The 72,089-nt window shown below is 42.7% G+C and overlaps 2 protein-coding genes and 2 non-coding genes across 4 annotated transcripts in view; 1 reads left to right on the forward strand and 3 right to left on the reverse strand.

Moving 5' to 3' along the window:
• Window positions 1-14,880: 14,880 nt before the first annotated feature.
• Window positions 14,881-50,005, forward strand: VSTM5 (V-set and transmembrane domain containing 5). The gene is made up of 4 exons (XM_032295760.1): window positions 14,881-15,510; window positions 47,556-47,882; window positions 47,994-48,134; window positions 48,265-50,005. The coding sequence occupies exons 1-4, from the start codon at window positions 15,420-15,422 to the stop codon at window positions 48,306-48,308; spliced, it is 603 nt and encodes a 200-aa protein (XP_032151651.1). The 5' UTR covers window positions 14,881-15,419; the 3' UTR covers window positions 48,309-50,005.
• A 6,536-nt stretch (window positions 50,006-56,541) lies between these two features.
• MED17 (mediator complex subunit 17) overlaps window positions 56,542-72,089 on the reverse strand; it is a 26,953-nt gene continuing 11,405 nt past the window's right edge. Inside the window, exons 7-12 of the mRNA XM_032295761.1 lie at window positions 71,503-71,633; window positions 70,010-70,194; window positions 66,981-67,118; window positions 61,699-61,816; window positions 59,348-59,507; window positions 56,542-57,081 (exon numbers count right to left, since the gene is read on the reverse strand). Coding sequence (XP_032151652.1) covers window positions 56,870-57,081; window positions 59,348-59,507; window positions 61,699-61,816; window positions 66,981-67,118; window positions 70,010-70,194; window positions 71,503-71,633 — 944 coding nt within the window. The 3' untranslated portion in view covers window positions 56,542-56,869. The remainder of the gene's footprint in view (window positions 57,082-59,347; window positions 59,508-61,698; window positions 61,817-66,980; window positions 67,119-70,009; window positions 70,195-71,502; window positions 71,634-72,089) is intronic.
• LOC116563373 lies at window positions 61,198-61,342 on the reverse strand. The gene has a single exon (XR_004274372.1). It is a non-coding gene; the product is annotated as a U4 spliceosomal RNA (small nuclear RNA).
• Window positions 70,422-70,522, reverse strand: LOC116563368. Its single transcript, XR_004274368.1, has one exon. It is a non-coding gene; the product is annotated as a small nucleolar RNA U13 (small nucleolar RNA).

Genomic DNA, 72,089 nt, shown 5'->3' on the forward strand with positions numbered 1-72,089 from the left:
TGTTTTGTTTAACTGCTTTTACTGTTGTTGTTGTTTGTTTTTCTGTTTTTATTGTTGTTTTGATCTTTTTCCCACTGGGTTTGATCAACTCTATCTGCCTTGATCAAATCTGAAGGAAAGTTCCAAATTATGGGGAAGAAGCTCTCTATAGTGGCTAAATTCTGCGCCCGAACAAACAAAAAAGTTGGTGTGGTAGGGGAGAAATATGGCCAGCAAAAAGAAAAAAAAAAAAGGAAAGATTTTCTTTTATTTTGACTGCCAAAGGGGCTTTATTTCCACAATAAGGCCACCTTTTTCTAGTGAGGCCAAATTGAACACAATGGCTGTCACCCTACGCTGCAGTTCGGTAGCTACGGTTCTGCCTTTTTTTTACTATCATGACAGTCTTTGGTTTGGTGCCTAATCAAGCCCTTTCTGGTTTGATACTTGTTACTTCTAAAATAGCAGAAAATTGTCCTAGCTGAAATATAGTAATGAGATTTTAAAAGGTATTTTAAAGGTGCTCAGTAGTTAAAAGTCAGCTTAATTAAAAGCTAACATCCAAGATGCATGTGAATGTGTGCATGTGTGCGTGTTTGCAATGAAAAGATCATTATGTTTTTTTTGGTAATCTCCTCAGACCTTGTCTTTTTTTGAACAAAAGTTTTTTTTCTTCTCAGTTGACTAAATTTTGTTTTCTTCCTTAATAGCTATTCTAACAATAGCTACTGTGGAGTTTTTAAGAAAAAGTGTATTCTAGACACTTAGAAATGTCTTTCTTAAAAAAAAAAAAAATTAGCCGGGTGCGGTGGCTCAAGCCTGTAATCCCAGCACTTTGGGAGGCCGAGGCGGGTGGATCACGAGGTCAAGAGATCGAGACCATCCTGGTCAACATGGTGAAACCCCGTCTCTACTGAAAATACAAAAAATTAGCTGGGCATGGTGGTGCGTGCCTGTAATCCCAGCTACTCAGGAGGCTGAGGCAGAATTGCCTGAACCCAGGAGGCGGAGGTTGCGGTGAGCCGAGATCGCGCCATTGCACTCCAGCCTGGGTAACATGAGTGAAACTCCATCTCAAAAAAAAAAAGAAAAAAAAAAAATTAAATGCACTGCAAATGCATCACATATTCTAACCTCAAAATAATTCTCCCTTTTTGGAAACCCAGGATTCAGTGTGGGTTCTTCCCAGAGCTCAGAGATCCGGTTAAAAGGTCATTCCTATCTAAAGAAAATTTCTCTCCTTATACAATCCTCAGAAAGATGTTTATAATTTTATGTTCGATTTGGCATCCATCTTTAATCCCCCTCCAGCAGTAACAGAATTTTTCTCTCTGCTCCTTATGGTGCAAATTTGCCATTTGATTTTCACCTGAATTGTTTCCTTTAATATGCAAATTTAAGGCTATTTCGCTGACAACTGCCTAGGGTTGTGAAACAGGTTATCAAGAATCTGAAAGTCTAAGATAGGGGAGAAAAGGGTCTTTATGAATCTATAAGATGTACTTCTATTGGCATGCCTAATGTACGTATATGTATTTATCTGTTGTGTACACAATGTTTCACTAATGAAAATACATAAGAGTTCTAATTAATTGGATTAAAGAAAAAAGTACTTAAATCAAATACTTAATCAGGAAAAGGAAAGACTAGTCAAAATGCTTTTTAAGTTTACAAGAATTAACTAAAATCTTTAATAAGCACGCTAGCTTTAAAATTATTGATAAAGTAATATTAGAAACATCTTAGGAATTGCCAGCATACATTCCTCTTTTCATTTATTAATCAAGCAAATTCATACTTATTCTTGCCATATACTATAAGGTGTCAAAATTTGGTGAAGGGGTAAAAACTATAAACTAAGCCCAAGACAGAATGCGCTTTGCTTGTGTAATCTTTAATAAGTAAGACATTGATATTGGTTTAATGAAAATAGCTACACCTTGAATTATTTAGTAAAATTATCATAACTTCTAATCTTCCGGCTTTAGACAGTATAGTCCACAGGCAGTAAGGAGGTTTGTTTTGGGAAAGAACACTTATCATCTTTGTTTCAAAGCTAAATTATGAATTAAGTTTCTCCCAAAGTCCAGGAATGAACAAGGACAGCTTGGAGGTTAGAAGCAAGATGGAGCTAGTTAGGGAAGATCTTTTTCACTGTCTCAGTTAAAATTTTGCAATGGCAACTTTTACAACTTTAAATGATGACTATTGCAGTTTTCATAAATAATCTAGATAAATGAGTAAAATAGGTAGATGAGATAAATACTTGCAGACAAACATCATAATTTAGAATCTACAGTTATATTAAATAATAGATATTAAAATATCTGGTTATGTTCCCATAAGAATACATTGTAGCAAAGCAGTCTTTCCCCCCAAAAAAAGTGTCATTTTTAAAAAGCTGAATAATTTTTGTCTAATCCAAAGCTTATTTAAAGGTTATATATAAAACAAGGTAAAAGGAACCAGGAAATAAGAGAGGTGTAAATAAAGTTATAGAAATATAGAGGTATTTCTTGGGAAGAAAGCATAAAGGGAAATAATTTTATATGAGAAAGAATCTTGTATGATAAATTTAGACCTAGAACAAGATGACTGGTTGTTTAAGAAAGAGTGATATATTCTGCCAAGAAGGCCAAAAAGGAACAGCTCCAGAGTGCAGCTCCCAGCGAGAGTGATGCAGAAGGTGAGTGAACTCCACATTTCCAACCGAGATACCAGGTTCATCATGAGACTGGCTGGACAGTTGGTATAGCCCAAGGACGGCAAACTGAGGCAGGGCAGGGAACTGCCCCACCTGGGAAGAGCAACTTGCCGAAGGATCAGGGACTATATGCCTCCAGCACTCTGGTTCAGATACTGCACTTCTCCCATGGCCTTTGCAACCCACAGACCCGGAGATCCCCATCGGGCTGACAAGCACCGCAAGTTACTAGCACAGATCTGAGTTCCCGCTCCAGCTGGCACCACAGTTTGTCACCACAGATCTGGGAAGATGTTTTGGCTGGTGCTGGGAGCGCTTGCAAGATGGAGTTTCCCACTCCCCCAAAAGAGGAGGAACTGAAAGGAGGGAGATAAGTGATATGGTTTGGCAGGTCCCACCCCAACAAAGACCAGCAAACTGAAGCCCTCTCACTTGAGAGCTTCACAGCCAGCCTATCAGTTCCAGCTCAACCTGGCATGATCAAGCTCTGGGCGGGGGGGGGGGGGGGGGGGGGGAGGGCGTCAGCCATTGCTGAGGTGGTCCTAATCTCACCTGCATAAACAAAAGTGAGAGGAAGCTTACACAGCAGCTGGACTGAGCTCATGGCAGCCCAGCAGCGCCTCTGCAGGCAGAGAAGGGACAGACTGTCTCCTAAAGTGTCTCCCTGACCCTGTATAACCAAAAAGACACCTCATACAGGAGAGCTCTGCTGACATCTGGTGGGTACCCTTCTGGGATGAAGCTACCAGAGGAAAGATCAGGCAGCAGTCCTTGCTGTTCTGCAACTCCCACAGGTGATTTCCAGGCAAGCAAGATCTGAAGTGGACTTCCAGCAGTCCTATACCAGAGAAGCCTGACTGTTAGAATGAAAACCAAAAAAACAAAAGAAATTGCTTCATCATCAACAGACAGGACGTCCACTCAGCAACCCAACCAAAAGTCACCAACTTAAAAGACCAAAGGTAGATAAATCCACAAAGATGGGAAGAAACCAGTGCCAAAGGCTGAAATCACCAAAAACCATAATGCCTCTCCTCCTCCAAAGGATCACAACTCCTCACCAGCAAGAGAACAAAACAGGATGGAGGATGAGCTTGAAAATGCACAGAAGCAGGCTTCAGAAGGTGAGTAATAACAAACTTCTCTGAGCTAAAGGAGCATGTTCTAACCCAAAGCAAAGAAACTAAGAACCTCAAAAAAAGGTTAGATGAACTGCTAACTAGAATAACCAGCTTAGATAAGAATATAAACGACTTGATGGAGCCAAAAAACACAGCTCGAGAACTTCACAAGGCATACACAAGTTTCAGCAGCCGAACTGATCAAGCAGAAGAAAGGATATCATACATTGACGATCAACTCAATGAAATAAAACAAGAAGGGAAGATTAGAGAAAAAAGAGTGAAAAGAAATGAACAGTCTCCAAGAAAAAAGGGATTATGTGAAAAGACCTAATCTACACTTGATTGATGTACCTGAAGGTGACAAGGAGAATGAATTCAAGCTGGAAAACCATCTTCAGGATGTTATCCAGGAGAACTTCCCCAGCCTAGAAGGCAGGGAAATATTCAAGTCCAGGAAATACAGAGAACACCACAAAGATATTCTGCAAGAAGAGCAACCCCAAGGCACATAATCAACAGCTTCACCAGGGTTGAAATTAAAGAAAAAAATGCTAAGGGCAGCCAGAAAAAATGCTTTGGGTCACCCACAAAGGGAAGCCCATCAGACTCACAGCAGATCTCTCAGCAGAAACCCTACCAGCCAGAAAAGAATGGGGGCCAATATTCAACATCCTTAAAGAAAAGAACTTTCAACCCAGAATTTCATATCCAGCCAAAATAAGCTTCATAAGCGAAGGAGAAAGAACATCCCTTACAGACAAGCAATTGTTGAGTGATTTCACCACCACCAGACCTGACTTACAAGAGCTCCTGAAGGAAGCACTAAACATGGAAAGGAACAACCACTATCAGCCATTGCAAGAGCATATCAAATGGTAAAGACCAATAATATAATGAAGAAACTGTGTCAACTAACGGGCAAAACAACAAGCCAGTAACAAAATGGAAGGATTAAATTCACACATAACAATATTAACGTTAAATGTAAATGAGCTAAATGCCCCAATCAACAGACACGGATGGGCAAATTGGATAAAAGGTCAAGACCCATTGGCGTGCTGTATTCGGGAGATCTACCTCACACGCAAAGACACACATAGACTCAACATAAAGGGACAGAAGAAGACTTACCAAGTAAATGGAGAGGAAAAAAAAAAAAAAAGCAGGGATTGCAATCCTAGTCTCTGATAAAACAGACTTTAAACCAACAAAGATCAAAAGAGACAAAGAAGGGCATTACATAATGGTAAAAGAATTAATGTAACAAGAAAAGCTAACTATCCTAAATATATATACACCCAATACAGGAGCACCCAGATACATAAAGCAAGTTCTTAACAACCTACAAAGAGACTTAGACTCCCAGACAATAATAGTGAGACATTAAAACTCCACTTTCAATATCAGACAGATCAATGAGACAGAAAATAAGCAATGATATCCAGGACTTCAATGCAGATCTGGACCAAGTCAACCTAATAGATACCTACAGAACTCTCCACCCCAAATTCACAGAATATACATTCTTTTCAACACAACATTGCATGTACTCTAAAATGAACCACATAATTGGAAGTAAATCACTCCTCAGCAAATGCAAAAGAACAGAAATCACAGCAAACAGTCTCTCAGACCCCAGTGCAATCAAATTAGAGCTCAGGATTAACAAACTCACTCAAAACCACAAAACTACATGGAAATTGAGCAACTGGTTCCTGAATGACAACTGGATAAACAATTAAATGAAGGCAGAAATAAAGATGTTCTTCAAAACCAATGAAAATGAAGACACAATGTACCAGAATCTCTGGGACACATTTAAAGCAGTGTCTAGAAGGAAATTTATAGCAATAAATGCCCACATGAGAAGCGAGGAAAGATCTAAAATCGACACATTGTCAAAACGGAAAGAGCTAGAGGAGCAAGATCAAAAAACTCAAAAGCTAGCAGAAGACAAGAAATAACTAAGATCAGAGCAGAACTGAAGGAGATAGAGACACAAAAAAAACCTTCAAAAACTCCATAAATCCAGAAGCTGGTTTTTTGAAAAGATCAACAAAATAGACCACTAGCCAGACTAAAAAACAAGAAAAGAGAGAAGACTCAAATAGATGCAATAAATAACAATAAAGGGGATATCACCACTGATTCCACAGAAATACAAACTATCATCAGAGATTACTACAGATAACTCTATGCACATAAACCAGTAAATTTGGAGGAAATGGAAAAATTCCTGGATACTTACACCCTCCCAAGACTAAACCAGGAAGAAGTTGAATCCCTGAATAGACCAATAACAAGGTTGGAAGTTGAGTCAGCAATTAATAGCCTACCAACCAAAAAGAGTCCAGGTCCAGACGGGTTCAGAGCCAAATTCTACCAGAGGTACAAAGAGGAGCTGGTACCATTCCTTCTGAAACTTTCACAAACAATACAAAAAGAGGGAATCCTCCCTAACTCATTTTATGAAACCAACATCATCCTGATACCAAAACCTGGCAGAGACACAACTAAAAAAGAAAATTTCAGGCCAATATCAATGAACATCAATGCAAAAATCTTCAATAAAATACTGGAAAACCGATTGCAACAGCACATGAAAAAGCTTATCCATCACGATCAAGTAGGCTTCATCTGGGGATGAAAGGCTGGTTAAACATATACAATCTACAAATGTAATCCCTCACATAAACAAAACCAAAGACAAAAACCACATGATCATCTCAATAGATGCAGAGAAGGTCTTTGACAAAGTTCAACAGCCAATTATGCTAAAAACTCTCAACAAACTAGGTATAGATGGAAGATATCTCACAATAATAAAAGCTATTTATGACAAACCCACAGCCAATATCATACTGAATGGGCAAAAGCTGGAAGCATTCCCATTGAAAACTGGCACTAGACAAGGATGCCTTCTCTCACCACTCCTATTAACTTAGTATTGAAAGCTCTAGTCAGAGCAGTCAGGCAAGAAAAAGAAATAAAGGTATTCAATTAGGAAAAGAGGAAGTCAAATTGTCTATATTTGCAGACAACATGATTGTATATTTAGAAGACCCCATCACCTCAGCCCAAAATCTCAAGCTGATAAGCAACTTCAGAAAAGTCTCAGGATACAAAATCAATGTGTGAAAATCACAAGCATTCCTATACACCAATAACAGACTAACAGAGAGCCAAGTCATGAGTAAACTCCCATTCACAATTGCTACAAATAGAATAAAATACCTAGGAATACAACTAACAAAGGACGTGAAGGACCTCTTCAAGGAGAACTACAAACCACTGCTCAAGGAAATAAGAGAGGACACAAACAGATGGAGAAACATTCCAAGCTCATGGTTAGGAAGAATCAATATTGTGAAAATGGCCATACTGTCCAAAGTAATTTATGGACTACCAATGACCTTCTTCACAGAACTAGAAAAAAACACCTTAAACTTCATATGGAACCAAAAAAGAGCCCACATAGCCAAGACAATCCTAAGCAAATAGAACAAAGCTGGAGGCATCATGCTACCTGACTTCAAACCATACTACAAGGCTACAGTAATCAAAACACCATGGTACTGGTGCCAAAATAGAGATACAGACCAATGGAACAGAACAGAGGCCTTGTAGGCAGTGCCACACTTCTACAACAATCTGATTTTTGACAAACCTTACAAAAACAAGTAATGGGGAAAGGATTCTCTGTTTAATAAATGGTGTTGGGAAAACTGGCTAGATATGTGCAGAAAGCAGAAACTGGACCCCTTCTTTTCACCTTACACTAAAATTAACTCCAGATGGATTAAAGAGTTAAACATAAGACCTAACACCATAAAAACCCTAGAAGAAAACCTAGGCAATATCATTCAGGACATAGGCATGGGCAAGGACTTCATGAATAGAACACCAAAAGCATTGGTAACAAAAGCCAAAATAGACAAATGGGATCTAATTAAACTTAAGAGTTTCTGCACAGCAAAACAAACAATCATTAGAGTGAACCAGCAACCAACAGAATGAGAATTTTTTGTGATCTATCCATCTGACAAAGGGCTAATAATCAGAATCTACAAAGAACTTAAATTTACAAGAAAGGAACAACCCCATCAAAAAGTGGGCAAAGGATATGAACAGACACTTTTCAAAAGAAGGCATTTATAAGGCCAACAAACATATGAAAAAATGCTTATTGTCACTGGTTACAAGAGATATGCAAATCAAAACCACATTGAGATACCACCTCACAGTTAGAATGGTGATTGTTAAAAAATCTGGAGACAACAGATGCTGGAGAGGATGTGGAGAAATTGGAATGCTTTTGCACTGTTGGTGGGAGTGTAAATTAGTTAAACCTTTGTGTAAGACAGTGTGGCATTTCCTCAAGGATCTAGAAACAGAAATACCATTTGACCCAGGAATCCCATTACTGGGTATATACTCAAAGGATTATAAATCGTTTTATTATAAAGACATATGCCTTTGTATGTTCATTGCAGCACTGTTTACAATAGCAAAGACCTGGAACAAACCCAAGTGCACATTAATGATAGACTGGAAAAAGAAAATGTGGCACATATACACCATGGAATACTATGCAGCCATAAAAAACAATGAGTTCATGTCCTTTGTAGGGGCATGGATTAATCTGGAAACCGTCATTCTCAGCAAACTGACACAAGAACAGAAAACCAAACACCGCATGTTCTCACTCACGGGCAGATGTTGAACAATGAGAACACATGGGTATGGAGGGGGGAATGTCACACACTGGGTTCTATTGGAGCAGAATAGGGGAGGGACAGTGGGGGGTGGGGAAGTTGGGGAGGGATTACATTGGGAGAAACACCTGATGTAGGTGATGGGGGGAAGATGGAGGCAGCAAACCACCATGGCGTGTGTGTACCTTTGCAACAATCATGCAAGATCTGCACATATACCCCAGAATTTAAAGAAGAATAAAAAAAAAAAAAGAGAGAGAGAGAGATTCAGAACAAAACTGAATGTGCAAGCATGTCATGAATACTCTGTGCAAGTCACAATAAGAGTATTTATTTAACAAATAAAAAACTTTTATGTGATCAAGTCATATCTAATTGGGAAATTATAAGGATCTTTCTAGAGATTGAGTTGATGTAAAAAAATGCACTTATACACTGAGGAATTGATTAGAACAATAAAATTTCTTTAAGAAATTGATTTACTCTTAATAAACTATGAGATTTTAATTTTTTAACCCAAAGCTCAGCTTTTATTGGATCACTCCATTTTCAGTTTTCTCTCTTCTTTGAAAAGGCTCAAAATAATAATGCTCTCCTTCAACTCATTTTCAACTCACATAAGCTTTTTTCCTCTAGTTCTGTTTGTTGTGGGTTTATTTACTTAAGGATCCAAAGGAAGTGTTTCCTTCTTCCATAATATTCTGTACACTACAGAAGTTCTTTTATTTTGCCCTTCAGTAACTGGCCTAATAGATTTTATGGCTTTTTAAAATCAAAATAATTCCTATGCCATTATTATTGAGTTTGGTTTACTTACAAGAAAACTGAGAGTTTAAAAAATTACTTGTAATTAAGGTTATTACATCTGTGTACTTTTCTGTATGTGCTTTTAAGATACTTGTGACATTAAGTTACACGGCTTTGACTCCTGGGTCTAGAAAGGACACAAATTCCTGCTAAATCTTAAACACTAACTGCAATTCAAACCTTATCTTCAGACTCCATAGAAGATATCAATGATGTGTTGGCTCATGCCTGTAATCCCAGCACTTTGGGAGGCTCAGGTGGGTAGATCACCTGAGTTCAGGAGTTCAAGACCAGCCTGTCCAACATGGCAAAACCCCATCTCTACTAAAAATACAAAAATTAGCTAGGTATAGTGACAGGCACCTGTAATCTCAGTTACTCAGGAGGCTGAGGCAGGAGAATCACTTGTACCTGGGAGGTGGAGGTTACAGTGAGCCAAGATTGCATCACTGCACTCCAGCCTGGTTGAAAGAGGAAGACTCCATCTAAAACAAAACAAAAGATGGCAATAAAAATAAATTACATTCCTGAGACACACAGGGACATAAACTAAAGCAATTCAACTCCTCAAAGCCCAGGGACTATTGCAGAAGAGGTGACAGTGTGAAATTATAAGAGCTAGTTTTAAGAGCTAAAATAAGTTCAGTTTCTCTATAAATTAACCATTAATGTCAAAGACACACTGTTGCAAGACTAGCATTTAAGCCCCTGTGTCAGACTAGCAAAGTTTTCTTGAAGCATTAACCAACTCCTTAAAAAAGGTTATAAAGTTATAAAAGGCTTATGGAAGTTATATTTTATGATCAAGGCAAAAATTTTATAGATTGCTTATAAAATTTTGAAAAACAGATTTAATTGGCTTCATGCTGTTTTAATTAGGGCTTATTGTTTATAAAATTAAGTCTCATCTCTCATAGAACGAAGGTTTTTGCCTTTTTTTTTTAAAAAAAGTCCTCGAGTTATCACTTTGGTTAAATGAATGACTTACTTTACAATGACCTGTAATCCTATTTTGTGCCATCAAATGTTTTAAACCTTTCATATTTGACAAACTTTCCAAAATCAAATTATAAACGATATCTTTTTCTGGCCTAATTAATCCTTTAAGATATTATTAATAGGTCCTCTAAAGTCTAAAACATTACATACTTGGCTTATTTGATATAAAAATTATACAGGAAGCATTGTCAAAATTAAAATGGTGTCTAGTTTTCTTTGGGCTGTATTTGTTTAAATATGTTATTGGTATGTATTCCAAGATTCTGGAAAACTCCTATAATTATGATATGACTTAGTGCACATTATCAGTAATAATTATGTTATTGTGTGCCACACAGGTAACGAATTTACTTTTCAATTGTGTCTTTGGCTATGGCTGCCCTAAAACTTTTTGTCAACCACAGACAATCGTTGTCTTGTGTTGATGCTCTTTAGAAGGTAGTTTTATATTCTGCTAAACAACTCTAACGGGTTATCTTGAATGCCGTTTTCTGGTAACTTTGGAGACTGTAACATCAGAATAGAGGAAAACTTTCAGGACTCCTGGAGAGCTGAAATGTTCATGAATATCAAGCAGAACAGGAATTAACTAAATGGACTAAACTAATAAAAGCCTAAAGTAATCTTTTTAACTTTTTGCTTAAAACACTGCTGATCCTTTGTTTTATTTTTCAGAGTCAAGAAAACTTTTAAGCTATTTACCTCTTTTAACAATTGAGTAAAGTATATTCCTATGAACAAAATTTGGATTATATTTGTTTTCTCTCTACTTGATTTCTACAGAATTTGGAAATTACTTGTGAGCATTATTAACTCATGACGATACAGTTATTTGCATAAGTGCAATAAGAATCTGTTTTCATTGGTAACAGGACACAATTAAAGAAACAAGGCTTTGACTAGGATGGTGTGCTTTCCTTTAAGGAATTAAACTTGACTTATGGGGGGGCAATGAAAGCCCTTGGGAAAACTGACCTCATACTTGTGTACACAGTACCCCGTCCAGGGTTTCTGACCTTTGGCAAATAAAGAATGTCACTTTCTGACAGGCCCAGGAGTCCCAAGTTTTATCTTGGAACTTCAAGAGGAAAGGATTTCACCCAGTTCATTGGTATTTGATGGTACAAATACATGGCTGGGCTCAGCTTTTAAAAAGTGTTATCTGAGATTCCTTCTATGGAACAAAGTTCCATCAAAGCCAATTTAAAGGCCCATGTAAAAAAAAGCAACATCATTATTATTATTGCTACACTGTATACAAATAATAAGGCCAAGTATAATAAAGCAAAGCAGTCCTACCATGATTTGTCTATAGTAAAAATGAGAAACTGAAGAGAGAAAAAATATGTTTCAAAAACTGTAGTACACCTGCTGTTAGATTCTAGTCTTGCCTAATGTTTTTCCGTTTTTATTATTTTCTACACTTTGGACTGAATTCTAATTTTTCTTGGCTACACGCCTGCAAAATAATGTTTTCAATTGTTTTCTTTCCTTTTTTTTTTTTTTTCATTTTTCCTAATTTGGAGTCACTGAAAACTAAGCTGTGCTTTCTTAATACCCTGTGAACTGAAGCTAGACAATTTAAACCTCAGAAGAACATAAATTTAAATTTAGACAATTTAAGCCTCAGAAGAACATAAAAAGAACATAAGCAACCAATTTACATAAATAAGCCAGTTTTCATACCTGCCTACTGATGTATGGACTTCAGAGTAATGTGGCCTATATCAATTTTCCATGATTGTTCATTTGTTTGCTGTTTTTTCCTTTCCTGACTCTATGTTCTGTTCACAGGACATGAGACTTCACAGCCTGATAATAATGAGCTCTCCTAATAAGTTAGCACCTACCTGTCTAGGAATAAACCACCCAATGCCATGAGAGATCCGATAAAACCTGAGCCCAGAGATGTATTTTCTTTCTTTCTTTTTTTTTTTTTTTGAGACGGAGTTTCACTCATGTTACCCAGACTGGAGTGCAATGGCGCGATCTCGGCTCACCGCAACCTCCGCCTCCTGGGTTCAGGCAATTCTCCTGCCTCAGCCTCCTGAGTAGCTGGGATTACAGGCACGCGCCACCATGCCCAGCTAATGTTTTTGTATTTTTAGTAGAGACGGGGTTTCACCATGTTGACCAGGATGGTCTCGATCTCTTGACCTCGTGATCCACCCGCCTCGGCCTCCCAAAGTGCTGGGATTACAGGCTTGAGCCACCGCGCCCGGCCCAGAGATGTATTTTCTTCTGAAATGCTTTCTCCAAAAGATGTTTAAAAAGAATAGGGGATAAATGTGAAGGAAACGAAATTCTGGGGGCTCCCCAAATCACTCAACTAAAGGGAAAAGTCAAACTGGGAACTGCTTAGGGCAAACCTGTCTCCCATTCTATTCAAATCCACCCCTCTGCTCCCTGTGATAAATGCATATATGACTGCCTCCTTTGGAGAGGCTAAAAGAAACTCAAAAGAATGCAACCATTTATCTCTTAGCTACCTATGACCTGAAAGACCCCTATCCGCATGGAGTCTTCCCACCTTTGCTTCAAGGTGTCCTGCCTTACCAGACAGAACCAATGTTCATCTTGTATATTGATTGATGTCTCATGTCTACCTAAAATGTTTAAAACCAAACTGTGCTCTGACCACCTTGGGCACATGTGGTCAGCACCTCCTGAGGCTGTGTCACAGGCACACATCCTCAACCCTAGCAAAATAAACTTTCTAAACTGAGACCTGTTTCAGATTTCTGGGGTTCACAACAGTAAATAGAACAGCCAGTTTCCTCCCAACTTAGCCTCAGCAGGAGGAACCTCCGTGTCTGGAAGCCGTTCTCGACTTGAATCATTTTGTCTCCACTAGTTTGTGAGTATTTTGAGACTAGGAGTCATGAGTTATTGTTCATCTATGGAGCTGCAGTGCCTAGCACATTGCCTGATATGAGGGCAGATTTGATAAATGTTTGATGGATAAAGAAATGAATGCAAGTCATTCCTGAAGCCCTTTACAGCTAATAAAGAAAACAGAAAAATGTCAAGAAGACCACTTGTTTTAGCAGGACGTTCTCAATTTTATATCATAAAACTGCAACTTAAATTTGCTGGGGAAAAAGAGGGGATTTATTTGCTGATAAAAACAAAACAAAACAAAACAAAAAAACCAACTGCAGGATGCCAGAGCTCAACCCATGTGGCTAGGCCTTCATCTCTTTCCTCAGGTCCCAGCTTGGCTTGTCTCGTCTTGGTTTCATTCTTAATCCAGGGCCTCTCCACATGACAGGCAAGATGGTTCACCAGCACCCTCAGGTTTATATCCCATTTTTAGCATCCCAGCAGTGGCCACACATTTCCAAGGAAGACTCTGATGGCTCATACTTGAACTGAGTAATTTGGCTGGCAGACAGGGTACTTCAAATGGTCAGCATGGTTGATAAGCCCACACCAAGCCAGTCACTAGGGTACCACTATTATCAGCCTCACCAGGAACACATGGAATTGGTAAGACGCCACCTTTAGAAACCAGAAGGGGATGGAAAGGTACAGTGGATTACGATAGTCCTCTACGTCTTCGCTTCGCTTCGCTTCTCTTCTCTCTCTCTCTCTCTCTCTCTCCCCCTCTCTCTCTGTGTGTGTCAACAGGGTCTCATTCTGTCACCCAGAGGCTGGAGTACAATGCCACAATCACAGCTCACTGCAACCTCTGCCTCACAGGCTCAAATGATCTTCCTATGTCAGCCCTCCGAGTAGCTAGGACTACAGACATGGGCTAGCACACCAAGGCTAATTTTTGTATTTTTTGTAGAGATGGGGTCTCACTATGTTGTCCAGCCTAGCCTCAAACTCCTGGGCTCATGCAATCCACCTGCCTCAGCCTCCCAAAGTGCTGGGATCACAGGTGTGAGCCACCACACCCGGTCTTTCTAGGTCTTTTTATCTTCCTGCTCCACCATCCTTACTTAGCCTGATGGTTTTTGCATTCATCTATGTAGCTCAATGGATGCAAGATTCATGCCACAGAACTAAACAGAATAAATGTTTTCAAGGCAGAAGGAAAGAGGAGAGGCAGCCCCAGCCTTAGCTGTCTTTTTTTTACAAGGAAAGCAAAAACTTTTCCAGAAACACCTCAAAAAGACTTCCCCTTAAGTATCACTGGCCAGCATTGGGTCACACTGCTACCCCTTGTGGCAAGTGAGGCTAGGAACTCTAGTTTTTTTTTAGAATTTCATGACTAGTTTGGACCAAAACTGATTGTCCCGCCCCTCCATCAACCTCCCCCAGAGGCTAACCACACTTGCTCTGAGCACGCTAAGCACACTGGGCCTCTCTGATCTTAGCGACATATGCACTGCACAGCAGTTGCTCATTTTTTGCAACCCCCACCTCTTCCTAGGATTTCTAAAGAGGTGCTCACATCCTTGTATCCACAGCACTTAACACAGCGCCTAACTTCATTCCATCGGTTTGAGTGACTGCCATGTGTGAGGCCCTGTGCAGATAAGCAGACGATTGGTGAACATTTCCTGGATGGATGGATGTACAGATGAGTGGATAGATGGATGGATATCATCACTGCGCAGTGGTTCCCTTCAGGACAGCCCGAGTCTCCCTGCCCCCTGCTCTCATCCCTCTCACTCCAGGCTGTCATTTCACTTTCCTAAAAGACGTCCCTTTGCCCACGACGCTAATGACGAGACTGTCCCTCTCTGTCCTGAAGCAATAGCTAGAACTTTCCCTCCTTCCTGCCACCTAGCATCCAGCTGAACCTTGAATCTGTACCAGTAAAATGGGTGTGAACGGAAGGAGGCTGCTAATTATTTGCCATTATTTACCTCTGAGTCTGTGCATTCCCATTCCTTCCCATATTAATTCTCTTCCCGCAATCCCCCCTCCCCTTCTCTGTCCTTGGGAACTGGTTCAACCAGAGTACAACCAGCTCATCTGCATCTGGCCCTAGAGAAGAACCTGCGGGAGCCAGAGGCGGAGGAAGAGAGAAGGCGGCACGGTGGCTGCAGCGTTGCTGCGGCGAGCGCACACCCCGCGTGGCCCGCACCGCGTAGCCCGAGAGGCCCATGCCCAGCCCGCGCCGCTCCGGGCTCCCCCATGAGGCCTCTGCCGAGCGTGGGGAGGAAGACCCGAGGCATCTCCCTAGGACTCTTGGCCCTCTGCCTGGCCGCAGCCCGCTGTCTGCAGAGTAAGCCCCGGGGGATACGGGGAGGAGCGGGGAGCAGGAGGGGGCGCGGCGGGTGGGGGGTGCGCAGGCGGGTCTCGGGGTCTAGCGGCGGCCCTCGCCCACCTTGTCCGGCGGAGAGCGCGCGGCGAGCTCGGGCTGGCAGGCACCGAGCCGCTTCCTCGTGGGGCTGGGCGCGGCCTGGAGCCCCGGGGCCGACCATGGCGGGAGGGGCCGGGCAAAGCAGAGGCAACCTGCCCGGCGTCCCAGGCCACTTTGGGGCGCCCACCCCACCCAGCGAGCACGGCCTGCAGTTATCAGAGCCGGAAGGTGGCCCAGAGATAACCCCCTCCCAGCCCAGTGGCCGCCGCCTCTGCAACATTTTCTATTTCTTTTTCCTGGAATAACCAGATTGCAGTCCGTGCGCCGCCCCCTACTATGGGGACCCCTCCATGGCCTTCCCGGGTCATCTCCTGGGAGAATGATCAAGCCTCCCCGATCAGTCAGAGGAACCCACGGCAGCTTCCTCCCGTGAGAAAAAACGTTCTGGGGCTTGGGTTGGGCGTTGTGACCCAAAGTCCCCAGGCTGGAGGTGGTCCTCGCCACCAGGGCACTGAGCAGATTGCTTTGGATGGCCAGGACCCGGAATCCGCAGCCTGGTGAGCCTGGATGCAAAGCATAGCGCCACAGGCTCCCTTGGACACAAACAACAGATCCCAGCGCAGTTTTACTTTGTCCTTCATTACCATTGGCACTCCCATCTTACAGATGGGCCAGCTGAGGTTTAGAGAATGACAGAGCAGAGCCGCTGGAGGCGAGAGGCCCTGTAGTAAAAGCCAACATTATTAAGCACTCATGCATTCAACATCCCTCAGACTTTACAAGACCCCTCTCATTTAATCCTTAGGGCAACCCTAATCAACTACTCTTATTCCTGTTTCCCAAGTGAGGAAACTGAGGCACAGAAATGGTATGAGCTGAGCACAGTGGCCCACATCTGTATTCCCAGCACTTTGAGAGGCCAATGCCTGTGGATCTTTCGAGTCCAGAAGTTCAAGACCAGCCTGGGCCACATGGCAAAACTGTCTCTAGTAAAAATATTTTTAAAAATTAGCTGGGTGTGGTGGCCTGTGCCTGTATGCCCAGCTACCAGGGTGCAGGGCCAGTTGGGGGGGGTGAAGGAGGTGGGGAGCTGAGGTGAGAGAATAGCCTGAGCCCAGGAGGTTGAGGCTCCAGTGAGCCCTGATTGTGCCACTGCACTCCAGCCTGGGCAACAGAATGAGACCTTCTCCAAAAAGAAAGAGAAAGAAAAGAGAAAGAAAGGAATGTTATGTTATTTATACAAGGTGACTGAACAATCTAACACTTTTGACTTTTACACCTCTCTGGCTAGAACTCAGCTTTGGAGGTTGCAAATCTCAGAAACCCGGTAACACTAAGGCATGTTCCTCTGATGGCTATGGATTAAGAAGTAGTTGGCTGTTGGTCTCGAGCAGGTGGGTGGGTATGTTTACCATTGCAGTTGCTTTTTCTATTGTTCCTCAAACCTTTAGCACTTGTTCCCAATCAGAATATTTACACATCTGCTTAGATACCCCTTATGCTCAAGGACCAGTCATTCACTATAGTGGATAATTCATTCATTCACTCACTCATTGACTGAACCCTCTCCCCGCAGGATGCAGGCCACAGTGGGTACCTAGGAAATGGTTGTTCAGTTTTGTTCTCAGGGAGTTTAGGTATCATGGGAAGACAGACAAACAAGAGGGGCAGCCTTGGAATGGCAAGCCTTGAGAGACAAGAGATGCCATGTTCTGGGAGCCCTCCTGTCTCAGAATCCAGACTTCAACAAACTTCCCCCAAATAGCCCCACCTACTCAGACCAGCCAGATGGATAGGAGCAGTTGGGGGAACAGGACGAAAGGAATGCAGGGTGTCCCAGACAAAACAGCACATGCAAAACCTGGAAGTCATGTAAAAGTGTGCAGTTTTCCATTGAGAACTATCTCCTGCACAGTAAGCTCCAGGAGGGCAAGCACTCTGTTCAGCTCTGGGTCCCTAGCATTGTCCAGTGCTAGCCAGTGCCTTCCCCCTTAAAAGATGTTAAACACATGTGTGCCTGCCTGAATGAAGGCTGTGCTTTGGAGCCAGCCATAATGATATAGAGTAGGCCTTCTCCCTCCTACCAGTTCCCTGCATTCTCTACCTCTTCTGCCTGTGTCAAAAGCTTCATCCAGAACCTCTGATATTCACCATTTGCCCTGAAATCTCAATTAAAGCATGCCAAAGACAAACACCCTGCTTTTGAAGCTTTTCCCTTACAAATGGCACTGTTCCTGACTACATGTATGGGTCCTCTCAAGATTCATATGTTCAAGCCCTAACCTCCAATGTGATGGTATTTGGAGGAGGGGATTTAGGGAGGTAATTTGGTTTAGATGAGGTCATGAAGTGGGGCCCTATAATGGGATTAGCATCCTTATAAGAAGAGGAAGAAAGACCAGAGCTCTCCCTCCCAGCTGTGTGAGAACACAGCAAAAAAAATGGAGATTAGCAAGCCAGAAAAAAGGCCCTCACCACAAACTGGCACCTTGATCTTGAGCTTCCCAGCCTCTCCAGAACTGTGAGAAATAACTGTGGTTTAAGCCACATTAGTCCATGATCATCTGTTACAGCAGCCTGAGCTGAAAGGAGAAGGATTTACAGGCTCAGAAAGCTGGCAGGCCTCCCCACCAGGCCAGGTGCCTTTCTGGAACATTTGTTCATTTCCTTACCCGGTACATTAGCCATCAGGCTCACAAATTCCCACCCAGTGCTCCCCCTCATTTGGAAGCACGTGATTTAAGATTATAGCAGGATAGTTTAGTTAATGGCCTGGGCCAAAATCGGCTTGTTTTCTTTGTTCCAGTCCCAGTTTCTAAGAAGCAGCCAGCTCCCCCAACACACACACACAGACACACAGTCGGGCCAGTCCCCAGGAAAATAGAAGAACAGGGCTAGGGCTGAATCTGAGGCTGAGGAGGGAGTGGACAGACCTGGGGATGCCACAGCCAGAATGAAGCTGTGGGTTCTGGGCTTAGTGGAAGGTGGTGGTGGATGGGATGGGGAGGGAGCCAGTGTAGGAGGAATCCCCTCGAGGCCCCTCATAACTCTGGGTCCATCACTCCGTAAGTCCTCAGCAGCTTTCCAGTGCTGCCATTCATGTGGCAAACATCTTTGAAGCACTTACTATGCTGCCTTGGGCTCGGCGCTGATCCCTGATCAAACAGACAAATGAGGTGTGGTCTCACTCTGCACTGTCCTTTCAGATTTATAAAAAATATTTTTGCATACATATAAATGTACCCACTGGGAAAAAAAAGTGAGTTTTCAATGTACTTTTAAAAAATGCCATCATTCTGTACTGGTTACTCAGCAACTTAGTTTTTACACCAATTTTTTTTTAGCTGTATCCACATTGATAAGGAAGTGCATTCCTTTCAACTACTCTATATATGTCATCATATAAATATGCTGCTTTTTACTTAGCCAGGCCCCCTGATGGACAATTAAGCTTTCAACTTTTAGCCCTCAGGGGAGAGAGACTTCTCATACAGAGTGATGTGTGAGTGCTAGCAGTGCACACATCGTATGGAAGAGGTGCCAGTTTTCTGGCTGACAAGCACCCCTGCACACACACCTTCTCCCCATCTCAGAAAACACCTGAAAGACAAAATTGAAGCTGTTGGGAGTGTGGAGTCAACCGGAAAGTGTCGCAGAAGTTTTACTTCTTAATCTCCAAGGGCGTTCCTGAGTATGCTCCCTACTGGTCTGAGAACAGGGCGAGGGCCAGCAGACTCTACTCTCCAGTATTCCCAGGACCAAAGGACATCTATATCCCTTATCTGATATAAGAGTCTTTGAAGGCCGGGCGCGGTGGCTCAAGCCTGTAATCCCAGCACTTTGGGAGGCCGAGGTGGGTGGATCACGAGGTCAAGAGATCGAGACCATCCTGGTCAACATGGTGAAACCCCGTCTCTACTACAACTACAAAAAATTAGCTGGGCATGGTGGCACGTGCCTGTAATCCCAGCTACTCGGGAGGCTGAGGAAGGAGAATTGCCTGAACCCAGGAGGCGGAGGTTGCGGTGAGCCGAGATCGCGCCATTGCACTCCAGCCTGGGTAACAAGAGCGAAACTCCATCTCAAAAAAAAAAAAAAAAAAGAGTCTTTGAAAAAATAATTTACTACATCTAAAGCCAGGATTCATATTATAAATCAATAGCTTTGAAGCTGGGCACAGTGGCACACACCGGCAGTCTCAGCTATTTGGGAGGCTGAGGTAGGAGGATCGCATGAGTTCAGGAGTTTGAGACCAGCCTGGGCAACATAGTGAGACCCTGCCTCTAAAACCAACTCACAAAAAAGGCTTTGCTGCAATTTTTGTCAGCCTGGATTGAGGTGAGTTCTTCCAAAGAGAATGTGTGTTGCTTCTGCCAGTCATGGCAGGCATCGTGCCTGGTGGGGCAGAAACGTTTCATGGAGCAGGTGAGGTTGAGTCTTGAAAGATGAGTAAGTGTGTTCAGCAGGACAGGGTGGAGAACAGAATTGCAGGCACACAGCAGGTGCTCAAAAAAATAGGTGCACAATACCTCTGCGGCCTGGGAAGGGAAGAGGGAGCAGAATTTGCCCTAGCATTCACCCACGGAACTTAGCCACTGCCCCACTCAGAGACCCCACTGATGCTGGAGGCCCATAGCTTATGCACTCAAGATGCTGGCTTCTCTGCACCTGAATTTTCCCTGGAAAATGGGCTTGGGGTTGGAAAATAATTACTTATCCAGCAGGAATGAGAGTGGGAGGGAGGGGGATTGACAAGTTCAAAGTTGGAAATGACTTGCCGCTCCTGTAACTGGTTTGCTGGGCTAGGAAGGCACCCGTCATCCCTATAGGAAAAGGAAAAATGACACACTGGACAGTAAAAGGAGCACAGTCCATTCTTTGTCCACGTGTCTAGCTGGTCAAGGGAGCATACTAGCCTTTCTCCCTGCGTAGGCATACCCTGGAGGCAGCTCAGGCCCATCCCATGCTGACCCCAGAGGAGTCCTGCTGCAGCGAATCCTCAGCTGATGGCACCCATTCCAGTGTCAGTGTGTAAGCCCCGCAGGTGGGGTCACCCTTCTCTGGGTGTACACGGACCTTGTAAGATGCCCACATCCTGTCGTAGACCAATTAGATCACTATCTCTGAGGGCAGGACCCACTGCTTTGTTTTGCTTTGTGTGGCCAGAGAGTCTACTGCACTAGACTAGGCCATTCCAGGTCCCTCCATTAGCCTGATCCTATGGAAACAGCTGGTTCGGCACATCTCCCACCTGCTGTTCTCAGAACACCCATCATTGTGTCGTACAGTCTCACCTGTGTCTTCATGGTTTTATCTTGACAAGCCTGAAAATACTTTCCCACCAGGCTGAGGGCAGAAGACAAGGCTTCTTTGCTGGGAAGTTTGGTTAGGCTCAATAAATGGTTCCTGAGCACCCACTGTGCCTGGGACAGCATGCCAAGATCTAGAGTAGCAGCGGGGCCCTGCACTGAGGGATTAAAAGCAGCTGATTTGCTGTCAGATGCCCTGGGGGTGCTGAGACAGACAGGTAGCTCAGTTTGGAATGGGAGGAGCTTCTTGAAGAGGAGGCCTTCATGGCAAAGTAGGAGGTAGTCAGGTGAGGAGAGAGCGCGAGAAAGTTCTTAGCACTGGTGAATTGCTAAGGATCACTACCGTCTTTTAGTGGGCCAGTAGAAGGGGTGATCATTCTTTATTTTAATCGCGTTTTTTAACTCAACTCGTGTTAATTTCCTTGTATTCAGCCTAACTAGTTGTCTGATGGTTAAGGGAATGGAGCTTGGAAAGGTCTTGGTACCTGGGAAGGTCTTGCATCTTGGGGGGAAGGTCTTGTATCTTGGGTGGAAGGTGGTGGAGTAATTCCTCCAATAGACCCCTACACTAGTGCCAGAGGAGGAGGGAGATGTGGATCCCTCGGCACTAGGCATGGGTAAGGGGAGCTAACGTCAGGCTCCTCTGACAGTTTGTCCTTCTGTACTAATTCCTGCCCCAGGCTCACTCTGGGACTAGATCACATTCTTTTTGGAAGCAATTCCTCAAAGCAGAACACCCAAGCTCCTCTTTCCTCTCCCCCTCCACCAAGCCTTCCACACACTTCTGGATGGGATTTCAGGGGTTCTTAAACCAGAACTTGCTCCTTTATGTGAGGTCAATTCAATTCGACAGGCTGTGCTTGAATGAGTCATCCCTCATGTCACATACTGCTGTGTGCTGGTGATTCAGACATAAGCACAATGTGACACCTGCCACACCTGCTAAAAGGGGAGACAGGCAGTCAGTCATCTAACACGAGTGGAAGGCTGGTGTGAGCTGTGCTGTGGGAGCCTAGTGGGGCCTGGCAGAGGAGATGACATTGAAGATGGGCCTTAAGAATGAGCAGGAACCTGAGAATGGGGAAGCGGTGAGCTGAACTGAGGTTGAGAGAATAAAGGCCCAGTGGGGGATGGTCTGTAGTTTGATACAACTGGAATTGGGGGTGAGAAGTCACGGGAGATAGAGATGGCAAAGAAAGTTGGGACTAGATTACTGAGGTCTTCCAGAGCCAGGGAAGGCAGCTAGATGTGTGGTTTAGAAAGATCACTGATAATAGCCTCCAGCCAACTGAAGAGAAGAAAAGCCAGTATCTCCTCAGTTTTTTATAACTTAATAAATAGCAATTACAAGACAAAATAACTGTGACTGCTTACCGAGCACTTCATGCCAGGCACTGGAACAGCTGCTTTTGATTCATCTTCAGAGTTAGCCTGCAAAGAGGTGCCATTAATCCTTATTTTATAGGTGCAGAAACTGAGGCTCAGAGAAGTTGAGGGACTTGCCTAAAGACATTCATTCATTCATTCATTCAGGTGCCTATGAGAAGCCCACAGTGCCAGGCACTGTGCTGGGCCCTGAGGATTCGATGCTCACCAAGATGGACCAACTCCTGTGTTCACACAGCTGACAGCAGATTGAGGAGGAGGAGCCATTCATCAAGAGGAATTAGAAAAGAGGGGAATAACTGTATTGCTAGAGACAAACAGGGGACAATGGGAACACGGAAATGGGACCCTTAGCCTGGTGTTAGGGACTGGGGAAAGGCTTCCTAGAAAAATGATGTTTAAACAGAAACCTAAAAGTTGAAGAGGAATTGGCCTATTAGTTTCTCTAGGAGGAGAATTTACTCTAACCTGTAGTGTCCAGTTATGCATGTGCCTGAATTCCCTTTTTTTTTTTTTTTTTTTTTTTGAGATAGAGTCTCACTCTGTCACCCACGCTGGAGTGCAATAGCATGATCTCGGCTCACTGCAAACTCTGCCTTCCAGGATCAAGTGATTCTCCTGTCTCAGCCTCCTGAGTAGCTAAGAATACAAGTGTGTGCCACCACACCAGGCTAATTTTTGTATTTTGGGTTTTGCCATGTTGGCCAGACTGATCTCAAACTCCTGACTTCATGTGATCCACCCTCGGCGTCCCAAAGTGCTGGGATTACAGGGTTGAGCCACTGCACCTGGCCCTGAATGATTTTTTGATCACTCTATACCCCTCCTACAAGTGCCTTCAGGCATCCTGTAAAATCGCCTCAAAAGAATTGCTGGGAGATGACAACACCTCACTTCTTCCCTTGTCTTCCTATTCAACGCACATTTAGTCCTCAGGCTGGCCACTGGGGAACTAAAGAAGACCGAACCTTCTAGTCACCCAGGCTGGCCACTGGCCCAGGCCTGACTCAGTCTTGCCACCCAGCTTTGCAGAGGGCAGACCCAGCCAGCTCCCCTACCTCTCACACACTGGTACAGGGCGAGGCAGTTGCTGCTATCATGCCTTGCTCCCTTGACATCTGATTAGAATCATGGCAGTGTCTTTTACATACCCTGTGGCCTTTCAGAAAAACTCCAGCTTTCCAGCAAGGGTAGCTCTTGTTGGTGCCTGGAAAAGGTGCAGGAGGAAGATCATGAAAGAATTCCACAGGAAGGAATTTCAGGTCACCCAGTCTTCCCACACTTCAGAAGAGAATCGTGGATGTACAGATGCTCATTCCAGTTCTATTGTGTGATTTGGAGCAGAAGAACTAGCCTCTTCCTCCAACGCTCCCAGTCTCAGATCTTCTGCTTTAATCCCTGATACGAGTCCAGCTTCTACTTACATACCCCCAAGGATGGGAAGATCATTACCTCACTAAGAAAGCCTGTGCATCTTCAAAAAATTCTCATTAGTAATAGCTGCTATTTATTGAGCTATCACCAAGTGTTAGAGACTGATAAGCTGTTCACATATATTTTCTCATTGAAACTTTATTCTGCTGCAGGAGGCGGGCAGAGCACTATTATACTATCCTTATTTCCTAGGTACCGTAACAGAGGCTGAAAAAAGTCATTTACCCCAGTTCACACAGTTGTTATTGGCACAGGTAAATTTTGAACAGCAGTTAGTCTGACTCTAGAGTCCATGAATGCATCCGTTGTACACACACTGCCTCAGTTCTGTTCACCAGAACCTGCCTCCTTTCACTCTTGATCCATTGACCCTGTTTCTGGTAATGACTGGGGGTCCCGTAACTTCCCCAAGATCAGACTAGCTGCAGGAACGGTGTCAGCAGTGTCGGAGGAGAGGAGGGCCTGGCCTGCTGGGACCCTAGAGCATCCTTGGTGTCCTTTTCACCATAAGGTCTTACAGAATCCTCTCTGTCGAAGTTCTAAAAGTACAGTTCCCGGATCACCAGCTGCATCACCTAGGTGTTACCAGAAGGAAGGCCTTGAGTAAGTTGTCCAGGTCGCTGGTGTTTTGAACAAAGAATTAAACAAAATACACAAAGTAGCAAAGGAATAAAACACCAATGAAGCTGCAACAGCAGAGATTTGTTACAGGGAAAGCACTCCGCAGGGTGGGGGCAGCCTGAGCCAGCGTTTACAATGTTTCTGGGTTTTAAGTATGCCTTTGGAGGTCTCTATCAGTTACCCCTATCTGAATAAAGGATTTGGCCTGTGGCTAATTAAAGGCTGAGATGAAAAAGACATGCAGATAGATGGCCCGTGCTTGGCCCACGGACAATCCAAGGCACTCTCTTTCCCTCTGAGCTGAGGGAGGGGGAGGGGTGTAGGGAGAGTAGCCTTTGGGCCTGGGAAGAGGGAGTTTTTCCTTTTGGTTTAGCTTTAAGACGTTTTCGTTAATTGGCCTTAGGTTCCCTGCCCCCAGACCCAGGTATTTTCCCTTTGATTTAAGTTTAGGAAATTATCATGAATTGGCCTCAGCTTCCCTGCCCCAAACCTGGTGTTTTCTCTTGATTCAGCTTCAGGAAGTCAGCGAACGGGGCCTGAGACCTGCAGACCCTGTTCTCTGGCCGGCCACAGAGACACTTGTTAGAAATGCACTTTTGGGACTCACCTTACCCTACTGAATGAGAAACCGGGGACCGGGCCCTGCAATCTGGTTCAGTCATCACCTCCAGGTGATTCTAAGGGAGCCAAATGCTGAGAACTAACGTGTTGTAGTTTTGAAGAGGGTGGAGGGAGCAAATGGAATGACCTACCTGCCTGTTCTTCCTTCTAAGCCCTCAAAGTATCCCTAGAAGTAGGACCAGCCAGACACAGAAAAATTTGAATAATGCCAGAAATAGTCCACTTCCCCCAACTATCTTCCTCAAAGAGCTGTCACTAGTATCTCAAACATTCCTCTTTCACACAGTTCTTTGGCTTCAGGCTTTGCTAAAGTGCCCACTGTGAAGGAATTCTAATAAATGGTCTTCAGCTGCTAACACCTCAGTGTGGATTAGCTCAGTGGTTATCAATCTTGATGCACGCTGGAAACACATGGGAAGTTTTAAAAAAAACACAGAAGCCTTGGTCCCACCCTCAGATGCTGAGTTCATTGACACAGGAGAGTGTTGTAAAACCTTCCCCAGATGATCTAATGCTCAATCAAGTTTAGAAAACAACAGATTGGCTGATTCAGTCCTTTCCAATCAGAAAACTGAGGACAACTATTTCTAGAAACAAAAGCCACAGAAGGGCATTTGCCCGGGTACCATAACAAATGACACAGCTGGGGCGATTTAAACAGCAGAAATTCATTGTCTCCAAGTTCGAAAGGCTAGAGGTCTGGGATCAAAGTATGAGCAGGGCTGGTTGGTCCTGAGGCCGGTAAGGGGGGCTGTTCCATGCCACTCCGGCTTCGGGTGGTTTGCTGGCAATCTGGCATGCCCTGGCTTGTAGATGCATCCTTTGATCTCTGCCTTCATCTTCACACAGCATTCTCTTCATGTGCATGTACATCTCTATATCCAAATGTCCCCTTTTCAGAAGGGTAGGGCTCACCATAATGACCTCATTTTAACTTGATTACCTCTGTAACAACCCTATCTCCAAATAAAGTCACGTTCTGGGTTCTGGTTAGGATGCCAATATATCCTTTAGGGGACACACAATTCAAACCATAACAGGCAAAAAGGGCGAGGGCTTTGGGTAGAGTGCAGGTCTCGATGGAACCAAGCACCACCTAGATTCCTTCCTTACCTGTAGCCTGTGCTCCCACCCATGCCCTAGCAGGCCTGACCACGCCACTGCCTCACCTCCTCAAGCTGGCACTGATGGACTATGATAATACTTATTTTTAATGCGCCTCATAGAGAGTGCTTACTGCATGTCACACCCTGAGTTTTCACAACCATGCAAAGCAGGCGCTGCAATTCCCACTTTACACAAGAAGAAACAGATTCTGGGAGGCCAAGTAACTTGTAAGGAACAGGAGACAAGGGAAAGTGTATTCAGAGGGAAGTAGGGGTATCTGCCAAGGACAGAGGTGTCAGGCCTGGTCCTAGACCTGGAACCAGGACCCCAGAAGCCATCTGGGTCCATGGCAGCAGCTGCTGTCCCTAGCAGTCCCTGGCCAATGGGAGCCCAGCCTCTCCTGCTGCCCCGCAGCCTCTTGCCAGCACCAGTTTTCTCCACTTACTGTGGCCTTCGGGTAGCAGCCCCTCTCTTGGGGCCACCATAGGGCCTAAGAGGCCCCACATCCCAAGTCCACAGTCTCGGGACAGAGAATCTAATTGGCCCAGTTCACATCAGGTATCAACCTTGGGCCAATCACCACAGGTGGGTTCACAAGGCCTTTTCTGCAGGGGCTATGGCTGTAAGAAGAGCCTGGCACCGCTGGCTGGGCAGCCGAATTCACTCATTAGGGACTCCAGACTGGAGCTGGATGGGCCCAAAAGCTGGAGCTCCTTAAATGCTGGTCCCGACTCCACCCTTCCCCAAATGCCTGTTGAATGGAAGGAGACTGAATTCTCTTGGTCTGGAATCAGGGCTTGTGCCCCTGGAATTTCTCCTGGCTGTCAAGCTTTCTTACCTATTTGGTTTTGTTTGCTTATTGATTTTCAGGGTCTGAAAGGGTCTTGCTTTGAGACAGGGTCTCGCTCTGTTGCCCAGGCTGGAGTGCAGTGGTACAATCTCAGCTCACTGTAGCCTTGACCTCCCAGGCCCAAGTTATCCTCCCGTCTTAGCTTCCCCAGTAGCTGGGACCACAGCCTACACCACCACACCTGGTTGTTGTTTTTTTTTTTTTTGAGAGACTACTTTTCACCATGTTGGCCAGACTGTTCTTAAACTCCTGAGCTCAAGTGATCCACCTACCTCCCAAAATTCTGGGATTACAGGTGTGAGCCACCATGCTCAACCTGGTTTTTTTTGTTTGTTTTTTAAGATGGAATCTGGCTCTGTCACCCAGGCTGGAGTGCAGTGGTGCTATCTTGGCTCACTGCAGTCTCCACCTCCCAAGCTCAAGCAATTCTCCTGCCTCGGCTTCCCAAGTAGCTATGTCTACAGGCACCCACTACCACGCCTGGTTGTTTGTATTTTTAGTAGAGACAGAGTTTTACCACATTAGCCAGGCTGATCTCGAACTCCTGGCCTCAAGTGATCCACCCACCTTGGCCTCCCAAAGTTCTGGGATTACATGCATAAGCCACCGTGCCCAGCTTTGTTTTTTAAATTGAATAATTGACAGGCATGCCACAAAGTGGCTAGGAAAGGGGAAGTGGTTTGTGCAGAGTTGCCCAGCTATAGCGTGTGCAGCCCAGACAGAACCTGAGTCTTTTGGCTCCAGAGTATGTGCTCTCATGGGCAGGGGTTGGGAGGAGTCTTTTCTGGCTTTCCCTGTACATGCCCCCACCTCCTCTGCCACCCTTTGCACCCCCTGGCAGGTCCCTCAGCCTCGTTGTTTTGAATCAGTTGTGCCACGCAGTTGACTAAGTTTCCTCTTAAGGGTCAGAGAAGCAATTTGCGCGTTTTCTTTGTTTTAAAACTTTCTTTTTTTATGGGGTGTTTGCAACAGCCTGAGGCACACCATGAATTATCTTCTGATTAGTCTTGAGATTCTTCTTGGTGTGGTTGGCATATAGCCCTGGTATACCCATGCCTACCATTCACTGGCAGGGTGAGGGCACTGTGCTAGGCATCTGGCATATTGCATTCACTTTCATTCTAACATATCCGATCTGTGAGATGTCTATGGTCATCCTCGTTTTACACATGAGGAATAGAGAGTCAGTGACTTTGAGCTAATTTGGCCAAAGTCATGTTACGAACAAAGGGCAGATCAATATTGGAACCCACTTCTGCTTGGCCAAGTCACTCTGATGCCCTTGCTTCCCTGGTACTTTTCCTGGGATTTCTTCCCTATATGGCCCCATTTGCCAGGAACTCAGAAACTGGGCTCTATGTGCGTGAGGGCATATGTAGAAGCATGGGTGCACGTACATGCATGTGTGTAATACAAGGAAGTTTAGACAGGAGAATCAAAAATATATTGCAGACCAGGCAAGGTGGTTCACACCTGTAATCCCAGCACTTTGGGAGGCCAAGGTGGGGAAATCACCAAAGGTCAGTTCGAGACTAGCCTGGCCAACATGACGAAACCCCATCTCCACTAAAAATACAAAAATTACCAGGCACGGTGGCACACACCTGTAATCCTAGCTACTCAAGAGGCTGAGGTAGGGGAATCGTTTGAAGCTGGAAGGCAGAGGTTGCAGTGAGCTGAGATCATGCCACTGAACTCCAGCCTGGGTGACACAGCAAGACTTAGTCTCAAAAAAAAAAAAAAAATATATATATATATATATATATATAGAGAGAGAGAGAGAGAGATACGTATACATATATATACACATATATGTGTGTGTATATATATGTGTGTATGTATGTGTTTCTGTGTGTGTGTATATATATATTTTTTCTTTTTTTTCCAGACAGAAAGAAGGAAGCAAATTGGGTCCCAATGGTCACATAAGAATTGGCTGTGGGGTCCAAAGTCCTGATCCTGTGCTCAGCTTGGCATAGCCCTAGGTTCTGTAGGCCACATCCCCAGATCAGACGTACAACCCTATAAGGGGAGTCACTGCGCATAAATTCCCATCCATGTTACAGGTATTCAGCAGCATTCTGGGACTGCAGCAGGGAACCAAATTGGCAGCTCCTGCCCTCATGGAACTTACAGTCTAAAGGGAGAACAGATGTGAAATATCCATACAAGTGTATACGTACAAACTGTGGTAGTTACTATGTTGGAAAGGTGCTGTGAAAACATACAGGAAACCTGACCTAGCCTGGGGTTGGGACAGGCTTCCCAGAAGAGGCGATGATCGAAATCTGAAGGATGAGTAAAGGTTAACAGGAAAACAAGGGTGGGAGCAGGCAGAGGGAGCAGCATTTGCTAAGTCCCTGCAATGGGAGAGAATGAGATGCCTGCAAGAGGCTGAAGAAAGGGCAGCGTGCCTGGACCCCAGGGTATGTGGACGTGCTGTGGATGCTGAGGCCTGAGTGATGGGCAGGAGCCAAATGACACCTGGCCAGTCAAGCCTTTGAAGGGGTTTAACTTCATTTCTAGAGCAATGGACAGCCAGACAAGTTTTAAACAGGAGAGTGACAAAATACAATGAAGTTTTGAAAGTATCACTCAGGACTTGCTGTGTAGACAGTAAGTTAGCAGGGAGTAAGCAGGCATAGTGAGGCACATTGAGAGACCATTGTCACCATTCATGAGTTGGTGGCTTGGACTGGGGTGATGGTGGAAGAAAGAGCACACAAATCAGATTCAAGTTACATGTCGGAGGTAAAATTGACAGGACCCTGTGACAGATGGGATGTAATGGGTGAGGAAGGTGTCAGGATGGTGTCCCATGGAGCTGACTGGCTACGAGAGCCTTTCACCGAGGTTGGGGATACCAGATCACCAAATTTGGGAAACAAGATTATACATTTATTGTTTTATTTTTAAATTAATTTTCTTCTTTCTGCTTTTGCTTATGTTTGAATAGGTAGTATTTACACACAGTCCAAAATTCAGAATTTGTATCCATAAAAGCCTCCCCATCTTGTCCTCCAGCCACCCAGTTCCTCCTCCTTACCTCCTGGGGCCAATAGGTATTACCAGGTTCTTCCATATCTTTCCAGATGGTCATGACTGGAGACTCAATTCTGTGTGCATTTAATTTGTCTTTGAAGATGTACATTTTGCAGTGCCTGTCAACTGCCAAGTGCAGATGTAAAGCAGACAGTTGGATTAATGAGTCTGATACTCAGAGGTGCAGTGTGTGTTGGTGATGTGAATTTGGAAGTAACTGGACTCAGAGCTGCATGCATATTTGAGATTACCTAGGGAGAGAATAAAGAATAAAGGAGAGGGCCTAGGGCCAAGCTCGAGGAATTCTGTGATTTAATGGCAGATCAAAGTATCTTAGTCTATTTTTGGTTGCTATAACTAACTATTACAGACTGGATCGTTTATAAAGAGTTTCTTTTTAAATTTTTTTAGAGATAGGGTCTTATTCTGTTGTCCAGACCTCAGAGCAGTGATGCAATCATAGTTCACTGCAGCCTGAAACTCTTGGACTCAAGTGACCTTCCCCCCTCAGCCTCCTGAGCAGCTGTGACTACAGGTGCACACCACCAACCTGGCTTTAAAAAAAATTTTTTTTTGAAGAGATGTGGTCTTGTTTTGCTGCCCAGGCTGGTCTTGAACTCCTGGCCTCAAGCAGTCTTCCTGCCTTGCCCTTCAAAAGTGCTACGATTACAAGCACGAGCCACTGCACCTGACCATAAGAATTTATTTCTTACAGTTCTAGAGGCTGGGAAATCCAAGATTGAGGGCTATATCTGGCGAGGACCTTTTCGCTGGTGAGACCTCTCTATAGAGGGCATCATGTGGTGAGGAGGCTCACTGTGAGCTAAACTGGCTTTTATAACAGACTCACTCTCATGATAATCCATGAATCTATTAACTCACTCATCTATTAATCCATGAATGGGTTAATTTATTCACGAGGGAAGAGCCTTCATGACCCAATCACCTCTTAAAGGCCCCATCTCTTAACACCACTATACTGGGGATTAAATTTCTTATTTAACTTTGATTTTTAAATTTATTTTTAAGACAGTCTTGCTCTGTCATGCAGTGGTGCGATCTTGGCTCACTGCATTCTCTGCCTCCTGGCTTCAGCCAGCTCTCCTGCCTCAGCCTTCCAATTAGCTGGGACTACAGGTACACATCATCACATCTGGCTAATTTTTGTTTTTTGTAGAGCTGGGGTTTTGTCATGTTGGCCAAGTTGGTCTAGAATTCCTGGCCTCAAGCAATCCATCTGCCCCAGCCTCCCAAAGTGCTGGGATTACAGGCATGAGCCACCGCACATGGCCAGGGGATTCAGTTTCAACATGAGCTTTGTGGGGACAGACATTCAAACCATAGCAAAGAGGATGAGTCCTCAAAAGACACTGAGAAGCAGCAACCAGAGAGGAGGGAAGAATAGCTAGTGAGTGTGGTGGGCCAGAGCTACAAACCACCAAAGCAGGAGGGAGTGTCAGCAGCGTCCCAGGAAGGGGAAGGATCCTGTATAATAACTGTGGGAAAAGGAAGTGTGGATTTATGTTAAAAAAAACAAAAAAAAACAGTAAGATTGTCTGGCATGATGGGGGCCCTGCTGAGTTTGGAAACAGTGTGCTTTGTTGTGCTGAAGAGTGTCTGCCAGGGGACATTCTCCTGTAGTGCTGGCTACACACGTATGGGCAGAGAGAGTGTAGAACATTGTTAGTCCCAGGGCTAGGGCCTTGCCAGGTAGGTATGATGAAAAGGCAGAAAGTACTGGTGTTGAAAGGATTGACAGGAGTCGTTAGATCCTGATGGGCGATGGAACCGAGGCTGCGCAGGGAGGGAAGTGAGGAGGATGGATTGGGAAAAGTAGAGGGAGTTGGAGTGTAAGGACTGGTGAGGCCAAGAAGAGGAATTGAACCATAAACAAGAAGGAGAGAGGGTGTGGTCAAAGCAGGCTGCTTTACTGGAGGCTGAGGTTGACCGGAGGGAGGATGTTCCTGTAGATGAGATCGCTGGATGGGCTGTCCATGGGTATGCTGGAGGTACACAGGATCATGCTGTAACTTGTAGTAAAAGAAGCCAACAGGTTTAAAGAATGAAGAGAAAGGGCTGGGGACAGAGAGCTCACATTGTTGAGGGGTGGAAGAGCATGGACCAACCTCAAGGGAACAAGCTTTGTTTTTCTGGCAAGAGGTTGAAGAAATGATAGTTTATACCAACATTTTCCAAAATATAATGCAAGGCTCACAAGCAAGCCACGTATGTAATTTTATTTTTGAGGCAGGGTCTCACTGTGTCACCCGGAATGGAATGCAGTGGTGCAACCATGGCTTACTCCAATCTCTGCCTCCTGGGCTGAAGATATCCTCCCACCCTCAGCCGCCCAAGTAGCTGGGACCACAGGTGCACACCACCATGCTCAGTGAATTTTTGTATTTTTTGCAAAGATGGGGTTTCACCATGTTGCCTAGGCTGGTCTCAAACTACAGTCACAGTGTATTTATTTTTAAAGTAATTCACAAGCTTGCTAAAATATTACTATTGTTCAAAAGGGCATAGAGTGAAATGCAAAACCTTTCCCCATTCCAGACACTCATTCTGCTCCCCAAAGACAACCACAGCTCCTGATTTTTAGAGTAACGCAGAGATGTGCTATGCATTTATATAGATAACAGTGTATCTGTGTAGGTGTGAGTGTGTGTATATACTCATATAATTACTTTATTCAAGTGGAATCATTCTCTACACACTGTTCTGCCCTGTACTTGTTTCATTATTTTCGAGATCTAATGTCAACACATATAGATTCGCCTCATTCTTTTGAACATTTTTGTAATATCCCAAAGCATGAATACCGATATTTTATTTAACTGGTTCCTTATCAGTGAACACACAGGTGCATCTCCAGTCTTCCTGCTACAATTGACTGTACTCTGCTTCATGACAACACTGACATATGTGTCTCTGCCTCTATATGACCATCTTATCTGTAGGATAAATTATTAGAAGTGGAATTTCTGGGTCAAAAGGTATGTGCTGTTTAAATATTTTTACAGATTGCAGCATATGCCCTCCAAGCAGGTTCCACCCATTTACAATCACCACAGTCGTGTTTGAGTATAACTTCCACGCACCCCTGACAACATAATGTTATCAAACTTCTTCATCTTTGCCAGTCTGGTAATGGCCAGGTCAGTCAACTTTCCCAGCCTTGGCTTCACTGGGCTGTGATAATGGTGTGTAACAGCTGATATGTAACAGGTATTAACTAACAGAAATGGTGACTGTTGCTATTTTCGAATAATTTTCCTGGTTTGGGTACAAATTCTGAAACCTGATGAAAGGGAACAGCCTGGTGGGATCTACCTAAATCCGCATCTGTTTACGTTGAGTTTGGCTGACATCTGGATGACTTTCCAAGGCCATTATACAGCAAGATCATGAGGAGCCCCCTCCAAGATGAGCTGAGCTTTGGTTTCGGAGCAATCAGGCACTGAGAAGGGGAATTACCACCTGAGGTCACAGGAGGTGTGGGCACTTGTGAACTGTGTGCCCAGGGCAGCCATCAGCACTGTTTCAAGACCAGGTTGGGCAACATGGCAAAACCCCATCTCTACAAAAAATAAAAATTAAAATTAATAGCCAGGTATGGTGGTTCTTTTCTGTAGTCCCAGCTACTCAGGAGCTGAGGCTGGAGAATAGCTTAAGCCCAGGAAGCAGAGGTTGCAGTGAGCCAAGATCACACCCATTACACTCCAGCCTTAGCAGTGAGACCTTATCTCAAAAAAAAAAAAAAAAAAAAAGAGAACCAACCAAACAACAAACCTGTGCTGTTTCTCCTGCTAGCTGTTTGACTCTCAGAAGACTTGGAGCTGGGTAAGGGGTCCCTCCAGCACCTTCTCCAGCTAGATCCAGTAACCCTCAGGTCAGCGCAGATACTCCCTTCCTGCTCTCTCCCGGTTGGCAACAGTTTGACAGGCAGCGCAGGCATGTCAGCATTTGTTCATCCATGCAAGTATATTTTGAGCATCTATAGTGTCAGGCCCTGTCCTGGGCACTGGGGGTTCTGAGATGAATAGGACAAGAATTCTGTCCACAAAGATCTCATGGTCTTGGGCAGACCTGCCCTGTGCATGCCCACTTAATACCGCTTCTCTCAGAGGCTGGCACAGGGTGGCCAGGGGATGTTTAGGCTCCAGCCTTAGGTTCTCCCAAAAAACAAGGACCTATTGGGGGCCCAGGGGCATGCATGTGATGTATGTAAATGGTAAGATCATGAATTCTGCCAGGCTGTCCTTCCAGAGTCCCAGTTCAGATCATGTCATGGCTCTATTTGAACATCTTCTGGGTCCTGTTCTGCCTCTGCCCCGCCCTCACCCTGCCCCACACTCTGTCAGCTTCCTTACCCCATGGCCACCCTGCACTTCTTAATTGCCAAGTCCCAAACTTTGATTAAACTTTTTTTTTATTGAGTCCCAAACCCGAGGAGCCTCGGACCCCTCCTTCCTCCCCGAGTTATCTTACTATTCTCAGCTGAGATTGGGCTTCTTCCCTTTCCCACAATTTTTTGTTTTGTTTTGTTTGTTTGTTTTGAGACAGAGTCTCACTCTGCCACCCAGGCTAGAGTGCAAGGTGTGATCTCTGCTTACTGCAACCTCCGCCCCCCGGGTTCAGGAGATTCTCATGCCTCAGCCTCCCGAGTAACTGGGATTACAAGTGCCTGCCACCATGCCTGGCTAACTTTTTGTATTTTTAGTAGAGACGGGGTTTCACCATGTTGGCCAGGCTGGTCTCAAACTCCTGACCTCAGGTGATCCACCTGCCTCAGCCTCCCAAAGTGCTGGGATTACAGGCATAAGCCACCGCGGGTGATCAACTCTGTTGGTTTGCCCATGACTGTCCTGATTTTAGCCCTGAAACTGCCACATCCTGGGAAATCCCTCAGTCCTGGACAAACTGGGGTAGTTGGTCAGTCACCCTGAGGCAGGTGACAGAGACCTGATCAGAGAAGGGTGAGTGATGGGGGCTGCGGCTCCTGGACAAACACAAAGTGCTGTGTCCTTGGTCAGTGCCTGGCCTGTTGCTGAGCCTTAAATGTGTCATCAACCCTCGTCCTCACGGGAAAGCTCAGGCTCTCATAGTTAAGGACTTTCTCCAGATCTCCCAGTGAGGAAGTCCCCCGGTTGAACCTGTGTGTGTCCTGCCCACATTATGTTTCTCCACTACACTTCCCTGCCACTTGAAATGATCCTTTTGTAATGTCACTCGTCACTCACCCACCCCACCGTAACAGGTTTCTGAATTAGGATTCCTGAACCTTCAGGAGTCCTATATGCTAGCTGCTTAATTAATGGTTTGATAAGGATGACAGTGATGCTTAGTTCCTAGTTCTCAGCTGCATCTGACAATCACATTCGCTGAATACATTACTTTCCAGATAAATGAGGTGAAAATGAGTTATCCTAATTAAGACGTAGCTCTGTAACTCCTTAAATGCAGACTATGTTGGCAAGATCTCTGTCCTATGATCAGCCGATACTCTTGCAATTTCAATAGATGTAATTGTCATCTCAACAGTATTGACCTTTGTTGTGATTTCAAGAAATACATCCCCCTTCTTAAATAATCATTTAAAAAAAACATCGAAAAGCACAGCCTATGTAATTTATTTGTAAGAAAAGGAGTAAGTAACCCTTCTGAGTGTTATAATCCAGCCCATTGCTCGGTAGGTGGTTTCAGCTTCCTGGTACTTTTACTATTTTCTCTTGACAGCTTTTTGATTAGTTACCAGAGAGTCTGACCATCTCCAGGAAATTGGGAAAGCGTTTGGTTCAGGTTCCAGTGACTTTTGTCCTGCAAAAATCTTCTATTCTGTGAATTGTTCTTCAAGAGAAGGATCCCCCATCTACCTTGGAAATGCCTAAAAATTGAGTTCCCCTTTGCTTTTCACAAATAATTCAAGTGAAGATACAAAACTTCTAAACTTTAGATTTTTCTGGCCAAGATTGTGTAGTTTAATCAGGAGAACTTAAGACTTTTTTTTTTTTTTTTTTTTTTGAGACGGAGTTTCGCTCTTGTTACCCAGGCTGGAGTGCAATGGCTAATTATATGTGATAGATTGACAGTTAGGTATTGTTCCTAATACCTAGTTAAATGTCCAGTTAGTCTAATTAAAAGGAGATTTTTCTCAAATCTTAACAAATTCAAGAAGATTTAAATCATGTCAAGTGTCTTTCCTGACCACAATAATATGAAACTAGAAATCAACAGTAGGAATAAAATTGGAAAATTCTCAAATTTATAGAAATTAAACAACACACTCCTAAATGACCAATGTGTCAAAGACAAAAATGAAAAAAATCTTGAAACAAATAAAAATGGAAATATAACATACCATAATTTATAGGCTACAGCAAGAACAATTTTAGGTGGAAAGTTTATAGCTATAAATGCTGACGTTAAGAAAAAAGATGTCAAATAATCACTTCAAGGAAGTATTAGAAAACTAATAGAAAAAGAAGAGCAGAAGAAAAGAAATAATAAAAATCAGTTCAGAAAACTAAAGATTTGTCAATTTTATCTATTTAAAATTTTTATTTATTTTTAATTTTTTTAAGAGACAGGTTCTGGCTCTGTTGCCCAGGCTGGAGTGCAATGGCATGATCATAGCTCACGGAAGCCTCGAACTCCTGAGCTCAGGTAATCCACCTATTTCAACCCTCCAAGTAGCCAGAGCCACAGGTGTGCACTACCACACCCTGCTAATTTTTTGCTTTTTGTAGACATGGAGTTTCACTAAATTATACCCAGGCTGGTCTTGAACTCCTGGCCTCAGATGATCCTCTCCCACTCTGGCCTCTCGAAGTGCTGGGATTACAGACGTGAGCCACTGAGCCTGACCCTTATTTCTTTTTAAAAAAATCAACTCTTAGTTTTGTTCATCTTTTCTATTATTTTTCTAGTCTCTATTTCACTTTTATTTCTGACTTTGACCAGCTGGTCAAGGCTGCAGTGAGCCAAGATTGCACCATGCACTCCAGCCTGGGTGGGGTGACAAAGTGAGACCATGTCTAAAAAAAAAAAAAAGGAGGGCGGGCACAGTGGCTCACGCCTGTAATCCCAGCACTTTGGGAGGCCGAGGCAGGTGGATCATGAAGTCAAGAGATCGAGACCATCCTGGCCAACATGGTGAAACCCCGTCTCTACAAAAAATACAAAAATTAGCCAGGCATCATGGCACACACCTGTGGTCCCAGCTACTCGGGAGGCTGAGGTGGAAGAATCGCTTGAACCCAGGAGGCAGAGGTTGCAGTGAGCTGAAACTGCTCCACTGCACTCCAGCCTGGTGACAGAGCAAGACTCCGTCTCAAAAATGAAAAGAAATAAAAAGAAAACTGTCCCATTTATAATATAATCAAAAATAATAAAATATTTGGAAATAAATTTAACAAAGAAGGCAAGAGATCTATAAGCTGAAAACCATAAGACAATGACGAAGGAAAGTGAAGACACAAATAAATGGAAAGATACCCTATGTTCATGGATAGGAAGAATTAATATTGTTAAAATGTCCTTATTACCCAAAGTGATCTGCAGAGTCAATGCAATCTGTATTAATATTTCAATGGCATTCTTCACAGAAATCAAAAAAGCAGGCCAGACACAATGGTTCATGCTTGTAATCCTAGCACTTTGGAAGGCTGAAACAGATGGATCGCTTGAGCCCAGGAGTTTGAGACCAGCCTGCACAACAACATGGTGAAAACCAGTATCTACAAAAAATACAAAAGTTACCCAGGTGTGGTGGCACACACCTATAATCCCCGCTACTTAGAAGGCTGAGGTGGGAGGATCACCTTAACCCCAAGGGGGTCGAGGCTCCAGGGAGCTGTGATTGCACCACTGCACTCCAGCCTACATGACAGAGGGAGACCCTGTCTCAAAAAAAAAAAAAAAATCCGGTTTATATAGAATCACAAAAGATCCTGAATATCCGAAGCAATCTTGAGAAAGAACAAAGCTGAAGGCATCATGCCTCCTGATTTCAAAGTAAATTTCAAAGCTATAGTAAATTGAAATGGTATAACACTGGTATAAAAACAGGCACATAGATAAATGGAACAAAATAGAGAGCTCAGAAACAAATGCACTTATAGGAGGTCAACTAATATTTGACAAAAGTGCCAAGAATACACAATGAAGAAAAGATAGTCTCTTCATAAAGGGTGTTGGCAAAACTGAATATCCACATGCAAAAGAGTGAAATTGGACCCTTATCTTACATCATTCACAAAAATTAACTTGAAATGGATTAAACACTTAAGTGTAAAACCTGAAACATAAAACTCCTAGAAGAAAAAATAGGGAAAAACTCCTTGATATTGGTTTTCTCAATGACTTTTTGGATGACACCCTAAACACAAGCAACAAAACCAAAAATGAGTAAGTGGGTCAACATCAAACTAAAAACCTGTACAGCAAAGGAAACAATCAACAAAATGAAAATGCAGTCTATAGAATTTCAGGAAAATAACTGCAAACCTGGAAAGGAGTTAATGTCCAAAATATACATGGAAGTCATACAACTCAATAGCAAAAAACAAACAACAAGAAAGAAACGAATGACTTAAAAACGGGCACAAGGATCTGAACAGTCATTTCTCCAAAGAAAACAATACAGACGGCCAAGAGGTACATAAATAGGTGCTGAAATAATCAGGGAAGTGCAAATCAAAACCACAAGGAGATATCACCTCACTCCTGTTAAGCTGGCTATTATCAAAGAGACAAAATGACAAATGTTCGTCAAGCTATGGAGAAAGGGAGACTTTGCACACTGTTGGTGGGAATGAAAATTGATGCAGCTATTATGAAAAGAAATATGGAGATTTCTAAAAAAAAAAAAAACAGAAGTACCACTGGGCATGGTGACTCATGCCTGTAATCCCAGCACTTTCAGAGACCAAGGCAAGTGGATCACCTGAGGTCAGGAGTTCAAGACCAGACTGAACAACATGGTAAAACCCTGTCTCTACTAAAAAGATAAATATTATCCGATTGTGGTGGTGGGCACCTGTCATCCCAGCTACTTGGGAGGCTGAGGCAGGAGAATCACTTGAACCTGGGAGGTGGAGGTTGCAGTGAGCCAAGATCTTGCCACTGCACTCCAGCCTGGGTGACAGAGTGCAACTCTGTCTCAAAAAAAAAAAGTGGTGGCATACGATCCACCAATCCTACTGGGTATATATCAAAAACAATTGAAACCAGTGTATCAAGGAGATATCTGCATCCTCTTGTTTACTGTACCGTATTCACAATAGTAAAGACATGGAAACTACCTGTGTCCATCGACAGATGAATACATAAATACATATATGAATATTATTCAGTCATATGAATAAGGAAATCCTGCCATTTGTGACATGAATGAACCTGAAAGACATTATGCTAAGTTGCTAAATGAAATAAGCCAGACATAGGAAGACAAATACTGTAAGATCTCTTATATATGGAATCTAAAAAAACTGAACTCATAGAAATAGATTAGAATTGTTGTTGCCAGAGGCTGGGGCCAGTGGGGAAGAGGGAGATGTAGTTGAAAAAGTCTAAAGTTCGAGTTACATGATGAACAGATTCTGGGGACTGAATATTCAGGGTGAGTGGTGATGGATATGTTAATTAAATTAACTGTGATCATCATTACACAACATAGAGATATATCAAAACATCGGGCTGTATGCCTTGAATGTATACAATCTTTGTCAATTAAATTAAAAAAAATTTTTTTATTTTTGAGACGGAGTTTTGCTCTGTCGCCAGGCTGGAGCACAGTGGCGCAATCTTGGCTCACTGCAACCTCCACCTCCTGGGTTCAAGCAATTCTTCCGCCTCAGCCCCCGCAGTAGCTGGGACTATAGGCACGTGCCAAATGCTCAGCTAGCCAGGATGGTCTCAATCTCTTGACCTCATGATCCACCCGCGTTGGCCTTCCAAAGTGCTGGGATTACCGGCGAAAAAAATCTTTTTAAAGAAGCTTTTCTAGGCTGGACTCAGTGGCTCACTCTTGTAATCCCAGCACTTTGGGAGCTTGAAACCAGGAGTCCAAGACCAGTCCTAGCGACACGGCGATATCTCATCCCTACCAAAAAAAAAAAAAAAAAAAGGAAAAAGAGGTTTCTCTGGTCAAGAGAAAATACAAAAACCAGCAATAACCAGTCAGCCAGTTTCCAGCTGTATCAGCATCTTAGAAACTTGGAGTTGTTATTTTTATTTATTTTTCAGTTTGCCGAAGTTACTGAAATGCTCAAAGTGAAGTTCCATGAGGGTATGAAAAGGGCTGGTAGTCTTCCAGGAACACTAACCTGTTAACACGTTTAACAGAATGTACATGAAATGCACAGAGGTCATGATACAGATGTGTCATTAGTTCTAAATATAGTTCTCTAAATCTTACAGCAGTGATCACTATTTCATCTGCTCATATTTAAGGCCAGAGAAATCAGGAAACATAGATACATGATAGATAGATAAATAGACAGATAGACAGACAGAGACACAAAGTAGAGATACAGGCTAGGCATGGTGGCTCACGCCTGTAATCTCAATATTTTGGGAGGTCAAGGCAGGCAGATCACTTGAGGCCAAGAGTTCAAGACCAGCCTGGTCAACATGACAAACCCCATCTCTACTAAAAATATTAATACAAAAAAAATTTAGCCTGGCATGGTGGCACACGCCTGTAATCCCAGCTACTCAGGTAGCTGAGACACAAGAATAGCTTGAATCCAGGAGGCTGAGGTTACAGTGAGCTGAGATCATGCCACTCCACTCCAGCCTGGGCAACAGACCAAGACTGTCTCAAAAACAAAATAAAACAAAAAACAAAGTAGAGATCCATGGCTGGAATCAGAGCTGTGCTGAAATTCCTCCTCTTCCATTTACTGGCTATGTGGGCATGTTGGTGCACCTATGTAAAAAATAGAAGAGACGGCCGGCACTGTGGCTCACACCTGTAATCCCAGCCCTTTGGGAGGCCAAGGCAGGTGGATCATGAGGCCATGAGTTTGAGATTGGCCTGGCCAACATAGTGAAACCTTACCTCTAGTAAAAATACAAAAAGCCGGGTGTGGTGGCGGGCACCTGTAATCCCAGTTACTCAGGAGGCTGAGGCAGGAGAATCACTTGAACCTGGGAAGCAGAGGTTGCAGTGAGCCAAGATCCAGCCATTGCACTTCAGTTCGGGCAACAGCGAGACTGTCTAAAAAAATAAAAAATACAAATAAAATAAAAGAGATAATAATTGTAAAGTAGATAACATAGTAACCGGCACAGAAAGTCCTAAATGTAGTTCTCTTCCCTATATGCATGCTAGGTTTCAGAGGTACCTAATTTTTCAAACCACCCAAGCATCATCATTCCCATTAGGAAAAGGCTCATGTTTCTTGTTGCCGTAAATATTTGGTCATTCACTTATTCATTTACTCAGCAAACGTTTACTGACTAACCGCCATGTGCCAGGCATTGTACTAGGTACAGGGGACATGGACAAAGGAAACACAATTCCTGCCCTCTAAGGGCTGGCCTGGAATTTGACCTGTTTTCTTCTTTATTCTAGTCGTCTTAAACTCTGCACTTTGTTCTATGTTAAAGAATAACTATATCACACACTGAGTGCTTGAGTGAGACGGACTGATCCAGAGTCATGAAAACAGTCCATATCAGAAGGGTATACTGGGAGAGAACCTCTGCAGTCCACCTTGCTACAAAGGTGTCAGATTTCAGGTTGAAATAAAAGGGAGCTTTCTAAATTGAGCTTCTTCAAAATGGAAAAAGGTTGCTCTGTGTTTAGAGAGCTCTCTATCACTTTAAGGAAGAGTTCAAGCAGAGACTGAATGGTGAGCTCTTTGAATTCCTACACGGGATGGGAGGTTGACCAGTAAGTTGCCCTCTGCCCTAAAGAGTCTGTGATTCTTTTATCAAGCCCCTATGTGTGCACAATGCCAGACCAGGATTCTTTGTCTTGGGCTTCTGTCCCCAAAGGTGCCCCTTGAATGGAACTAGTAGCTACCCCATGTAATACGAAAATATAAGCATAGGATGCAAAAACACCACCTTTTCAAACTGATCTTCTCACCAATCGTCCCCAGTGCTGTAATTTCCCATTTCTCATTCTTTGGCTTTAAGACATGAGGACCCTTTTAAAAATGTAATCGGTTCAAAGAAACGTTTAAAACCCAGTAAGGACATTTTCTTTTTCTTTCTTTTCTTTCTTTTCTTTTCTTTTCTCTTTTCTTTTCTTTTCTTTTTTTTCTTTTCTTTTCTTTTCTTTTTTTCTTTTCTTTCTTTTCTTTTCTTTCTTTCTTTCTCTTTCTTTCTTTCCTTTCTTTCTTTCTTCTTTCTTTCTTTCCTTTCTTTCTTTCTTTCTTTTTTTCTTTTTCTTTCTTTCCTTTCTTTCTTTCTTTCCTTTCTTCTCTCTTTCTTTCTTTCTTTTTTCTTTTTCTTTCTTTCTTTCTTCTTCCTTCCTTCCTTCCTTCTTTCTTTCCTTTCTTTCTTTCTTTCTTTCTTTCCTTCCTTCTTTCTTTCTTTCCTTTTCTTTTCTTTTCCTTCCTTTCTTTCTTTCTTTTCTTTCTTTTTTTTTTTTTTTTTTTTTTTTTTGAGACAGGGTCTCTCACTCTGCCACTCAGGCTGGAATGCAGTGGTGCAACCACAGCTCACTAGAGCCTGGATCTCCTGGGCTCAAGTAACCCTCCCACCTCAACCTCCAGAGTAGCTGGGATGATGGATGACAGGTGCATGCCACCATGGCTGGCGAAATTTTCTTATTTTTTAATAGAGACAAGGTCTCACTATGTTGCCAGTCTGGTCTTGAACTGGCCACAAGTGATCCTCCCACCTTGGCCTCCCAAAGTGCTGGGATTACAGCACTTTATGAGCCACCTTGCGCAGACAACTGAGGACATTTCAAATACACACAAATGACCCGAAGAGGCTCCCATTGTCCAAATCTAGGATAACTCAGCAGAAAAAATTATCATGATTATAATGGAGTATTTCATGTTAAAAAGAATCCACTAGTCTATAGAGACACTAAGAAAAAAAGAAGAGGAGGCTGAGCGCAGTGACTAATACCTGTAATTGCGCTCCAGTCTAAGCAACAGAGCAAGATTCCGTCTCAAAAAAAAAGAAGGGGAGAGATGCCCAGAGAAAGAGCTTTTCTTCACAGAGGAATGCCAGCCAATAAATTCTGGAGAAATGATAGCATTGAAAATTATTTTGAAGCTATCTATGAAATAACATAAGTGAAGCTCATTAGTGGATGCTAAGATCTGTGTGTGCACAGCTGTTAGATGACAGGTTAATCACATAGTGTCACAGATGGCTTATCAATGACAAAGGAAAAGAGGCCGTTGCCAATGAGAGACCTGTCAGACATCATTCCAGTGATCAAACTTAGCTTTCCGAGCAATGGGGCAAACCCACAATATTTGTCTTCTGGAGTGATGCAATATTAAAATATCACCTTTGCAGTATTTTTACCTTTCTTCTGAACAAATCGGACTGTGGTGCATTCTCCAAGACAACTGACCTGAACTCTATAAAATGTTAACGTCATGAAATCCAAAAAAGAAGTGGAAAAATTTTACTAAACTGAAGGAGATTAATAATGATAACCAAATGCAGTGGGCAATTCTTGATTAGATCATGAATTAAAATTGAAAAGCAGTTAGAAAAGTAATTTTGTGAAAAATTAGAGAAATTTGAATATATACTATATATCAGAAAATATTTGCATCTCAATGTTATATTTCTTGGGTAGATAATGTGGTCATGTAGGAGAATGGCTTGTTCTTAGGTGAAGTATCAAGATGTCTGCAACATCTTGCAGCAAAAATACAAAGATGGTTCAGTAAAATTTAAAAAAAATTTTTTTTTTTTTTTTTTTTGGAGATGGAGTCTCACTCTGTTGCCTGGGCTAGAGTGCAGTGGCACAATCTCAGCTCGCTGCAATCTCTACCTCCTAGGTTCAAGCAGTTCTCCTGCCTCAGCCTCCTGAGTAGCTGGCATTACAGGCACGTGCCACCATGCTCAGCTAACTTTTTTTTGTATTTTTAGTATAGACAGGGTTTCACCATGTTGGCCAGCCTGGTCTCGAACTCCTGACCTTGTGATTCACCTGTCTTAGACTGCCAAAGTGCTAGGATTACAGGCATGAGCCACCACACACGGCCGAAAGAAAAAATTTTTAAGCCAAGAGTGGTGGCCAAAGCCTGTAATCTCAGCTTCTCAGGAGGCTGAGGCAGGAAGGTTGCTTGAGGCTGGGAGTTGGAGACCAGCCAGGTAACATAGTAAGATCCCCATCTCAAAGAAGAAAAGAAAAGAAAAAAAGAAGAGAGAGGAGAGTGGAAGGAGGGGAGAGGAGGAAAGGAGAGGGGAGAGAAAGGGAGGGGAGGGGAGGGATAGAGAGGGGAAAGGGAGGGAAGTGGAGGGAAGGGGGGGAAGGGAGGTGAAGGAAGAGGAGGAGAGAGGAGAGAAGGGAAGGAAGGAGAAGGAAGAAAGGAAAAAATTTTTTTTAGTTTAAAGAAGGTTTTTATTTTCTGAGACAGGATCTCACTCTCAGGCTCAAGTGCAATGTCATGATCACAGCTTACTGCAGATTCAACCTCCTGGGATCAAGTGATCCTCCCATCTCAGCCTCCCAAGTAGTTGGGACTACAGGCATGTGCCACAATACCTAGCTCACTCTGGGACTCAAGAAATTCTCCTACCTCCCAAAGTGCTGGGATTACAGGAGTGAGCCACTGCACCCAGCCTAAAAATATTTTGCTAAATAAGTACTTGTGTGTGGAGGGTGGGGGAGAGAGAGAAAGAAAGCAAATGTGGGAAGTCATTAAGAATGGTGAATGTAGGAAAAGGTATATAGATGTTAATTGTACTTGACTTTTAATTTTTCTTTAACATTTTTAAAAATACAAAGTTTACAGAGAAAAAAATTATGTTTCTTAGCAGCTATAACTCTTGAAAACCATTATGACTTCTCAACTTTTCTTTTACTAGATTATCTTGTCACCTAGCCAGGCCTTAGAAAAGAAACACAAATGGGATGGGAAAGGACAGTGAAAAATTCCTGGAAAAGTGACTGGTGTGGCCACCTGGAGCCACCCAACAGGGAACCCAGGGAAACTGGGCATCCAAAGAATGAAAGAGCTAAACCAGAAGTTTAGGTGGAAATCAAGGGATGGGCTTCAAGCTCATATCCTACCGTATTTGCTATCTAGTCTCCAACCAGCCCTGACCTCCCCTTTCAGTGTGCATGGGCATTTGTCACATCCTGTGCCCTTCACTGGCAGCCACTGACCTTTGACTTGAGCAAATAGGTTAAACGTCTGCGCTTTGGAATCAGCAGCCCTTGTGTGAATCTCATTCCTGCAGAGTGAACCTGGACAAGCCTTTCATATCTGTTGAGCCTGAGGTTTCTTATTTGTAAATCCTTGACAGAATAACCATGGGTTGTGTGAGGCTTTCATGAGATGATTAAGATAAAGCAGGTAGCACCAGGCCTGGTGCATGGGAGCTACTCAGCACATGTACAACAACATATATATATAATCTCAGTGAATGTCACTATTATTCATCCATGTACTCAGCAGAAATCACTGCAGGAAGAAAGGCCTGGAGATCACTGTAGAGCAGTCTGATTTAGGATACACATCCCTGTGTGATGCCGCTTTGCTTCACCTACCTCCACATCCAGTTGGTCTGCATGTTCTGTCCTCTCTACTTCCAAATGTGTATCCTAAATCAGACTGCTTGACGTTAATCACCAAGGCAGCCAGATCGTCTCTTGTCTAACCTCCTGCGGCAGCCACCTGACTGCTCCTCTTGCTTCCACTCTTGCCTCTGTCTTAGTCTTGTTTTGTACTGCTACAACAGAATACTTGACACTGGGTAACCTAAAGGAACAGAAGTCTATTTGGCTCATGGTTCTGGAGGTTGGGAAGTGCAAGATCAAGGGCCAGCAGCTGGCAAAGGCCTTCCTGCTGCAACATCCCATGGCAGAAGGTGGAAGGGCAAGAGCATGTTTGAGAGAGAGAGGGAAGGGGGCTGAACTCATCCTTTTATCAAGAACGCACTCCCATGATAATTGTATTAATCCATTCAGGAGGACAGTGCCTTCATGACCTAATCACCTATTTTTTTTTTTTTGACATGGAGTCTCACTGTCACCCACACTGGAGTGCAGTGGTGTGATCTGGGCTCACTACAAACTCCACCTCCTGGGTTCAAGTGATTCTCCTGCCTCAGCCTCCCAAGTAGCTGGGATTACAGGTGCCCAACACCACACCCAGCTAATTTTTGTATTTTAGTGGAGACAGAGTTTCACCATGTTGGCCAGGCTGGTCTCAAACTCCTGACCTCAACTGATCCACCCACCTCAGCCTCCCAAAGTGCTGGGATTGCAGGCATGAGCCACAGTACCTGGTCCAATCACCTCTTAAAGGTCCCCACTCTCAACAGTGTTTGTTACATTGGGGATTAAATTTCCAACACATGGGGAGGTTCTCTGAGCCTACTCTAGCTTGGGAAGCTGCCTGATAAAAATAAACAAATAAATGGCCAGCACGGTTGCTCATGCCTGTAATCCCAGCACTTTGGGAGGCTGAGGTGGGTGGATCACTTGAGGCCAGGAGGTCATGACCAGCCTGACCAACACAGTAAAATCTCGGCTCTACTAAAAATACAAAAATTAGCCAGGTGTGGTGGCATACACCTGTAATCCCAGTTATTCGGGAGGCTGAGACAGGAGAATCACTTGAACCCGGGAGGAGGAGGTTGCAATAAGCCGAGATCGCACCATTGCACTCCAGCCTAGGTGACGGAGTGAGACTCCATCTCAAAAAAAAAGTAATAATACATACCTACATAAATAAATTAGTTTCCAACACATAAATTTTGGGAGGCATATTTAAACCATAGCACCTCCCTTACTCCAGCAGACATTGTCAGATTAATGGGGAACATCACCCCCCTGTCTAAGCCCTCCCATGGCTTCCCATCCCCCTTCAGTACCTGTCATCATGACTTGGCTCCCAGCCGGCTCTCCAACCTCATCTCCTAACCTCCATTGTTCTCTGCCATCCAGCACGCTAGCTGCTGTTCTGTTCCTCAAACACCTCCATGCTCATTCTTCCCACACAGGCTTTGCATTTGTTTCCTTTGCCTGAAATGCTGTCCCCCTGTGTCTTCGCAGACATCCTTCTCCTCCCCATCCTCATCTTTTAGATCACAGTTCAGACGTCATTTCCTCTGCGAGGTCTTCTCTGGCCATCCTTTCTGATGTTGTGTAACACTTCCGATCCCACCAGTCACTTTTATTATCTTTAAAGCACTTGCCATTACCTAAAATTATCTTATTTGCTTATTTATTCCTTGTATTTCTCCTTTATAAAATGCAAGCTCTAGGGAGCCTTGTGTCTTGTTCAGCATTATCACTTCAGCACCAGAACCTAGAACAGTGCCTGTCAGATAACAGGCATGCAATAAATATCTGTGAAATAGATTAACAACTTATGAAGTTATCTTCAGTGTAAAGCCATGTATATGTGCCCAACATCTAGCATATTATCCTGCAGGTCAGGGCGTGTCCCTGTACATTCCACAGGCCACCATCAATGCCACCGTCGAAGAAGACATCCTGCTCTCAGTTGAGTACTCCTGTCATGGGGTGCCCACCATCGAATGGACGTATTCGTCCAACTGGGGAATGCAGAAGATCGTGGAGTGGAAACCAGGGACTCAGGCCAACATCTCCCAAAGCCACAAGGACAGAGTCTGCACCTTTGACAACGGCTCCATCCAGCTCTTCAGTGTGGGAGTGAGGGATTCTGGCTACTATGTCATCACTGTGACGGAGCGCTTGGGGAGCAGCCAGTTAGGCACCATCGTGCTGCACGTCTCTGGTAAGACATCCCCAGGGCCCAGGTACCCCTCCAAACTGTGAGTGTATGGGAGGCCGATTTCACGATATTAAGAAACGTTGTCTTCTGCTTCCCCTCACCCCCGCTCCGTAGAGATCCTCTATGAAGACCTGCACTTTGTCGCTGTCTTCCTTGCTTTTCTCATTGCTGTGGCCGCAGTATTAATCAGCCTCATGTGGGTTTGTAATAAGTGTGCGTATAAATTTCAGAGGAAGAGAAGACACAAACTCAAAGGTAACTCCCTGAGTCTTGTGATAATCTGTGCGTGGTTTTGAGGCCAGAGGTGGCATGTTTTATCTTGTTCTCACCAAGAAAGCACTTTGTGGCTTCATTTCCAACTCACTGATTTGTCTTTGCTTTACAGAAAGCGCAACTGAGGAGATTGAACTGCAAGACGTTGAGTGTTAGTTAGCCAAGGTTGGACCCAACTGCATTCCTACCTCAAAAGGAAACCATTCTCCAACAAAAAGAGCAAGCACAGCTCTATACCCATTGTGTGTGGTCCTGTTGCAGCCCGTCCTGACAGGACAGCAGGAAGTTAACATTGACTGCATGGAGTTGAGGACTGTGGATGGGACAATGCCAGTTTTAGGATTCATGCTAAAGTCAAGGAGAAGACTGAAGCTTTGAACCAGGGGCTTTGCTTTGCTTGGCTGCAGCATCAAGGCGATGCTTACCCATAACCAATGGCAGAGTACAGGTATTGGCTACTTCCTCACAACACTCACTCTGGCAGACAGGATGGCCTGTTGTCAGAGTCCCTGTATCAGAGGCCAGAGCATCTTCAGATGGATGTGCAGCCGGCATTAGAACATGCTCTCTGTGCTCCTGTCTGCTCTGCAACGACTGTGCCCACCAGGCCCCCATCTGGTATCCTACAAGCACTACTGTGGGAGCTATTGTGAGAAAACCTGAGACTTTTAGACCATCTGCTGCCTCAGAGCAGAGGTGGAGACGGGGTGGGGATTGGTGCTGTTGTGCTGCAGTGAGTTGCTTGGAGGTAAGGCCCTATGGCTGGGAGCTTTACGGGAGAGGAGTTCAACACCCTCCTCAGAAGCCAGCTTTGGAATACAAGGAATGGAGAGAAAACTCTTTCTCTTCCTCCCTCATTCCAACGTTAATTGGATTTTCCCTCCTATGGCTCAAACTTAGGCCACTGTGAGTAAAACAAGAGCTCATCTCTGCTATGGGCAGCACCTGGCCTCCTGACGAGCTAGATGCCACCCGCGTGGCTTGAGGAACGCTGTGCAACGCTGAGCTTGCACAGTGGGTGATGCAGCTGGAAAATCAGTCATTTCGGGTTTTGGATCTGTCCACCTCAGTCACTAACACTTCACATCCCAAGTCAGGCCCTTGCCTTCTCCTACCTGGGCTGAGGAATGCTTGGCCCTCACCTACCTCATAGGTATTAAGAGAAGCCCACTGTATGCACAGAGTTCTCTGAGCAACTTATGAAAAGCATGAGGATTCTTCAAGGATCTGGAAAGCCATACTGGAAAATGCTATTCTATCTGAGTATTAGAAGTTGATAAAATCCCCTGAGCTCTTGGGGCTCCAGGTGAGACTGGGGACTGGAGACCACCACTAGCCTTGGCCATTATTCTTTCAGGTTGTTGGTCACCATGTTCACCTGTAAGTTTCTCCATCCCAACTTCCATTTGACAAGCTCTAAGAGCAGGCATGGATTTATTTTCCATTATTTTATCTCTCCAATATTCATAGCTACGGACCAAGTGTACCACCTGATGATGATGATGTGTTCCCAGTCCTCAGCTGCAAATTCACCCATGCAAAGATGAAGAAGTGCTAGAACACTCCTTTCTCTTCTCCCTCCTTTCAGGTCTCCAATGTCCATATCTTCTCTATTTCCTGTGTGGCAGAGAAGGAGTTGCTTGGATAAGTGACAGCCCTTTCCCTCAATATTGAATCTAGAGTTATGGGAAGGATCTCTCGAAATATTCAGACAGGAATTGTCAGTATCTAAAGAAGGGCTCCCAAGGCACTGCTTAATTCAAAAGGCGAGAGCAGTTGGTCTGTACAACTGATGTGTAGCTCTAGCACCTGAAGGGTATAAGATACCCTCAAGGCCCCTCCTGTAGCCACACGCACAAACTCACACACTGTGCCCTTTCCTCACACAGCAGTTGGAGGAACCAGGACAGTTTCCAGTGCTGTGAAGCAATGAGGTGAGGAGTACCCAAGGGTCTCAAAGATAATCTGCTGATCTCCCCATCTTTCACACAGAAAGGCCGCCAGCAGGAAAGCAGCTGGAGTTGGGTAGTTGCTGGGGCTAGCATGTCCTCTTCCACACTACCTGCCTTTCAGAACTCTGCCTTTCCGCTTGTCCGAAGTCAGGGCTGGCAATCTTCATAATCAAAGGAAAAGAATACCCACTGAGAGGCTTCCATGGCAGATGTCAATTAAATTCCCCCCAAATCTTCTGACAGTTTATTCACATCAGTGTAGTGTGGGAAGTTACAATTTTTTTTAAAAGCCTCTTTCCTTGCTTTCCATTTCTTTGAAAAAAGGGCTTCTTTTGCATTTTTAAAGCTCTGTCATCCTGAACATTCCTGTGGAAAGTTTTAAAATTCAGAGCCTCTGCCGGGTGTGGTAGCTCACACCTGTCATCCCAGCACTTTGGGAGGCTGAGGAGGGCAGATCACAAGGTCAGGAGATCGAGACCAGACTGATCAACATGGTGAAACCCCTGTCTCTACTAAAAATACAAAAATTAGCTGGGTGTGGGGCATGGTGGCGCATGCCTGTAATCCCAGCTACTCAGGAGGCTGAGGCAGGAGAATCCTTTGAACCCGGGAGGCAGAGGTTATGGTGAGCCGAGATTGCGCCACTGCACTCCAGCCTGGGTGACAGAGCAAGACTCTGTCTCAAATAATAATAATCCAGAGCCTGAGGTTTTTATTTTTCAAAAAATAAAAATCATAGAGATTAGCCAGTGTAAATGTTAAGCTATAAATTATGTTTCAGCTGTGGAAAAAAAAAGTATTTTAAAGAATGACCTGTAATCCCAACACTTTGGGAGGCCGAGGAGGGTGGATCATGAGGTCAAGAGATCGAGACCATCCTGGTCAACATGGTGAAAACCCGTCTCTACTAAAACTACAAAAAATTAGCTGGGCATGGTGGCGCGTGCTTGTAATCCCAGCTACTCAGGAGGCTGATGCAGGAGAATTGCCTGAACCTAGGAGGCGGAGGTTGCGGTGAGCCGAGATCGTGCCATTGCACTCCAGCCTGGGTAACGAGTGAAACTCTGTCTCAAAAAAAAAAAAAAAAAAAAACAATGAATGAAATAAAACTTGAAAATAAAGCCCTGGTCCTTTGTGTGTGCACCCAATCCTGCTGAGAACTCAGAGGCTCTGGATGCTATCTCCAGTCAGGGTGAGCATAAACAAAACCCTCAATCGCCAGCAGCCGGGTCTGGCACATATTTTAAGTAACAATGCAACCAAGTACACTGGTTCTAACAGTAAACATTACTTAGCAATTCAGAAAACCTACACCTTATCAGCACCACCATTCCCAATTGTTGCCAGAAGACCAATTTGAAATTTATGCTTCCAGCATATTAACTGTAATTCAATAACATTCTTCCTGCTTCTGGAATGGGCTGAAAGTAGGATTTGACAACTGTACCACTCATTCAGCAGTGGATAAGACACTCTACAGAACACACATGCTTTCTCAACAGACTGTCCTTTCAAAGATTACGATCCTAGAATCCCAAAGGGTATTTATTGTACTTTCTCATTTCACGGTAGGCAGGGAGAGCTCAAGTCCTCTGAAGCCCACATAAGATGGTAAATACCTGAGAGGGCTTCAGGTTTACTCTGATTTGAAGCAATACCTCACAAAGGTGAGATGCAAAGGCAGTGAGAGAGAAGGTTATCAGGATATCTTTCCCCAGGCAAGAAGACAAAGCCAAACCCTACAATTCCAAAGAGCTGGGTGAGTGTAACAAGGATTGAGAAGAGATGGCAGAATAGAATGCTGGAGATGTAACCAGGACCAAGGAGCCGAATATGAGAGGGTGAAACCCCAGGATGTGATTCAGATGCTGCCTCCTCAATATCACAGGAGAGGATACTAGGGGAAGTGGAAACCCTCTCACCGGCATCAGCTTTTACATATCCAACATAGGCTTCTTCTGCCCAGTTTCCATTAAGCATGAGACACATCCATAGTTTACTAAAAGCAGAACAAATCCTCAAATCCTTGTGATCCCCAACTCAATTCCCACTAATGAACAGCATGAGTTGCCAGCTCTTGTGTCTCTCTGCACTCCTGAATCCACCCAACCTGGCTGTCAGCTTTTCCAGTTCTTGAGGACAACATGGTTGCTGAGGTCACTATTTCCACTACCCTTTAAAATTAAGTGGGTATTTTTGGTTTGACTTAATTACAGAGATGGTAAATTTTTCTTTAAAATTCAAATGGCATATTAAAGTAAAAGTTATCTTTGGCTAGAGTTAATTAACAAAAAACAAAGTAAAAGTTCTCTCTCCTTCCCTCAATCCAAAAGAAACAGTCAAATTTGGTGTGCATCGCTCTAGACTTGTTCACGCATATATGAGCATATCTGTGTGTATATATATGCCAAATACACATATTTAACTTATTTTCTTTTTAGTCAAATGAGATTCTATCATATATATTACCCTACAACTCGCCAGTGTTTCCTTAATGTGTCTTCAGCATTATTTCATGTCTACCTATTCCAAAACTTCATTCTTCTTGCCTGCAAAATGCAGTCCATAGTATGAATACACTATAATTTTTTTTTTTTTTGAGACGGAGTTTCGCTCTTGTTACCCAGGCTGGAGTGCAATGGCGCAATCTCGGCTCACCGCAACCTCCGCCTCCTGGGTTCAGGCAATTCTCCTGCCTCAGCCTCCTTAGTAGCTGGGATTACAGGCACGCGCCACCATGCCCAGCTAATGTTTCGTATTTTTAGTAGAGACGGGGTTTCACCATGTTGACCAGGATGGTCTCGATCTCTTGACCTCGTGATCCACCCACCTCCGCCTCCCAAAGTGCTGAGATTACAGGCTTGAGCCACCGCGCCTGGCCAGTTTTTTTTTTTTTTTAACAGAGTTTTACTCTTGTCATCCAGGTTGGAGTGCACTGACGCCATCTCAGCTCACTGCAAGCACTGCCACCCGGGTTCAAGCCAATTCTCCTGCCTCAGCCTCCCAAGAAGCTGGGATCACAGGTGTATGCCACCACACCCGGCTAATTTTTGTATTTTTAGTAGAGACAGGGTTTCACCATGTTGGCCAGGCTGGTCTCGAACTCCTTACCTCAGGTAATGCACCTGCCTCAACCTCCCAAAGTGTTGGAATTACAGGCATAAGCCACTGTGCTCGGATGGGTTTGTCTGAATACACTGTAATTGTTCATTGAAAAATTAATTTTTATTTCAAATGATATATACAAAAATCATCTTAGGCAAATTTTCTATTTTATCAGACTAGTCTCTTTAACCAAGATGGCTTCCTCCTGTTAAGTAATGCATTCAATTCTATCTCCTGTGAATCTCTTAGTCTTTTAGGGAATTCAGAGTCAATGTTCCACGATTTTGGTGAGTTTTACATAAAATTTATCCGAGTTGAGTATTGGTGGAAGAGAGAATATTGATAACATAGAATAAATCTAAAGTTCTAGTGTTAGATTTGGTCTTACAAAGTACACACTATCAAACCAAACTGGGGTCTCCTCACCTGGCACAGCAAGGCCAAGCACTGACGCTGGGATTGCACCAAGAGAAAGTGAGGCATTCGCTACTGTAGGGCATCGAGCAAGAACTCCAATTCCCCAGTGGCTTATAGGTAAGGTTTTTAAAGGTGGGGAGGCAAGGCCAGGTACAGTGGTTCCCACCTGTAATTCTTGCACTTTGGAAGGCCAAGGTGAGAGTATCCCTTGAGCTGGTTTGAGACCAGCCTGGCCAACATAGTGAGACCCTGACTCTACAAAAAATTTTTTAAAATTAGACAGATGTAGGGGTATATACCTATAGTCCCAGCTATTTGAGAGGCTGAGGCAGACGGATTACTTGAACCCAGGAGGTTGAGGCTGCAATGAGCAGCTGACTGCACTACTGCACTCCAGCTTGGGTAACAAGACCCTGTCTCAAAAAACAAAAACAAGAAAACCCCCCAAAAAACCACAAAGGTCTTGGAGAGGCAGAGGTTACAGCCAAAGTTATAAACCAATACATGGTGGCTATACATTGGTTTGATCTCAAAGATGGGACATCTTGAAGCAGAGACCTATAGGCCATAGGTGCATTCAAAAATTTTCTGATTTGCAATTGGCTAAGGAGGAGCTTTGTCTAAAACTCTGAGTTAGAATGTTAGCTCCAACTCATGGGCATGACCTCCTCCAGGCCCCTTAAGGAGAAATTTAGAACAAAGAACAGCAGTCCCAAGTTGTCCTGAGTCCTGACTTATCAGTCTACATGCCAGCAAATACACTTGGTGGGGATGTGAGTTTCTGAAAACAACTCAGGGACATATTTTAAGATGTTATCTTTAGTTTCTATAGGGAACCAAGCATCTCAACTCTTAACTTCCTTGGCAATTGTTTTAAGCTACTATTACCTTCTTGCTTATCAAGTTGCTTGTTTACTTCTCAGGACTACCCCAGAAATTCCCTCAAAGGAATTCAAGGTTTTTCCTTTATTTTCACGCTCAGGGCGCCCACAGGCCTTAACAAAAATATCTATTATTTTTGTTAATAATAACACACCTGCTCCATCTCAAACACATAGGTAGGTTAAATTCCTTTGATGTTACAGGCGAGTGCTTGTCCAGGTAGTTCTGTCCTAAAAATATTTTTCCCTCAGGTACCTCATGTTCTGATCAGATTTTTGTTTCCAACTAAACAAAATGAACTTACTAAATAGTTCACTTGTCCCTGTTTTTATTCAACAATACCTAAGGAACCCAGGTGCAGTGGCTCATACCTATAATCCCAACATTTAAGGGCCAATTACAATTCCTGATCAACATGAGATAATCAGGGTATCATTTTGATTTGATGGTATTCCAGCAAAGAAATTCGATGAAAAGCACTCAATATCGTCACCATATATAAAACATCACACAAATATCAATGCAGGACATTCTGAAATACTTTCTCCTAATAAATACAGCTGGTGTCTTAACCATTCTTTCTAATTGGCTTGACTCTTAGAAGCACACTTACATAATGCTTTATATTTATGTACCACTTTAGAATTTAACATTCATTACCAACCTTATTGAAACCTCTCAACTACCACTGAGGTTAGCAGAGGAGGCATCTCTATCCTCATTTATATATAAGGAAACAGGTTCAGAGGGAAGCCTTGCCAAGTTCATACAGCAAGCCAGTAGTAGAGCCAAAATTCCACAGCTCCCACTTGTTGAGGGACTAATTGGTTTTCTTCAAAATGTCTGCCAGGTTTCCACAGCACATCCTTCAAACTCCAGGAAATTCAGGTTAAAACACTAAACTAGAAAATATAAACAAACACAAGGCACAAGAATTGCTACCACAGCAACTAAGCTACCATTTTCCTACACATTTGCTTTAGTTTCTACTATTTTTTTTATTTTTTTATTTTTGAGATGAAGTCTTGCTCTGTTGCCAGGCTGGAGTACAGTAGCGTGATCTCGGCTCACTGCAACCTCCACCTCCCAGGTTCAAGCAATTCTCCTGCCTCAGCCTCTCAAGTAGCTGGGACTGCATGCATGCGCCACCATGCCCAGCTATTTTTTTTTTGTATTTTAGTTGAGACAGGGTTTCACCATGTTGGCCAGGATGGTCTCCATCTCCTGACCTTGTGATCTGTCTGCCTCGACCTCCCAAAGTGCTGGGATTACAGGCATTAGCCACTGTGCCTGGCCTTCATTTTTCTTTAATGAAAAAATGGTAGAGAAATATAAAGAACTTTTATTACTGCACAGTCATCTTACAAATTGTTAAAGCAGAATGTCTGTTTTAAAAATTGAAAGCCTTATTTATAAGGAGACCTCACCTATATGGTATTTCTTTCAGTGGTAGCAAAAGGCTCATAAAGCTAAATCTATCTCTTACTAATGGGCACACTTTAGGCACATTTCCAAGAAGTGCAAACAAGTTCCTTGGAAAAAATAATCCATTAATCCATTAGTTTTTTCCCTTTGAAAAAGCGGAGAGCTAATGGAAAGGCGCCTTAATTGGAGAAAGCAATCCAGGGCTGCTGGGTGGAGGCTTGAGAATCCCAGGTGGAAGGCTGGGCATGAGTCATGCACTAAGTGTCTCAACTGGTAGGGTCATTCAAGTGGGAGAACAGACCAAAAAGACTCAGGGATGCCCTAAAGAGATAATCTACCTCCTATGCCTTCAGCTGTCCTTTCTAAGGACGTTCTTAAATTACCTATGTAGGTTAGACCCAGGCAAGCTTAAAGGAGACAACTGGAGGAAGAGGTTATCAAGAGTTTAGAGAGTAGGAGACTCAGAAGGCTGAGACAGGAGGAGCACCTAAGCCCGGGGGGTGGAGGCTACGGTGAGCCATGACCACACCACTGCACTCCAGCCTGGACTACAGAGTGAGACGTTATCTCAAAAAAAGTATTTGGGGGAGAAAAAAAGTATTTGGAGATTTTTTAAACCACACACTTTATTTGATGTCAACATCAAAGAAGGAATATTTAAAAAAGCAAATCCAAACCCTTAAGTTAGTAATATTTCCAACTGCATGAAAAATGTATTATTTTACATCTTGCCATTACTGCATATACAACTGTACATAAACTTCTGCATTTCAAAGCTCTTGTCATTTATAAAGTGAAAGCACTCAATGTGCTAAATACACATTTCCTCATTATTATTTTTAAAAGCAATGCTCCTTTGGAAGTTATTTATTCTTTGTGCTTATAGTTGATCTGCAAACATTTCAAGTCAAAGTTTCTGGAAACGTCTTGAAAAAATCATAGTAGACAAGGACTAAGTGCAGACATAAGCAGCTCCATTTTATAAACAAAGTTTCGACCTTCCATTTTATTCCAATGAACTTCTTTGAACGGCCCACGAAGATGACTCCATTTGGTGTCTTGTAAAACATCACTTTTTGGAAGGTCTTTACACTGATTACGGGGAAACTGAACCATAATTTTGCTGCCACTTTCAGGTCCATTACGAACTGTGGAGAAAAACAAAAATAGCAATACACTCTAGTTTACCAAACTTGAAATAACAAAGGTAAATCCCACAACTTCATTCTACTGTAAATACAAAAACTGTCTATCAACTTGAAACATTCTTGTTAAAAAGTGCTTTTCCAGTTTCAACATGCAAGAAAAAAAATTCTAACTTCTATATAAGAGGCCAATATAAATACTCATGAATTATTATTTGTACACAAAGATGAGTTTTGACCTAGGAATGTCAAATGTGCTATTTTCAGGAAATCATCTCTTTTGCTTCCACATGCAGCACTAAAAAACGTACAAAGCTTTTTTGGGGGTAGCGGTTAAAGACAAGGTCTCACTGGGTTGCCAAGGCTGGTCTCAAACTCCTGGGCTCACGCAATCTTTCCACCTTAGCCTCCCAAAGGGCTGGGCTTATAGGCATGAGCCACCACACCTGGCACTTCCACCTATTTTTTTCAGTACATTCATTTGATAATATAGGTCATTCAATGAATTGGTTAATACATGCCTAATATGTAAAGAAACCTCAACCACTTAAAATCAGGACTGAAAGAGATGAAGGAAAGATTATTCTGAATTAAGAACTTCAGGTTTTAATGAGGTTTTAACTATTACTTGGGAAAAGAAAAGGGTCTTTTGAAATTCCTTGCAATAAAGATACAGCAATGACCAAGCTTGCAGATTCACAAGCTGTGATCCTGTGGGGAAATATTTCTAACTACCCACTCTTTCAAATACAGTCATAAGCTTCATAACATTTCAGTCAATGACAGATGGCATATATAATGGTAGTCCCATAAGTTATATCATATTTTTACTGTATTTTCTTTTTCTCCCCCTCTTCCTCCCCCTCCCCCCCTTTTTCTCCTCTCTCTCTCTCTCTCTCTCTCTCTCTTTCGGACAGAGTTTTGCTCTTGTTACCCAGGTTAGAGTTCAATGGTGCTATCTAGGCTCACTATAACCTCCATCTCCTGAGTTCAAGCGATTCTCCTGCCTCAGCCTCCCAAGTAGCTGGGATTCCGGCATGGGCCACCATGCCTGGTTACTTTTGTATTTTTAGTAGAGATGAGGTTTCTCCATGTTGGTCAGGCTGGTCTCATTCTCCTGACCTCGTGATCCACCCACCTTAGCCTCCCAAAGTGCTGAGATTACAGGTGTGAGCCACTGTACCCAGCCTACTGTACTTTTTCTATGTTTACATACACAAATACCATTGTGTTACAACTGTCTATAGCACTCAGTACACCAACATGCTGTACAAGTTTGTAGCCTAAGAGCAACAGGCTATGCCATGTAGCCCAGATGTGTATGTAGTAGGCTGTACCATCTAGTGCTGTGTAAGTGCACTCTATTACCATGCGATGAAATCCTCTAACACCACGTTTCTCAGAACCTGTCCCTGCCGTTATGCAACACATGATTGTATCTTTAAAATAGTCAGAACAGATATTAGAAACGAAGATCATGCTAAAATCGAAGTGCTTCAAATATAAATTTAAGTTACATAATAATACTCATGCAAGTGTCTATAAAGTGTCTACTCATAGTAGGTGCTTAATAAAATACTCCTCAGCTGGGCGCATTGGCTCACGCCTGTAATCCCAGCACTTTGGGAGGCCAAGGCAGGCAGATCACCTGAGGTTAGGAATTCGAGGCCAACCTGGCCAACATGGCAAAACTCCATCTCTACGTAAAATACAAAAATTAGTCAGGTGTGATGGTGGGTGCCTCTAGTCCCAGCTACTCAGGTGGCTGAGGTGGGAGAATTGCTTGAACATGGGAGGTGGAGGTTGCGGTGAGCAGAGATAACACCACTGCACTCCAGCCTGAGCAACAGAGTGAGACTCCGTAACAAAAACAAATAAGTTAATTAATTAAAATACTTCTCCTCTCTGCTCCATCCCTTTACTCTTTTTAGGATCAGATATTTTTCTTTCCGTGTTTGCAGCAGTACATTTTTTTAAAGTTTTTATCCATTAAGGTTTGGAACTGCAGAACTAACAATGCTGATGACACTTTTCAGACTCTCTGAGGAACATGAGATGCCAATTTAAACATTTTTTACAAATACTAGAAAGAGAAATAATAATCTCTTGCTCTGAATAATAGCTATTATCAAATAAATATTCAGTGTAAATATAACATTAACCAATTTATTACAGAGATAAATTACTCTCACCTATATTTAATTATTAAATCTAAACGTTAAAGCCAAACTCCCAATGGTCCCTTCTCATTCAAAGCAGCAGAAAGTACCTGAAATGGCATAGTCACCATTCGGGGAGGCCACCGTGATGGCAGATGCATTGCCAATGCTCTCTATGGGGCCAAGTCCCACATGATTACTGAAGCTCAGTACCTGCCAGCCCATAACCTTGGCGAGCTGCTGAACTGCATGTACCTGGTGCTGTGACATCTGTGAACGAAAAAGGACACTTGACTGACAATCAGCAGAGATATATGCAGTGACTTTACATCATGACCATAAAGTAAACTTTTGTTGGGGTACTCATTGACTAGCACAGCAACACTGCCTTAGGTCTGAGGAATCCTCCTGTGTATAACTTAGCGAGAGGGAATAGGAACCCACCTTCCACTGAAGTTGCCTGACACTTGCTTCTCCTGCCCACTGGCAACTTAAGCACAGACACATGACATAAATTTGGCCAACTGCAGACTCCTGTCTAGATCACCGAATATGGTGCAACATTTGCCCCTTCAAATCCACTGTCTACCTTATTTTCTGCCCTGAGAGGCTGACACACGTGGTTACCTTAATAGCTTCTTACGTCCTCTGGCTTAGGGCTGGATTCAGATAATGGGAGCCATCCAATGGGAGGCAGCAGGATGGCAAGGAAGAGTGAAGTCAGCGTATTTATTCTCCTGGCACCCTCCCTGTGAGGTTGTCTAGGCTGGCTGTATCTCTTGACTGGCTGCTGGTCTTCTCAAGATGGATTGCTCTAACATGACTGTCCCCCTTACAGTTCCTGTGACCTTTCCTTCCTCTTAACTTTGGCCTAGGAATGGTGACCACTAAGCCCCTGGGGTCTGGTTACCTGGTTACTACTACTGGCAGCAGGTTACCACACTATCCCTGTTGGCTCTCCTATACCTACCCCTTTGTAAATAGATCTTTAGTAACTAGGTCCTCCTAAAACTAGCCTCCTGAGTGTGCCACCTATTTCTTGTTAAGACTCTGACTGATACAATAAGGGCAATTTATAATGCATTCCGTCACCCGTGCTGAAGGCAGTAGTGCTGGGACAGCCTTAGTGCCACTCCCCTGGCCATGATTCTTATATCTAGCCTTAATCCCTACCCATTTACAAGCCTTGTTCTCTAGACCTTCTACTGATTCTGGTACCTACTCAGTAGTGTTCTAATATATTTTTGTGTGTGTGCTTAAGGTGACCAAAGCCAACCTGGATGTAGTTAGCCAAGAGCTGCCATGCCTAACAAATGAATTTTATTTACTTGGCACCGAAGACACAAATCAGTATATAAGATAATTGCTTCTAGGGTGGAAAGTATCTTGCATTAGCATTTCAAAAACCTACGCTTTATCTCACAATTCAGTATTTCACTGGGTCATTTAAAAAATCCATGAAGAAATTAGGAAAAATGCTGTGAGATATAAAAAGAAAGGGCTAGAAATTTGTCTGATGTCACAAAGCAAGTTTATGGTAGAGCTGGGACTAGAACCCATTACTTTTATTTTTTTTAAATGATATCTCGCTGTCACCCTGGGCTGAATATAGTGGGACCAATCATAGCTCACTGTAATCTAGAACACCAGGACTCGGGCAACTCTCCTGCCTCAGCCTCCCTAATAGCTATATCTATAGGTACATACCAACACAACCATTCAATTTTCTAGTTTTGTAGAGACAAGGGTGTTGCTATGTTGCCCATGCTGGTTTTGAACTCCCGACCTGAAGCAATCCTCTTGCTTCAGCCTCCCAAAGTGCTGGGATTATAGGCGCAAATCACCATACCCCGCCTTAAATCCATCACTTTCTATACTGTCCCTTGGACTTATGATTAAACCACTTCATTTATTAAGGATAATGGTCATTATAGAGTTTTTTTGTTTGTTTTGTTTCTTTTTAATATATAATTCAGTCTCCAAAAATTGCCAATGCCAACTACATTTCAAGTCGTCATGGTGGGGTATTGGGAAAAGTTTTCAATTAGCAATAATCGTGCCTCAGATAAACCTCATTGGCTACGATGCTGCCACTGCGCAAAGCTGGTCATTATAGTTTTACATATGATCTCCCTTTCTCTAGTTTTCTTCAGGTTAATAATTCTCTACTCTGGAGATGTTGTAAACCCTACAGATGTTGTAAATCTTCACAAATATGACATCAGGGAAAAAACTTGCTAGTCTCAGAACTGGTCCATCTTGACATGAAAACCTGGAACAGTTTATCAGCACTTTCAATTAACCAACAGGTTGTAAAATGTGCATTAGAAATTAAACAATTTAATTTCTACTGTAAAAACATTTTCTTCTTAATTTATTACATTTTAACTACTTCTTAACCAATTTGTGATTTAAGTAGCTATGAAAAGGAGGAGGCTTAAGACACAATCTGCAACTGTACCTGAGACAGGAGGAAATCCTGTAGCTCCTGCTCTTGATAAGACAGTGTAATTACTCTTCCATCTCTGTGTACAACTCGAATCTGCTCAACTCCAATATTCAATTGCAGCTGGATGGACCTTTATAGACACATAGACTAAAATTCAGAGATGTTCAAAATTATACAGTATTATAAACAATAAGCCTCAACATCAAATTAAAAAGTATTTGTTTGTTTGTTTTGAGACAGAGTCTCAGTCTGCTGCCCAGGCTGGAGTGCAGTGGTATGATCGCAGCTCACTGAAACCTCCGCCTCCCGGGTTCAAGGGATTCTCCTGCTTCAGCCTCCCAAGTAGCTGGGATTACAGGTGCCCGCCAACATGCCCGGCTAATTTTTGTATTTTTAGTAAAGATGTGATTTCCCCATGTTGGCCAGGCTGGTCTCAAACTCCTGATCTCAAGTGATCTACCTGCCTCGGCCTCCCAAAGTGCTGAGATTACAGGTGTGAGCCGCTGCACCCCGCCAAAAAAAAAAAAAATGTTTTAATAACCCACATAAACATCCATGAAGGAGATGCAGGAGTCTTCTTTGGTTCAACTAAGCAGACTTACTCCAGAATACAACAGACCACACTGAGTACCAGTCTACCCAGAGGATTTGGAGAGACCACAGCTTGCCAGCAGGCCATGCAGCTGTCTATATAGCAGCAAAATACCTTTGTTGCAAGATGAGATCCACATTGGGTATACATGGGACCTGTCCTAACAGGAGCCATAAGGTCTTGTAACAACTCCATAGGCATGGTTTCCACAAGCCAAGATCAGCTTTAAAAGTCACCACCAGCCAGGGAAGTCCAAAAGCATTCCCATCAGTTATTTAAAATTTCTCCCAGTTCAGATCATTTTACCAATTTGAGATCATTTTTACTATTAATACAGATGACATCTTTCCTTATCAGGTTTCCAAGGGATTAGAGCCAGTGTTAACCAAAGAGCAAATTATCATACAGAAACAGAAATTGTTAATTCTTTACCTTCTCCTACTGAAATAATCAGCAAACAAGTCAGAATACATATACTCCCATTAATTTGGCTTAGGTCAAATAAAAAAACTCATATAAAAGCCAGTAAATAACAAGCAGATCACTGTAATCTTCCCAAAACAACTGCTAAAAATTTAAGAAATCACAGCACATTGCATCCTTGAAATCTTCAGCCTCCAGAGAGGCTGGGACTTCAGGTGTTTGCAACAATGCCTGGCTTAAGGTTGTAATTTTGATGAACTAAAGTTTACATTATTTTCTCAAAGAAAAACACAAAACTCAAAAGGCTTAAAGACATATAAATGTAACCCACATTTTAAAATTCTTTTCTTAAAACAAGGTGTGAAGGAACAGGGACTCTTATCACTCACCATTGGTGACTGCATACTTTTGGCAACTACTTTGAGGAATAATTTGATAGTACCAATTAAAATGTAAATGTCCTTATCTTTTTTCGAGACAGAATCTCACTCTATCACCCAGGCTATAGTGCAGTTGCACAACCTCAGCTCACTGCAACCTGTCTCCCGGGTTCAAATAATTCTTCCACTTCAGCCTCCTAAGTAGCTAGGACTATAGGCACATACCACCATGCCCAGCTAATCTTTCTATTTTTAGTATGGACAGGGTTTCACCATGTTGGCCACACTGGCCTTGAACACCTGGCCTCAAGTGATCTGCCCACCTCAGCCTCCCAAAATGTTGGGATTACAGGCATGAACCACCAGGCCCGTCAGATGTCCTCTTTTAAGCCAGCAATTATACTTGCAGGACTTTAACCTATAGATAGATATACCTGTACATGTGCAAATTATTTTGCTAATGCTCAACAAAAATGTTCAACAACAGAAGACTGATTAAAAGTTTGGGACATATAATGAAATACAATAATGCTGTAAAAAAAATGAGGTAGATCTATGTGCTAACAAAATAATGTTTACTCACTAATATAATACTACTGAGCAATAAATTATTTATTATATGTACTTGTCTGCATTTCTGGACCTTATGGCCACATGATTAATTTTAACGCAGAAGAATGCAGAACAATCACATATTTTAAACGTTGTTAAAATACTCCACATAAAAAGAATCTCCTACTCTGTAAAGCATTTCCTGTATTGATCCCATTTTCTTCTGATCATTAAGCCTACCTGCATAAGTGGAACTATTTAAAAAAAAATACTACTGAGTTTAAAAGGCAGGTAAATTCCAAATGATTGCTAATATGTAGAGTTTCCTTTTGGGGGAGATGGAAATGTTCCATAATTAGATAATGATGACAGTTACAAAACTGGGAATATACTAAAACCCACTGAACTGTGTTCACTTTAAAATGGTTAATTTTGTTATATGTATTGTATGTTTTTTAAGACGCATACAAAACTGCATGAGAGGTAGGGTTACATGTCTTCTACATGTATATGTAAAAAAAAAAAAAAATTTAAAGAGAGGTAGGGTACAGGTACAGGTAGGATATGTATGCTCATAAATACACAGACTTTCCTAGAAAGATGTGTAAGAAATTGTTTTAAATGATTCATCCAAACAAGTTCTGAGAATTATTTTCAACTTTCAATAGTCTAAGTTGAGCCCAGCTGTGATAGTTAAGAGTGTCAACTTGACTGGATTAAAGGATACAAAGTATTGATCCTGGGCTGTCTGTGAGGGTGCTGCCAAACGAGATTAAGACTTGAGTCAGTGGGCTGAGAAAGGCAGACCTACCCTTAATCTGGGTGGGCACAATCTAATCAGCTGCCAGCACAGCCAGAATATGAACAGGCAGAAAAAATGTGAAAAGAGAGATCGGCCTAGCCTTCCAGGCTACATCTTTCTCCTGTGCTGGATGCTTCCTGCCCTCGAACATCGGACTCCAAGTTCTTCAGTTTTGGAACTCAGACTGGCTCTCCTTGCTCCTCAGCCTGCAGACTGCCTATCGTAGGGCCCTTTGTGATCCTGTGAGTTAATACTTTATAAACTCCCCTTTACGTATATGTATCTATTCCATTAGTTCTGTCCCTTTAGAGAATCCTAATACACCAGCTATAGAAGATGAGAAAAAGAGCATTCTACTACTGCCTTCTACTTCTCCTTCATTCCTACTTCTCTTTGATTCTGTCAAGGCTACATTATCACAAATCTTTCTTCATGGAAGTTTAGAACGTTTACATTGGGACCTGTAACCATAATCCCACAGTTTTAGTCTTAGCTCTAGTATAAACAATTCAATGATAACTTTCTCTTTTCTTTTCCATTGCACTCACTCTCTCTTCACATTTTATTATTAAAATTATAAACACAAACACTAGGAGGGCAAAAGGCTTATTGGCAAATAAATGAACACGAACAGAAGTATAACGAAAGCCTGTAATTCCATCACCCAGTCTTAATGGTTAAAAATGCAATCCAAACTTTTTTCATCTGTTTGACACCTACTTTCTCCCACCCCACCCCCAATCACCCCAATTATTTTATTATTTCTTTAGATATAGGGGAAGGAAACTCTATGATTCTGCTTTACTCCATCATCTTTCTCTGAAAGTTTCAAGGCTAATTGCCTTCCCATGTGTATTCTTCCATATTCTACATCTAAACTCACACTTACCTATTTTCATTTTTTAAGTGAATTAAAACCTCTGCATTAAAAAACAGCATTATATAGGGAATTACTGTACATAGGAAAAATCAAAAAGAAAGAGAAATAAATAGCATTATAAGGCTGAGTGCGGTGGTTCATGCCTGTAATCCCAGTACTTTGGAAGGCCGAGGAGGGCGGATCATGAGGTCAGGAGTTCAAGATCAGCCTGGCCAACACAGTGAAACCCCGTTTCTATTAAAAATACAGAAATTAGCCAGGTGTGGTGGCACGCACCTGTAGTCCCAGCTATTCAGGAGGCTGAGGGAGGAGAATTGCTTGAACCCAGGAGGCAGAGGCTGCAGTGGGCCAAGACTGTGCCATTGCACTCTAGCTTGGGCAACAGAGCAAGACTGCATCTCAAAAAAAAAAAAAAAGGATTATAAATGTATTTTCTGCCCCTACTCCTAAGGGTGGCTATTTTGTGTTTCACAGTATGTTTTGCTTTACTGTGGCTAGTTAAGTCTGTCTGAAATAAAGCAACTAAGAAGGGTATGGTAGTACACACCTGTAGTCCCAGCTACACAGGAGGCTAAGGCGGGAGGACTGCTTGAGCCCAGGAGTTCGAGATCAGCCTGGACAACAGCATTGTAAGACACCATCTCAAAAACACAAATTGAGACAAAAAGGAAATAAAGCAACTAACACTTTAAAAATTAAAAGTAGTCACAGAGCCTGATAAATGTCAGGTGTTAAATTTCACAGAGGCTCAAAAGGTAGCCTAAAAAGTCCTTTGATGGCTTACTAGTCAATTGTATTAACTTGTGATTTGTGAATGTATATCAAGTAGACTGCATTCCTATGAAGGCTGGGGACAAAAGCCATCTTACCTCCTTCACAGACACACAGTTATCAATCCAGTTTTTAGGGCATAATCATGATCTGGATTACACCCAGGATCGACACCAGGTCATGAGAGCTGTAAAACTTCAGCTGTTTTAGGCATAACATGGAGAGTACAGGCTAGAATACAAATGACCCTATTCACTTCAAATATACTAGACTTACTGTATAGCCATTAGGCAAGAACTGAAGCAGACCTGGAGTCTCAAGAGTTGAGACAGCTTTCTGCTCAGTGCTGGGGTTCACTGTTTACCCCAGCTCAAATATGTAACATTTACCTAATAGAGACTATTTTTTAGACATTCTTACCTCTCATTCTTACAATGTTTAAAAACAGACTTTTTGGATTTTTTCCTAAGAACTAACTGCCATCAAAAAAAACGGGCTGGGAGTGGTGACTCATGCCTGTAATCCCAGTATTTTGGGAGGTCAAAATAGGAGGATTGCTTGAATCCAGAAGTCGAAGACCAGCATGGGCAACATAGACCTGTTTCTTAGGTACACGCCTATAGTCCCAGCTACTCAGGAGACTGAGGCAGAAGAATTCCTTAAACCCAGGAGTTCGAGGCTGCAGTCAGCTATGATCACCACTGTACTCCAACCTGGGTAAAAGAGTGAGACTCCACTTATTAAAAAAAAACTCTACAGTTGATATAATTGACAGAAATGTTATGCCACCCTAGCAAATAAAAACCAAATACTTAATATAATTACTCAGCAAACATCAATACATTAAAAACAAGTTAACAAATTAAATACAAAACTTTTATTTTGGCCACTTACTTGCATATTTGCTCATAGCCTTGTGATGTGATTAAAACTTTCACACTAGATTCATAAACATCATTGATATTTGACCAATGAGCCTGTATCTGAGGATCTTCAATTCGGCTTGCTAAGCTGTCAATGGTTGCTGCAGTTCTATTAAACACGAGAGGTTAAAAAACTTTGTTATCACACAAAATGATAGGAATATAAATGACTCATCAGTTTTATGAAAATTTTAAAACTAGATAACTACTTTTTAGAACTAAGTATAAAGCAGACTTTAAATAAAGGTAGAGGTAGTTCTAAGAAACCTTTCACACTGCTTGAATGTGTAGGTTCTCAGCTTCACACTACAATACACACTCATCACATACTCCTGATTATCACGATTCATAATGGGTTTATTTTATTCCCTTTAACTCACTCATTTTCTTCCACTCAGGAAAGCTTATCAGGAAAAGAGTGAGAAGGATACTCTAGGGTACAAACCCAATATAAATCATTCACAAATGTCAATATTTGATCCCTGGTAATAAATGACTTGTGGCATAGCCACATCTAGACCCATTACTGTATTGAAATTACAATCATATTGAAGAGAAGCTGGAGATTTTTTGCACAATTAAAACCTTACACTCCGAAAAAGAAAAATATCAATACAAATGAGAAATAGGATTCATCAAGTGTTCATTATACAGCAAGCATTATAATAAGCACTTTCCTGAATTGTATTATTTAATCTTACTAACAACTCTGTTTCTTAGGTAGGCACTATTATTTCCTTATTTAGAAGAGAAAAATGTTTAGCAATGTTCAGCAATTTGCCCACGGCCACATAGCTGTAAATTGGGATACAAAATCTAGGAGTCTAAATCCAGAGCCAAAAACCTGGGAATTAATTCCAAAGCCAGTAAACTTATACACACTAATCAATAGCCAAAACTTAGAACCAAAGCATAAATACATAAAAATATATTAGCATGTCAAGAGATCTTACTGTGCATAGTATCATACACATCAGTCTTTTTTCTTTTTTTGGACATGGTTTCACTCTGTCATCCCAACTGGAGCGCAGTGGTGTGACCACAGCGCACTGTAGCCTCAACATCCCAGGCTCATGTGATCTTCCAGGCTCAGCTTCCCAAAGAGCTGGGACTACAGGGGCATACCACCATACCCGGCTACTTTTTAAAATTTTTTTGTAGAGATGGGCCATGTTGCCCAGGCTGGTCTCAAATTCCTGGACTCAAGGGATATGCCTGGCCTCCCAGAGTGCTGAGATTACAGGCATGAGCCACCACACCAAGAGCAGCTAATTTTTAAAAGATTTCCTGGCCAGGCAGTGGCTCATGCCTATAATCCCAGCACTTTGGGAGGCCAAGGTGAGTGGATCACTTGAGGTCAGAAGTTTGAGACCAGCCTGGCCAACACGGCGAAATCTCGTCTCTACTAAAAATACAAAAATTAGCCAGGCATGGTGGTGCACGCTTATAATCCCAGCTACTTGGGACGCTGAGGTGGGATGATCACTTGAACCCGGGAGGCGGAGGTTGCAGTGAGCTATGCCACTGCACTCCAACCTGAGTGACACAGCAAGACTTCAACTCAAAAAAACTTCTTGTAGAGACAAGGTCTCACTGTTGCCCAGGCTGGTCTCAAACTCTTGGGCTCAAGCAAGCCTTCCATCTCGACCTCCTAAAGTGTAGGGACTATAGGCGTGAGCTACCACTAAGCTTTTTGTACACCAGAAAGGGAGTAATGTTTTTAAAGCTTTGCTGCTTCCAAGGCTACACTTACTACTCTGAAATTTATAATGGTTCTAAAGATAGTTATTTTCATGCTAACATTTATTTTGGGGATTATTTAAATTTATGGTCAATCAGAAATTTGCAAGATTAACAATCTACTCAGATTATCAGCTTTTTAAATTGAACTGTTATTAATGGTAACAGTAACCTACATGATACTTTATTACTTATAAGATACTTCTACATACATTGTTTACTATGACCCTAAGACCCCGCTCCTATACCTAATACTGACAGGGGAATAAATGGGGGGCCACAGACACTAAATATTTTGCTCAAAGTTACCTAGCAAGTGGTTGAGCCTTGGCTTATACACCTTTCACCCAAGTCTGCTACTCTTTTCACTGTATCATGCTGTCTTCACTAAAGTGTCTCCCTTTTTAGTAAAAATTCCTTTTATTAAAAGCTGAAGGACCTAAATTTCTACTCTAATACTACAAACTAATATACTAAAAAGACTGTATTAATAAGAAAAATACTGGAAACCAAAATATCATCTATTTAACGACAATGTCCATTCCTGAACTTGTGGAGTACTACCAATGCATAATTACAAATGAAGTAAAAACAGGACTTTTCACTAAGTACCAATAATAAAATAGAAAAGCACCCTTTAGCATTGAAAAAGATACATTTATATGTACTCACGCCATGTTATTTTATAAGCAATGTATATAAAAGAAAAAAAAAACAATTTTGGGAATTACATAGAACTGGGCACGAATCCTGGTTCTGCAACTTTTTAGCTGTGTAAACTTGAGCAAGGTGCATAACTTCTTTAAGCCTCAATCTTATCAGTAAAAACAAGGTTAATACTGCCTGTCCCAAAGAACAAAGATTAAATAAGTCAACATAAAGGAGAGTGTCCTCCAAACCCTAAAATGTGCAAGAAATAAAAAATACAGCAACCCTCAACAAAAGGATTTAAATCAGTTCAGAAATAAGTATCTCATGGCTGGGTTACTGAAGAAAGTATGCTGTTATAAAGCACATTTCTCCTAGTCAATTGTCTTTGCAAAAAAGTGACAGTGTTAGAAAGAATACGTTGTTAGATCAGACGTGGATCTAAGTCCTCCCCAGACTTGACAGGACCCAGTCTATGATGGCAAATAAACTCTTACACTTCCTCTCCCTAAAAAAAAAAAAGTTAAAGCATTCCAAAAAAGTATGTAACAGAAGAAAACAAAATGCAATTTCAAAGAGAAAACAGAAAACAGTAACTTTGTTCAACCTTACCTACTCCTTAGAAAAATATGCTTTGCTTGTTTAATTATTTTTTCCAGAAGCCCTTCACTGGACTGCAATGAATTAATTTCATTTTTATCAAAAGCTTGAGGACCCGAAAGTCTCATTCTCTTGTGGCCAAAAGGTGCACTTGCTGGATGAGGCATCATGATGGAACTCAAAGTCTGTTTATGAAACTAACAAAAACAGCCATTTTAAATAACCAATACCCACATAGTAAATGCTATATAATATTTAATCAAAACATGGGTTACATCTTAGAAACACTGAAAGGAATGGGTTTGAACCACATATGAAAAGAAACCTGACATGGAGAAAAATGCAAGCATCTAATAGGTCACACATAATGCAAGTCTGTAAAGAGAAGGGTCCTTCTCAAGCTGTAATTTTTTTCCTTTTCTCACGTCAAATGGGTAATGTGCTGACATCCTAATAAGGTTTGACGGAGCCACAACTCACATATGAACATGAAAACCCAATCATGCTTTTGAACAGCAAAAGGATCTCAAGCTTTAATTTTTATTTTAAAAGTTTTACAATGTAAAATAGTCCTCTTCATTGAGTCTCATAAATAGAACACATGCAATCAGTAAATAGTTCTTTCACTATACCCTAGATTAGAGGTTCCCAAACCTGGCTGCCTATCTGAACCTCCTGAGGAGCTTTTTAAAAACAATTCTTGCATCATCACAATCAACTGAATCAGATTTTGCATAGGGCAGGGGAGGCTGTAATACATACTTCTATGAAATTTCACAGGATATTCCTTTGAAATTACCCTGGCTGTGAGCCAGAACCCTGGAAACAGTTGTAGATAATCTGTAAGTAGAAGATGTCCTAAAATAAAACTAGTCTCTTCACAGACTCTGGCAAGACATTTTCCATTATCTCTCCCAGTCAGAATCACCCTTCCCTCTGAACTTGAACATCATGTTTCTTACACTTCTACTTTAAAACTTGCATCTCTCTCTTTTTTTTTTTTGAGACGGAGTTTCGCTCTTGTTACCCAGGCTGGAGTGCAATGGCGCGATCTCGGCTCACCGCAACCTCCGCCTCCTGGGTTCAGGCAATTCTCCTGCCTCAGCCTCCTGAGTAGCTGGGACTACAGGCACGTGCCACCATGCCCAGCTAATTTTTTGTAGTTTTAGTAGAGATGGGGTTTCACCATGTTGATCAGGATGGTCTCGATCTCTTGACCTTGTGATCCACCCGCCTCGGCCTCCCAAAGTGCTGGGATTACAGGCTTGAGCCACCGCGCCCGGCCAAAACTTGCATCTCTCTACCACTAGAAGGTATGCTTGGGAACAGGGACAGTATCCTGATTATCTCTGTATTCCCCTAGCACACAGCAAGGATCTTTCATATTAGACAGTGATGCTGTTGCTGTGTCAATAATCAAGACTCAGAAGAGGAGGAGGGGGTTTGTGCATACTCACTGCCCCGCACATGCTCACCATAATGCAAGAAAACATTTATTTCCTTACCTCTCTAATCAGTAGATGTAAATTATGCTCTAAGACATAAAGGTGGTCCTCCGGACTTTGCTTCTCAGGAGCAAATTTTTGGGATTTCTTATCATTTGAGGAATGGCACAAAGAAATAGATAACTGCAAATCTATTTATAAAAAGGAGGAGGACAGATGTAAATAAAATATGGGAAGGTACAAACTGTCTTCATAAAGTATAATCATAGTTCATTTTCAAAAGATATATTCTAAACTTAAAGATCAGGCCTCATGATTAACATGTGTATATCAAGATGACTATTCATGAATATAATAAACTACCATGTATTTCAATAATTCGAATTCTGTTGACATATAATATGGCTGCTGCCCTTGAGCTGTGGCTAAACACTGGTGAAAAATGCTATATATTGCTTTTTCCTTTAAAATAAGAGTTGGTATCCAGTTTTACTGAGTAGAAGACAGTCAGTCTTCCCTGCTCCCATAAGAAGTAGGATGGAATTTCTCACCACTAAAACCTATTTCATTCTAAGATCACTGCCCTTAGAATTTACATAAAAAACAAGTGCAAAGCTAAATACAAACTCATCCCCAGACAAGTCTAC

This window comes from Sapajus apella, unplaced genomic scaffold (assembly GCF_009761245.1).
Source record: "Sapajus apella isolate SASKATOON/1434 unplaced genomic scaffold, GSC_monkey_1.0 scaffold34, whole genome shotgun sequence".
Classification (NCBI taxonomy): domain Eukaryota; kingdom Metazoa; phylum Chordata; class Mammalia; order Primates; family Cebidae; genus Sapajus; species Sapajus apella.

Excerpts from the sequence above, each read along its gene's own strand:
- VSTM5 (XM_032295760.1), top strand. The coding sequence starts at position 15,420 with ATGAGGCCTCTGCCGAGCGTGGGGAGGAAGACCCGAGGCATCTCCCTA. Across the intron at positions 15,511-47,555 it reads CGCAGCCCGCTGTCTGCAGA|GTCAGGGCGTGTCCCTGTAC; the intron begins GTAAGCCCCGGG and ends ATTATCCTGCAG. Across the intron at positions 48,135-48,264 it reads GAGAAGACACAAACTCAAAG|AAAGCGCAACTGAGGAGATT; the intron begins GTAACTCCCTGA and ends TTTGCTTTACAG.